Here is a 71877-nt window from a genome sequence, read left to right on the forward strand (position 1 = left end):
CTATTGTTGTATGTAAAGTAAATACAGTTTTAAAAATGTTTTAAAAATGTTTAAGAAGCTTAAATTAGAATGCAGAGCTCCCTGGACTGGTGGCCAGGACCTGGACAGTGTGAGTGCCACTGAAAATCAGCTCGTGTGCCATAGGTTGCCTACCCCTGACCTACATAGTTTCCTGCCAACTGTTTTATTTCACCCAGGGCCTTACAAAACCTGGGGCTTACTCTTGGTAGAACATAAACATCTAAAGCTTGTTTAGAGACGGGAATAAAAATCATGTTGTTCAATGTAATATTTGATAGATGTTTTCCTGAACAGATGCTCAGTTATTTTTTGCTAGTAATTATAATGTCTGGCAACCAACAAGATGTTAATTAGGATTTAAGGAAGTAACAGACCTAAGGAGAAAGAGGCTTCCTTCCAGGTTATCAGAGTACGGTGCTGGAAGAGCTTATGGGGTGGCTGGTACTGTGAAGTTAAAAACCTGTTTGCATATTGGAGCTAAGACTTTGCATAGATAATTTTTTTTATATAGAACCAGGGCCCTGTATGTCTGTCCCATGGCTTTTTGCATCGGGGTCTAGCATATAGCTGAGCTGGCAATAATTTGAGCAAAAATTTTCATGCAAGTCTATGCAAAATTTTCAACCAATTATTTAGCATATTTCAAACTGTCCTAAATTGTCTATTTTTGCAAAGGTTATGGGGAATTGATAATTAATCATAGCAAAACCTGTGAAAACAAAAACAATCTACCTGTGTGAATTTTAGCAGAGGTGCCCTCCAACAGATGCAACATTTTCAGAAGCACCTAAATGACTTAGGAGCCTGTTTAATTTTCAAAAGTCACTCAGTGACCTCAGAGCCTAAGTCTCATGGACAGTCAATGGGATTTAGGCTCCTAAATGACTGAGTAACTTTTAAAATGGGGCTTGGGTTCCTAAATCATGTAGGTGCTTTTGAAAATGTTACCAATGGAATGATAGCTGAAGCCTAAGGCTAGGAGGCAGGGAGCCCTGAGTTCTACTCCCACAGTTGCTACTAAATGCCATTAATACTTCGCAGTTACTTAGCACTATTAAATAATAGGCTGTTAGTAGGAAAATATTGTTATTCATACTTTATAGATGGAGAGATTGAGAGTCAGAAGCTTGTCACTTGGTAACATTTTCAAACACCTCAGTGACTTAGGAGGCTACACCTCATTTTTAGACTTTATTTTGGAAGTTACAGGTTTCACTGAAAGAAAATGAGACTTAAGCCTTGTGTACCTGGTAGCGTTTTCAACATTTTTGTTGTTGCTGTCGCTATACAGATCAAACAAAACAAAAAAAGCATAGCTACATTGCTTTGCCAAAAGCAGCTTCAGCTACTTCACCTGTGAATCATAGCATCCAGGCAGTACTGCTCTTTTTCAAAATAAGCACACAGCATTTTAGGCAGGGATCCCAAGGTGCAATGTTCTGCTAGGCTCAATGTGTTATAGGCTGTTTATTGCAGTGGATTGTGGGACACCTAGTGGAACTGAGTGGAATTCTAGGACTTGAGGTCAAACTCATGATTCCGTCCACAGTCTCTCACAATTCGTTAGGGTTTTGCTAGCCAGTATGTTTTCAAACTGTTTCTGGATCAAACAAATTTTCAAACCAACGTCAGGTAGGATGGAGGAAAAACTATTGCAAGCACTTTCACCCTCTGCCCTTAGCCAGTGACAGGAACAAAATAAAACCTACATCTCATCCCTCTATTCCAGGGCAGCAGACACCACTCCCACCCTCTCATTCAAATCCCTCCTAAAAAAATAAAAATAATCTCCTTCTACAGAACCTTTCCCAGGGCTGCAAGATAGCGGCAGCAATGATGAATGCCTTGTCTAGCCCAGGATTTAAAGGTTTGACGTTAGCTCAAGCTACGAGAGTAGTTAGCTCAGTCAATTTAACACCTTCTAAAACTCTAGCCAATACAAAGCAGTTGTACTTTAGAATGTGATAAACTGGTCAAGTTAACTAGGAGAAATGTTGGCTTTAGTACAAATCTAACATCACACTTTTAAATCCTAGGGCTCCTCTATGCTTAACACGCTACAGCAGCTCAGCTGCGCTGTAGCACTTCAGTGTAGAGATTACCTATGCCAATGGGAGGATTGTTCCCTACAATATACACTCCAGTGCTTTGTAAATTGTGCTAAATTGTGCAGTGCTAAATTGAAAATGCCCAAGCAATGGGGTTTCCAATGACTCCTTTAAGGCACTACTCCATAATCCAGCATCTCACTCAAAAAGATTTTGCTGATTTTTAGCCTCAAATTTTCCCCTTGATAATCCATCTGTCAGTATACTACCCACATGCAATTTTAACAAGTCATGATTCCTCATTGAGAATTGAACCTGGAATCTCCAGTGCTAATAGGATGAACCTCTGCCACTTGAGCTAAAGGAAAAGCTCCATTATCTGGCAGATGTAGTAAACTAATGTCCTCTGTGGATCAGCCACTAGAGGGAGATACCTAACACAGTGAACAGGCACACAATGAAGCATGAAGAGCTGCTGTAAATAAAAATATCCTCCACTCCAAATTAACTCCAAGCGACACTCCCATTAGTTTCCCCGTTTAAAAGAAAACACACACACATTTGGATTGCTAAACTTCATATTGTATTTAAATAAACTGAATTTGAAAGAGAAAAAATGATATGGCTTTACACTGCAAATTACTTTTACACAACTGTAAACACGCATATGTTTAGCCTATAATAAAGTAAACTATGCAAATAAACTTTAGGCACAGTATTCTCCAAATAGTTATATGTACTTCAATTTTGTATTATTCCTGAGTACCCATTTCTCTGACCCTAGAGAAAAAAACACAAGTGAGAACTTTTTCCTATCAGCCTTTCCTCTTAAACCAACTGGTTAAGTCTGGTTTCTGAGAACATGGGATGTTCCAATTTATTTCGCTGGAACATCAAGGCATACAGCATGGGTACACGAGAAGCCATTAAACCTTTTGAGGGAGTGGGACACAAGTGTGGCCTATGCTGACCTTTCGGGTATGTATATTTTAGGTCTTCTGGCTTGATGAGTGCTGACTCGGTACTGTTAGTGTGCCTAGTATCTTAGACATGATCATAGGTAATGTGTGGTATATTCCTTTTTATGTTGTCTTATCCCCTTTTAAACTGCATACACTCGAAGAATAAACAGAACACTTCCTATGAAACACCCCATATTTTAGAGGGCACAATGAAGCCACTGAATAACTTATAATGCGTTGTTGCAGTAATTAGCTACTTCACTGCTTATCTAATATGTAAGTCAAGGGAAATTCAGGATGATATTTTGGAAGCAACATTACTACTAATTAGGTTGCAAACACACATTCGGTTAAATAGCTGCTATACCAATCGTTAAGACCAAAGCTTTTGCAGCTTGCTAGGAGAGAGCACCTGTATTCTCTTTGCTCACAGAGAAAAATCAAATCATTTTGGTTATAAACCAACTATATTTCTTAATTGTGTTAAAATATGTATACATATCATATTCTTTTAGAACCAAATATTTTTAAAAACATATGTACAAGAAAGATGCCTCTTTAAATATATATTGAATGCAAGAAAATAATCTGGGTTTTATAACCTTCCTTCAAAATTCCCCTAGTGCCCTCCAATGCATTTTTTTTAAAAAGAGAAAAAAACCCTAACAAACAGGGAAACAAAACCACATGAATGATGGTAGACTACCACTGATAGACAAAAGCCAGGAAAGTAAATATTTAGCTTTGTATTTCCTGGCTTACATTAGACGCCTACTGCCACTTGCCTTATTCCATGTGGGTAACAGCTGAAATTGAACCGTGTGTGGAGTGGGCAGCATGGACCTCATGCACCACTTAAGTCCCATGTATGCACAAAATGAAACAAACAAACAAACAAATAAAAAAACACTTACAGGGGTAAATGTCTCTTGCTCTGAAGAACGACAGGACCCATTGTCCCTCACGAGATCCATGCCAAGGAACAACTTGGGGAAAACTCCATGTAGGGAACCTTGGAGAAGGTGGGCTGCTTCCAGTTGCATCTTATAACTGTTTATTCATCTGTTTGGTGTAATCGTCTTGTAGCAATGGGCTCTAGCCCTGCAGTTGCAAATATCTTTTCTCCAGTTCCAAATGGAGTATTTTGGAGTAATTTAAATAAGGTTGATAGTCTATATTTAAACCATTTTCGTTAGAGACTGAAAACCAGAATTAAATGAGACTGTGTGATCTATTAGAGAAAGTTGTCCTAGTTCTTATTTACACAGGTAGGTACTTTTGTTACTTAAAACACCTAAGAACATTACTTTGAGAGAACACCTGTCTTCAATGCCAATCATTAAACATACACAGTGTGTGTACATGTGTGACTGTTTGTTTTTGAAGGTAATTTGAACAGCTTCTAGTATTGTTTCCTTTAATAATGAAGGCAGCAACTGAAGTTTTATTTAAACTATTCCATAAGGCATTGGTGCAACAAGGCAGTGATTGAAGAGGCAATTTTATAACTTCTCTTATAACTGTTCAAAACACTCCCACATCACGGTTAGCCAAAAATAGCAATAAAAAGGCATTAGAAAAGCCCCAAACTGAAGAAGACAGTTTAGTGATGAGTTTAGTTTACACTCCAGCTCCCACATGGGTTTTTTAATGAATTGTTGGCTCACGTCTGTCCTAAACACACATTTTTCCTTAATGTACTACGGCACTGAACATCTCCCATGAACAAGAAACATTTAGATTACATCAAGAGAATATGCATTATGCTTTACAGATCAACAGTAGTCAGGATCACAGACTGGCTTATCTACTGTACATATCTATTTAAAACTTTAAAAGACTAAGAATATACATAAAATATACACTTAATAAACAAAGTAAAATCCTCCTCAGCTTCTGTTTAGGATAACATTTGATATTCCATAGGGTTACACATTGCTTCTATTAAAATTCCATGCACGGAGCTATTCCCGTGCCAATTCCCTCATCAGCATTGGGCTCATTGAAAAGTAAATTAGTTCTTCATATATATGCAGTAGAAAAAGAGAAACCTTAGCCCTAGTCATCACTGTCACTTCCAGATTCACTCAACTGCAAGTCATTTCCTATTGGGGACAAAAAAACAAGAACACCAGAAGTTAATTCATACTTTGATTATATTCAAATTTAAGAATTATTGAATTTAAACTGGAGATTTAAATAAGAATTACACAGAAATGAACATGAACAGCATCTCAGCAGTTTGTCTAATATAATCATTCTCCATATTCAAGAACATTAAAATTTGCACAGAGTTTATTTAAGGCCCAATCCAGGCAAAGTTGAGTCTCCTTGGCTCCACAACCACCAAGGCTACTACTCCCTGTTCAAAAAGAAGCATTCGCCTTCTCAGCAGCTGTGGAATTTATTCCACACCCTCCGCCCAGCCAAAGTGCCATATATGACTTTTGGGCAGGACACTAGGAAAGTCCCTGGCTTCATCTACACTATTAAAATAACCATTTTTTTAAAGATAGTAATTTCAGTAGTGAAAATAGGGCTGTTCTATGGGGAAGTTCTATGGCCTATGTCATACAGGAGGTCAGGCTACATGATCACAGTGGTCTCTTCTAGCCTGTGGCTAAATCAGGAAAGTGAGGGCAGCTCAAGAATATTGGGCTGAGCCTATCTGATAGTTCTGCTTCAGAAGTCAGTGAGGAAGGGGAAAACCAGGGAGCTCTGAGGCCCAAAGATAAGTCAGAGGGCTTGTCTACATCAGAAAGTTGCAGCGCTGGTGAGGGAGTTACAGCGCTGCAACTTTGAAGGTGTACACATCTGCAGGGCACCACCAGCGCTGCAACTCCCTGTTTGCAGCGCTGGCCGTACTCCCGTTTTGTCTCGGGTGTAGAGGATCCAGCGCTGGTGATCCAGCGCTGGTAATCCAATGTAGACACTTACCAGCGCTTTTCTTGACCTCCGTGGAAGGAGGAAGCCTCTGGTAATCAAGCTGGTCTCCTTTCCCGGTTTGCTCTCTCGTTCCCGGAGCCCAGAGCAAGCAGGTCTCCTTCCCTGCGGTTTGCTGGGTGGCTCCGGGAACGCGAGAGCAAACCGCGGCGAAGCGGGTCTCCTTTCCCGGTTTGCTCTCGCGTTCCCGGAGCCCAGAGCAAGCAGGTCTCCTTCCCTGCGGTTTGCTGGGTGGCTCCGGGAACGCGAGAGCAAACCGCGGCGAAGCGGGTCTCCTTTCCCGGTTTGCTCTCGCGTTCCCGGAGCCCAGAGCAAGCAGGTCTCCTTCCCTGCGGTTTGCTGGGTGGCTCCGGGAACGCGAGAGCAAACCGCGGCGAAGCGGGTCTCCTTTCCCGGTTTGCTCTCTCGTTCCCGGAGCCCCGAGCAAGCAGGTCTCCTTCCCTGCGGTTTGCTGGGTGGCTCCGGGAACGAGAGAGCAAACCGCGGCGAAGCGGGTCTCCTTTCCCGGTTTGCTCTCGCGTTCCCGGAGCCCAGAGCAAGCAGGTCTCCTTCCCTGCGGTTTGCTGGGTGGCTCCGGGAACGCGAGAGCAAACCGCGGCGAAGCGGGTCTCCTTTCCCGGTTTGCTCTCTCGTTCCCGGAGCCCCGAGCAAGCAGGTCTCCTTCCCTGCGGTTTGCTGGGTGGCTCCGGGAACGAGAGAGCAAACCGCGGCGAAGCGGGTCTCCTTTCCCGGTTTGCTCTCTCGTTCCCAGAGCCCAGAGCAAGCAGGTCTCCTTCCCTGCGGTTTGCTGGGTGGCTCCGGGAACGAGAGAGCAAACCGCGGCGAAGCGGGTCTCCTTTCCCGGTTTGCTCTCGCGTTCCCGGAGCCCAGAGCAAGCAGGTCTCCTTCCCTGCGGTTTGCTGGGTGGCTCCGGGAACGAGAGAGCAAACCGCGGCGAAGCGGGTCTCCTTTCCCGGTTTGCTCTCGCGTTCCCGGAACCCCCCTTGAAGCCGCCCAACAGCGCTGCAGTGTGGCCACATCTAACACCACTTGCAGCGCTGGTTGCTGTAAGTGTGGCCACTCTGCAGCGCTGGCCCTATACAGCTGTACTAATACAGCTGTAACAACCAGCGCTGCAAAACTTTAGATGTAGACATGGCCAGAAGGAGGGAGGCCCAGAGACCTACACTGTCCTCATAGTATGTACCAAAGGTCCCCAAACTGTGGAGTGCACCCTCCTTGGGAGTTGCAAAGTTGGAGGGGGCACAGCAGTGCCTGGATCAGCCCCCATGGAGGGTGGGGAAGGAGTGCCACCCAGCTCTGCCCACAGCCACAGCTCTGGCCCTGCCCCCAGGCCCTTGACACAGCTCCAGTCCTGACTGTGACCCCGGCCTCGACCACAGCTCCAGGCCACGGCTCCTGGCCCCCTGGCCATGACTCCCAACTGCGGCTCTGGCCTCCCTCCCAGACGTGGTTCCTGGGGGGCACAGACAGGTTCCATTACGGGCAAGGGGGGAGGCGTGATGGAAAAAGTTTGGGGACCACTGCTACATAGCAACTGTCTGCCACCTCTCTTGCAGAATTCTGATGAACATGAGAATGAGAAATGTCCTCTTCATTCTTGGGTAATGTACATGCTGTGAAAGTAGAATGAATTATATTGTGAAAATAGAAAGGATTAAAGAAATGCCGTCTGTACCTTTAAGCAAAATTGTTGGAATGCTGCAATCCAGGTGTCAGGAATACAGACATTAACATAGAACAATTGCACCGTTTAAGGGCAATTGGTGAAGTATTAGCCTTAGATCGATAAGAGTTAGTAAGGAAGTAGGATATGCATGCTGTGCCCCAGGTGAATTTTACTGTTTTGCTCTCTTTGTCCCTTTGTCTAATTCCTGCTCTTTTATCTGTATAAATAAGATAGTTTGTGTCTTGCACGGTGCTCACGTTATCTGGATGTTATTAGCAGAGCGCTGTGCTAATAAAACAGAGTGGTCTGACAAACTGAGAGTCCTGAGTCTAACTTTGACAATGCTTGCTTTTAAGCTGGCCTGTAACATGTGCCCTATCATCTTCCACAATCTTGCCCTCGAATGCAGGTCCACTGCAATAGAGCTACTGAAAAAAATAAGACAGTGGCTGTTTCTTTTCCTTTTTAACATTTTTTGGGGGTTTCCATGCTATGGCAAGTGTTCCCCTGTAGAGGTGTGTTCTTCATGTTACAGAAATATCAATGGTTTATCCACGGACACATGTTGGATCAAGACTTTGAAATTCAAGCACATTCCAAGCATGGCAAATCTGACCTCCTAAATAAGGGCCTATCCAAGGCCCACTAAGTCAGTGAATAGACTCTACTGACTTCAGTGGGCTTTGGATAGGGCCTTGAGTGAAGGTCTAAATACTAATTAGCAAAACTCACATTTCTCTCTAAGTTCTGGACTAATCAAGGAGGATTAGATGCACCAGATTCATTTTCATATTTAATTCACCAAAACCCTCCATGTTTGAATTTACCTGAATCTGCTACAGAAACCATGGGCACTTAGCACACAGCACACATTTCAGGTCCAGTTCATCACGGAGCATATAGCGGAACCACAGAGAGGATATAGCAATTTGACTAGCCATAACTCCTCACCCTTGCCTATCTCCCATGGTGGACAGGAGCAGGTCTCTCTACAGTTCCTCCACGTCCTCACATTCTTTATGCTTTTAAACTGGCAGTGAAAGATGGGTGGGATAGTGATGAGGATGGCTGGACACAGTAGAACAGGAGGGGAAAATGTTTGAGAGGGCGTGATGCATAATTTAGCTGCACCTCTGATCGTTTCTCTGACCGCTCTGAATGCATCCTCCATAGATGCTGGCCTCGTACCGTCACCTCTCTCAGGGTGGAATCCCGTGATTGTCCCACCCTTAGACTTGGTCTCAGGATATAGAGACCAGCCAGCAGGTAACAGCCTGCGTGAGGCAGGGGACATTCTGCCTGCCTGTCTCCCTCCACACCGATGGTCCCCAAGGGCTCACAAGGGAACGGTGAGCTAGCAAGGGACACTGGTGTAAGATGTTTGTTGTTTTGTATGATCTGTATTCTCCTATGTGGTGTATGATTAAGTAAAAGAGCACAACGCTCTGTGTAAAGTGTGGGTGTTACAGGCTTCACAACTGCCGCATGCCCCTGACAGAGTTAAACTGTAACCAGAAGCTTCACACCTCTTGGATGGAGATCTGGGAGAGGGGTATGTTGGAACAACTGGGTTATCTCGGGGATCAGTTCTGGGCCTGGGGCATAGAACAGAAGGGCAGAGGAGCTCCATTTTGGAGAAGGGGCAGAAGACAGAGTCAGTGCCCAGGAAATGTGCCTGAGAGGCCCAGGGAGAAAACAGTGCTGTAGCCTGCTGAGGCTTTAGAACAGAGGTGGGCAAACTACAGCCCGCGGGACCTTCCTGCCCGGCCCTTAAGCTCCTGCTGTGGGAGGCTCACCCCTGGCCCCTACCCTGTTATTCCCTCTGCCCCACAGCCTCAGCTCGCCCCGCCACCAGCGCAATGCTCTGGGCGGTGAGCTCCTGGGGCAGCACAGCTGCAGAGCCAGGGCCTGACCCGGTGCTCTGTGTGGTGCATTGTTGTGGCTGGCTCCAGCCGGGCGGCACGGCTGCCTGTCCTACTGCTCTGGGTGACACAGCTGTAGCGCCGCCAGCCACCAGTGCTCCAGGCAGTGCGGTAAAGGGGCAGGGAGCAGCGGGGTTGGATAGAGGGCAGGGGAGTTCGGGATGGTGGTCAGGAGGCGGGGGTGTGGATAGGGGTTGGGGCGGTTAGTGGGCGGGAAACAGGGGGGGTTGAATGGGGAAAAGGGTCCTGGGGAGGCAGTCAGGAAGGAGAGGGGGGGTTGGATAGGGTGGCAGGGGGTCCAGGGGCTGTCAGGGGACAGGGAACAGGAGGGTAGGATGGGGCAGGCCGTCAGGGGACAGGGAGCAGGGGTAGAGTCCCGGGGGGGCACATCAGGGGGCAAGAAGTGGGGGTGTGGGATGGATCAGATACGGAGCGGTAGCCGGGCCACGCCTGGCTGTTTGAGGAGACACATCCTCCCCTAACCGGCCATCCATACAACTTTGGAAACCGGATGTGGCTCTCAGGCCAAAAAGTTTGCCTGCCCCTGCTCTAGAAGCTTAAACCATCCAGGGACACAGAAGGTTGAATTCCCCTCACAGCAGTCCCAGCGAGTGGTCACAAGAGGGTGCTCACTAGGTACTGTAAAAAGAACAGGAGTACTTGTGGCACCTTAGAGACTAACAAATTTATTTCAGCATAAGCTTTCGTGGGCTACAGCTCACTTCTTTGGCTGCAACCAAAGAAGTGAGCTGTTGCCCACGAAAGCTTATGCTGAAATAAATTTGTTAGTCTTAAGGTGCCACGAGTACTCCTGTTCTTTTTGCGGATACAGACTAACACGGCTGCTACTCTGAAACTAGGTACTGTGACACCTTCCTGCTTGTTTAACAGCCCTGTTATTAAATTAACCTAACCTAGGGATAGTCAGCATCCCAATAACCCAATTTAGCCATGCAGTAATTATTTCAATAACCAGGTCACATGCAGTATTCATCAGTTATTACAAGTTAGTTCCACGTCCTTTATACGTCTGTATCAACTTCCACACACACACACACACACACACACAGCAACTTCACTAAGGGGTTTACTACATATGCAGCCAATCCCACATTTCAAAAGCTGTTTTTTTTTTTTAAAATTTAAAAAACAATGCTTTCCCTCCCCAAAGTGTACAGACACTCCCAGGGTTATGCAAGACCTGACTTACGAAATTCGACCTTAAGCAAAAAGTTCCATAAGGCATAAATAAAATTTTCGAGTTGTGGAAAATATTGTGTACAGTACCGAAACACAAAGTACTGTACTGTAGTGTGGTGTGGTGTGTGGAGGAATACAGCAGTAGCATCTTCTACAAGGGAAGGCTTTGCACTCTCACAGCCTCTCAGTCTCATGTTATTTCAGTGATACTGTATTTTGTTATTTCACCCTATTATTTCATTCAAATTATGCCTGGAAAGTGACCAAGTGACAGCAAGAGTGCAGGACCAGTTCGTAAGCAAAAGAAGATTGATTTAGAGAAGAAAATATTGTAATTGTTTGTTTTTTATGCTTGCACAATATATGTTTGCGACTTACGTAAAATTCAGGTTATGCAAGGCTTTCTGGAATAGAATGATTGCGTAAGTTGGGGAGCGTCTGTATCCTACTCCTCCCTGATCGAGCTTTGTCGCCGAGTCACACTGAGCGCCAGCTCTAAAACCCATTGAAGCCGATGGGAGTCTTTTGGGTTTTGGCTCAAGCCCTTGATGCCTAAGCAGCCTCTATACTAGGGGTGGGCAAACTTTTTGGCCCAAAGGCCACATCTGGGTGGGAAAATTGCATGCAGGGCCATGAATGTATAGCTGGGACAAGGGGTTGGGGTGTGGGAGGGTGTGTGGCTGGGGTGCAGGAGGGGTGTGAGGTGCGGCAGGGGGCTCAGGGCAGGGGTTTGGGGTGCAGGATGCAGGAGGGGTTTGGGGTGCGGGCTCCGGCCCAGCAGTGGCACTCAGCAAGGCTAAGGCAGGCTCTCTGCTTGCCCTGGCCCCACACTGTGCCACTCTCGGAAGCGGCTGGCACCACATCCTGCAGCCCCTGGAGGCAGGAGGGCAGAGGGCTCCGCGCACTGCCTTTGCCTGTGGGTACTTCCCCTGAAGCTCCCATTGGCCATGGTTTCCCGTTCCCAGCCAATGGGAGCTGCAGGGAGTGGTGCCTGTATGTGAGGGCAGCGCGTGGAGATCTCTGCCTCACCCCCTTCCCGTAGAGGCCACAGGAACATGGTTCTGGCCGCTTCCGGGAGTGGCGCAGGGCCTGTGGCGCCACAGGGATGGCAATCCCGCAGGCCGGATCCAAAGCCCTGACAGGCCGGATCTGGCCCACGGGCCATAGTTTGCCCAACCTTGCTCTATATCTTCAAATAAATAAGAGCTTTTTGTTGTAAGGTCTCCCTTTCACATATTTCAACCTGCATGCAGGCAACTGCTTGGGATAACCATTTGGTAAACTATATTCTACAGTGATATCTAAACCTGCTTAGAAAATCTATGCCTTTTGGTGGCATCACACAGGTTCCCACAGCAACAACACACAAAACTTTACTTACTGAGAGTGTTCATTAGCTGATTGCTTCCTTGTGGCCTGCTGGTACCATTAGCAACAGCATTTCTGTTGTTGAACTGCTGGTGTGGTGGCTGAGAGGGGGAAATGCGTGCAGCCTCTTCCCCGTCACTGCTAGAGCTTTCATCATCACTTCCAGAAGAGCTCTCAGAGTCCGATGAGCTGCTACCACTGCTGCTGCTCATCTGTTCAATAATTTCAACCTCTGCTCTTAGCTCTGGAATAGGATAACATTTGTTGGGTCAAAACATTTACAGGCCTCTGTGAATTTCAGGAAAGGAATGTTAAAATGCAACAGTTATGTCAAGTATAATTTACCAAGCACAATGAACAAGTCTAAAATAAAATCCAAAGGAGAGAATTGGGGGCGGAAAACAAAAGAAAGATATATACAACTGTGCCTAAGTGCTGCAGCTGAATCTAGAGAAGAGGTAATAATCACTGCTTCTCTAAACTTCATTTCTTTCACTACCACTTTATATGTTTTCTATTTTTAAAACCATTCCTTACTGTATTATTCATTTACTGAGTGCTCAATGTGCCAGGCACTTTACAGACAAAACAGGCATTAAATGTAAATGATTTGGGGGTCAGAGTATACAACAGTTGACACAACGGGTACAAATTTCAAAAGTACCCAGTGACTTAGGAGCCTAAGTTCCATAGAAAAACCTGTGGGATTTAGGCTCATTTGAAAATGGTATCAGATGCAACAAGTGACAGTAACACTGAAGAGAGAAGGGGATTACAACAATAAAGTCATGAAGTTCTTTAGATTTGCCATGCACCCTTCTTGGTGGTTCCAATGGCAATATGAAAGTTATATCAGCAAGAGTTTGGAATAGTTACATTACTTACCAAGGATTTAGATAAGTCATCCCAAATCACACCATTGTTGTATATTTGAATATTCCATGTTACTCAAAAACTATTTGAAGGATTTTTTGAACATTTTGTGGGGACTACAACTTGTATCCCTCCACCAATAACATTAAGCATTTAGTTACCGTAAGTCCAAAGGTATAGGGATCAGAGGGAGAGAAATAATAAAGCTAGCATTAGCTATATTATGAAAGCACCCAAAATCATCAGAGTTCAAGCCTCATTGTGCTGGACATTGTACATACACAAGCTAAGAAATGAGTTCCTATCTTAAAGAACTTACAGTCTAATAGAAAGAGTGGGAGAAATCAGGTATTATCTCCATTTTACAGATGGGGACCTAAGGCACAGAAAAATGTAAGTGTCTTGCCCAGGGTTACATAGGAATACTGTAGCAGAAACAGAGTCTGAACCCAAATTTCCAAAGTCCTACTCTAGTGTTTGAATCACAAGACCATCCTTTCTGTGTAAAGTATCTCCAAAATGACCTTGAACAGATCTTTTCTATACATAAAAATGCCATGACGTTAAAATTCATGATCATGAACATTTCAGGATTAAGGCTAAACACTGTATCTGACTGGAAAGGAGAGGGTTCCAGATGTCCGATGATACAACAGCTACAGGATCAGGAAATAAGACTAAAAAACCCTGCTAAGCTCTCAGCCTCCACTGTATTTTGGCAACAAAATCCATTGGGTAATTATGCACTGGCTTAAAGTTTCCTTTTTCAATTTTAAATTTGCTACCTTTCAATTTCTAAGTCAGCTACATTCAACTGGAATTAAGGAAAACAATATTATACTTATACAATGGAGCAATAGACTGTCTAAATCAAGTTGTACTTGAGGAAATGAGGTTGTTTTTGCAATTTGGCTGCTGAAGCAAAACATACTGGTTATGTTACCTACCGTTCATCTGTTTGCAAGACAGCAATTTTGGTTCAATCTTTTAGATTTAAAAAAATCTGTCATCTGTTTCTGTTGGATTTACAGGAGTGAGTCAATGGCAGAGAGTAATATATCTTTCAAAAGTGATTTCTCTCTCTCTTATTCTCCTCCCCACTTAGTCTTGCAGTTTTTAGAATTTTATTTCATGCTAGAGTCTGAGAACTGGACAAGGAGCACTCCCAAGTGTGAGTTCTCAATTTATTCCCAAACTGCGGGTTTCTAGAATCCCATAACAACTTTCAGGCTTAGAGGATCTCTCAATGTCTAAACTAAGCAAGTTGGGGAAACTAAGCACAATGGAAAATGGAAATCCCACAGATGTGAATATCTTTTGCCCTAGCTTGAGTCGGTAAATTTTCTGCATGCCTCAAGTGATACTTTGGATCAAGGAAGTTGATAATTATAACTACTCACTGAGCACTAAAAATGTACATAGTGCAAATATTCACAGTCTATGCCTCAAAGAGTCGAGAATCTAATGGACAGAAAAGATGTACTGGGAGAACTAGAGGAAGGGGCTTCCACCCATTTACTTGTTTATAAGCCCTATGGAAGAAGCGAGTCATATGTGGAAGATATGAATGAGAAGTTAGGATGACCTGGCAGACTGAGACTGGGAGGGCCCTCCAACATAGGAGTGTGGTGCTTCTTCTCAGGGCAACACAGAACCATAAGCCACCATTACCCTCTGCCTTAGCAAGGGAGAGCTTTGCTGGAGATCAGACTACGTGTGATCTCCCTAAAACACCAGTCTGTCCGCTTTGCAAGTAAATTCCTTGAGATTCTGCCAGTCTTAACCTTTCTTGCAGGAAACAAATCAGTGAACCCCGGTTCCTGAGTTCTCCAGAGACGTCTCTCTGTAGTGTCCAGTCCCTCTGACTGGATACTCTCAGAAATTGTTAAGTGTGCTATCTCAAAAGAGACAGTATGCACACCAGCTTGTTAGGTTAGCTGAGGACTCACTCTATACTTCAACAAAACAGCACTGAGATGGTTTACAGTAAAACCAGGAAGACGTTTATGAAGAACAGACACTTAAGTGATACTAAGCAGAAATAACAGAAAATAGAAAACAGAAAACAAACAAAATAAAACATGCTTTCTAGTACCTAACATTTAATTCTAGCTAGTTAAGCCTTTGCCTAAACAGCTTTCTCACTTACAACATCTCCAGTCCTTCCTGGCAGTAGCTCCAATGTTCACAGAATCAGAGCTTGTTGTCCACTTTGTTCCCTAAGATATGGATAAAAAAGGGGTTCTCTCCCCTTCTTGTTCTAGCCCAGTAAGCCTTTGAAATGTATTATTTGAAAATTAAGCCCAGACACAGTTCCTGTCCTCTGCTGGTGTGCAGATGCCATGCTATCTTCCATATCCTCTAATCAATTTGTTTTTTTGATTGACTTAATCAGTTTGTTTACCATAGATGTAAATGTACTCTGGCCTCACCTGGCTCAATTTACATCGGAGACTCAGGCAAACTGGCAAAACAACATTCCTTTGTCTACAAAAAACTTTGTTTATTTGCTCTACTCAGGTTGCTTGGTCTGAACATATTTTAGGAACATATTTCCAGCACATACATAATTCTTTATACACTAACCATACATACATCATGCAATAATATTAATGACCACCATGTCAAGAGTTTTTACATATATCTTACAAGATATCATTTGGCTACATATTCTGACAACAGCATGGTGGGTGGCATAAAGGGGCTCTCAGGGTCAGAAGGAGGCAGCATGGAAGATGGTGTGAAGACGACAGAAGGGAGAGGAAGACGGTAATGAAAGAGTAGAGGTTGGCAACACTGGTGGAAGGAAGAGGATAGAAGATATGCAGTGAGACAGTATTCAAGATGAAGGCTGAAGAGCAGGTTGGATGGGAAGTTTGAACTGGATATGGTGGGCAAGGGGGAGCCAATAGAATAATTCAGAGAGAGAAGTGACACGATCTGATTGTCAAGGAAGATAGTTTTGGCTGTTGTGTTTAGGATGGAATGAAGGGGAGCAATATGGGTGCCTGGCAGGTGAGTGAGGAGGACATTAGACAAGACAGAGAATGATGAGAGCATGGAGATGCATTTTAGCCACCAGGAGCAGAAAGAAAGATGTCTTGGAGAAAAGTGGCAAGATTTGTTGCCATCCTTGATGTGTGCGGAGAAGAAGAGCAAGAAAATGACATCAAGATTGTGAGCCTGGGGGACAGGGCTGGGAAGTTGAAGGTGTTATCAGTAGCAACGGAGAGCATTTAGGAAGGGAGATAAGTAGCTCAGTTGGGGCTTTTTTTCTAATCAATTGCTGCCTCTTGGGCTTGCCGTTCCCTTTCGGATATCTCTAGTCTCCTCTCTCAGCTCCACACAACCAATATTTTAAATTGTTCTTCTGCGCAGACAAGAAAACGTTGTTTTTGCTGATGTCACAACTGCTCTTATATCATTAAAAATGTATCATGCAGAGCTTCCACATGACTTTTAGGAAGCCCTACTGAATCCCCAGTTGCTTCAGCCTGTCAAAGATGGTGGCTGAGTCAACCACAAGACGAGGTCCAAAAGGAAAAACAAATCTGCTTTATTTATGTCACAATTTGTATCTTCCTGCTTGTCTGCTCTGTTGCTTTATCAAGGCATTCTTTAGTGCAGTTATTAGTATGGATGACTTAATGTTCTGGTGCCTTTACTTTTTTGTTTAAATGTGTGATGATTACATGGCATAGTCTATATGCTGCCTTTAACTGTGAAAAGTCAAATGCTTATTCAGCATACCTTTCGTTCCTTAAGATCAAACAAACATACCATGTTAATGCAATATTGAGGTTGAAAAGGTCACAAGAGCCAGGAAATGCAAAAGTTAATATTAAAAAAACCTCTCTATATACCATGTGTTAAATACATACCTTAATGAATGCACTATATCTGGCAAAGTTGATATTGTTGAGGGAACCATAACTTTTGAGTTTTGTGTATTTGATTTCTCAACTTTAGCAATTTACTTAAAAGAATAAGTGAAACAAAAACATTCTTTTTTCTCCTAGGCGCTACAATAATAAATACTACTAAGGCCACGTCTACACTACAGCATAAAATCGAAATTATTAAAACCGGTTTTATAAAATCGATTTTACACGTCCACACTAGGGCACATTAATTCGGTGGTGTGCGTCCATGGTCCTTGGATACCATCGATTTCCGGAGCGGTGCACTCTGGGTAGCTCAGTAAAAGAATGAGACCAACAACTTCGATTTCCGTCCACACTAACCCTAAATCGATATAGTAATATCGATTTTAGGGTTACTCCTCTCGTTGGGGAGGAGTACAGAAATCGATTTTAAGAGCCCTTAAAATCGATTTAAAGTGCCTTGTAGTGTGGACGGGTACAGCGTTAAATCGATTTAACGCTGTTTAAATCGATTTAACGCTGTAGTGTGGACCAGTCCTAATAAATCAAATCTACTTAGTTACTTCATTAACTAAGAACAGGGCTTTTTCCCCCTTTTCTCTGCTGTCAGTAGATGCACTGGGTTTTATTCTGTTTCATGCACTTTCAACAAAATTCTTAGCTAGAAGTTCCTGGCCCTGAGATGGACTGAGCCTCTAGAACTCTGACTAAAGCCAATGGGAGTTGTAGGTGCTCAGCATTTGGCGTTATGAGGCCATAAGTCCCACAGCACATTAGACAGAAGTAAACTACTTGATTTTGACAGGTTGAATTTACAGAGAAAGCAGATAGAAAAAAAATGTTTTACACTGAAATTCAGCAAATTTGATTTATAAGTCCACAAGCGACTTTATAAGACTTTATAAGTCAACAAATATGCAATTATATTATGTCATCTTTAGAGTTATTTTTCAAAGTAAAACTGCACTTTAGAGCACATTTTAAGCATGAAATTCATAGTTTTCCAGCAACACTGGAAAACTTGTACTTTTTCCAGATACTATATACATTATGTCAACATTATTAAAAATGCATCTGTTGTGATTAAGTATGCTCTATAAATGTCAACAATTTTTTTCCTGCAAATACCACAATATGATCATTCATTCTCATTGAACAGTGACATGCGATAAGGTGCAGATAAGTATTCATAATGCATGAGATCCTCACCTGCACTCTGGCCCCTTGATGCTGTGTAAAAGGGATGCAGGGGCATAAAGAGGGCCAAACCTCCCCATAACTAATAGGTAAAGGATTCTCCTGCTGCTAGCACTGCAAAGTCAGCTCTAAAGGTGCCTCCCAGACCCTCAACACATGCCTCAGAGGGACAGGCATGTCAAGTGTGGGGTCAGAGTATGCTGTGAAAATGCTGGGCAGCACAGCAGCCCACAGGGCAGCCTGCAGTGGTTGCTGGAACTTAGAGAGGATCTCAGAGCTGTGTTAGTAACACCAGAGGCATCCCAGCCCCTGCGGCATCTTAGGATCAGGAGGGTGCAAAGATGGCTTAAAGCCACTTTAGATCCAGCCCCCTACGATTTGAGAGTTCTGTGCTGCACCTGTTAGAGGCACAGCACAGAACTTCACCCAGTATGCTTTACTTTTCTTCTGTACAAAGTATGTCTTTCAACCACCAAGAAGGAGATGGCAGGAAACAAGAGCAAAAAAATCCTTTAACTTAAAAACTCTGTAGGAGTAAAGAAGAAATACAGGAGTCCCAAGGACTGAAGACTGTTTCCTGGATCTAGTTGACTTGTATCGTTCATCTTCGTTGTGTCAAAATGGCTTTTAATTGTGCTTTCCCTACATAGCTTCTCAGAATTATAAGACGTGTCCAAGTGTTGGTACTTGAGTTCTCCATTGTTAGAAGCTTATGTAAAGAAAGAACAGAGGAATGTTTAGAAAAGCTACAGAAGCACAATTATTCTGTGGCCAAGAACAAACTGTTGATGGAGCCATACTCTCTCTTATTAGAACACGCGAAGGGTAGATACTCTCTGTGAAATACAACTGATCTCCCAGATGGTACTTTGAAGTTCTCTACAATACAGGACATTCAGATGCTGGAGAAGTTATCAGACAACCAGGACATTCACACTTTTGTACAACAGGTCTTCTGTTTTTAGAATACGAGGAAAGACTCTCTCTGGAGTAACCGTCACACCAGGCAAATGTGTAATTTTTACTGCAACAATACAACCTTTAGTCACTGCTGTATACCTTTTTGGAAAGGTTTCCGATGATTATTTAAGGCTATGTTTACACTAGGAGCACTTTACTGGTATAAGACTATTGGTATACTATACTGGCAAAGCACTCCTAGTGTGGGTGCAGCTATACTGGAAGCTGCAGCTTGTACCAGAATAATAAAATCTTTCACACCCCCAACCCCTGCACCTCACGGAGTGAAAACAAGCTATACTGGTAAAAGTGCCATTTGGCTGGTGTCACTGTCTACAGCAGGGGCTTCTACCAGCACAGCTATGTCAGTCAAGAATCACACCTCCTCACAACTATGCCAGCAGAACTCTGTAGTACATACTTAGTTTAACTAATATTTGTTTTCTAAACTGTATAATAAGAACCATACCAGATAATTTGTTTACTAACTTAATGTATTTCCCTGTAGTCTGCTTGTTTGGTTGGCTTTATGTATTTGAAGAATTTTCAAAATAAAAAAATTAGATAAACAGTGAGAAAGGACAGAAATTGCAACTAACAAACCCTCAGACTTCAGCGTGGTCTTTCGATCAACATCCTGGTGTTCACTAGATTAGAAACTGCGCAGGAGTTAATATAATCTGCTCCTACAACCAACATTCAGATTTTTGAAAAGTAAAAATGTCATAAAGTGACTAGTATAAGTCCAAGAAAATCTTGCTGAATAATATAGGATAAATAACGTAGGCTGAGCCCATAAGAAAACTAGCTGTATGGACCAGAGGGAAAAGACAATGCAAAGGAAACACCGGAAGTGGAGAAAGGAACAATATGGTCTTAATATACAACATATGCCTAGAAAGTACCTGACTTTTCAGTAAAATATAAACTAAACAAAAAAAGAAAGTTCCTCGCTTCAACTGCATTGTCCACAATATACCCATGGAGTGCACCACCCGGGTGGAAGGGATTTGGGCAGAGATTCTGTGCATCAATCCCCAATAGGCCTAACTTTTGGGCACAGATACAGAAACACTGAGATTAGGAGCCTGCTGCTGCTTAAGTAGGAGATTTATTTAATTTAGGAACTCAATCCTTCTTTGCCTCCCAAGATACCTGCATAATAAATATAGCAACTACATGGCAGTGTGGTCCATATTGTGCAAATTTGATCCCTATCCAATTATTTGATGGATCTCAGACCTAAAGCTTTCTGTTGGATGAGATAGCCAGTCAACTCCTGTTCCATCCAACTGTGATGATGTACATCTTGTGAGTTAATGTTATTTTTATGGAGAAAGAGTCTGAAAGAGATTAAATTATCAGCAAAAAAGGGATGCTCACATGCAGAGAGATGGGGACAGTTTGGATGACTACGCTGACGTAAGAAAATAAACAATTCACTAAGAATCCTTAAAATAAGATACATAGACTATAAACCAGCAGTCGTGTACCAGCCTTTAATGCTTTGAAGTTCTTATGTATCTTCGTAAATGAACAATTACAAAACAGTAGATTAAAAAAAACCCACCCTTCTTTACCTCTCTTAATGTCATCCAGCTGAGGTTCAGGTGAAGGGTTGTCTTTCAAAGGGGAGGTTTTGGGCCCAGCTGCTGGCTTGGATGGGGCTTTGAACTGTGAGGAAGGCTGGGAGGCTCGAGCAGCCTGCTGCTCTATTCGTGCCTGGATCTTACTGCTTCCTTCAGCCCTGAAACAACATAAAAAAACAGTCAGTGGTGCCATAAAGCTGTGTTCATTTGTTCCAGTAAGATCTGTATTAATATATATTTAATGAGTTCAGACTGAATACAAATTTACTTTGCATCCTGTAGAGCTATATAGTGAATTATGGATTTTAAATACAATACTGCTAAAAAACCTACACTGCTTTGGGAATCAGCATCACCACTGACTTCCATGGGAAGCATGCCGTAAAGTGACCGTAGAGTAAGGTCCTTACTAACTGTGCTCCAGATCCATGTGAGGTTTAGCAATATCTTGTTCTCTGTTCAAATAGCGGTAAAGGTTTTTCATTTAGCAAAGAACATCTTCTTAATACAATCAGCAACTATAGTAAAATACATTTATACAGCACCTTTCATCCTGAATGATCCCAAAACTCTTCACAAACATTTAGACATGAAATACAACGGGATCACTTCATCCATTATTGAAATGGAGCTAACTATTAGAAGATGCACAGCAAGACTACCCAGCATTTTACAACAGGAAGTATCCTCTTTGATTACATGCAGTACATCATCAGATGAAAGTTACTATATAAGAGCAGAGAATTGTTACCAATATTGATTTATGCTCTTGAAACTACAGAAGGAATTTATATGGGAAGAATGTAATTACTCCACTTTGAATTTTAGACTAAAACCCCTTCTCTTGCCAAGTGTGCCAAGGGATCTTTAAAGACCAAAGTGATCATGACAACAGCTTGACACTTCATCTGAATGACATGACCTCTAATAGCACAGTGCTTCGGAACATCATGCTCATGCACTTGTAGGGCGTTGTCTCAGAGGAAAGTGTGGCAACTGTTGAATCAGTACCCTCATGTACAACAGCCTGGATTTGTTCTTTGGAGATCTCTGATCTAGCTGCCAAGCATGGTCCCAGCCTGCATCACTATAAAGTTTTAGTGAGCTCTCAGTCAAAGTTTTTACAGATGCAGTAATACAGGTTATTTTAAATGTGTCATTTTTAAAAAAAATATGTAATAATGGCATGCTCTATAGAACTTATCTAATATGCATTCCCCACTGCTAAAAGAACTTGATTCAGAGACTTGAGGTACTTACAGTTAGCACTACTCTGAAAGATATTTTATCTGAATACTTTCTAGAGTGCCATTTGTGTACTGAGGTACGGCGATCAGATTAGACAGAAGTTCTGATCTCAGCAGTTTTTAGGCAATTACCCACAATACTATTTATTTCTGCAGCATTCATTTTTTCAGAATCTTTGCCCATGAAGAGTTTGGATTTTTGCTCTGTTTATCTCCTTGATGCAACCATGTTCCCCCAGACTCTAATTGTTATATATAATTAGACTTCTAGGTCCATTACTCGCAACTTCACCGTCCACTTGACAGGTTACCACTTCCATCTTCTTCAGAAAGAAATCATTGAAAGCCATCTAATCTTCTGAACAGCTTCTAAACTCTTATACCACCAATACTGTTCAGTCATGAGTTACAATTATCACCTTTCAATAACAGAGAATTTACTAATTCTTTACGCTCTGCTACATACACACAATGGAGATTTCCATATTTAGGCATGATAATTGTCCTCATAAAGTCCAGGAAAATCAGTAATTAAACAATACTGCTAATTCACAAAACTCATAGCCATAGCTAAAGGTGACACTACTAACATGACTCTCTAGCAAGAATTCTTCTTATTAACTGTATGTGCCCCAGTTTTACCTTGTTTTCTTGACTTGAATACTGCTACTAAGTTTTTCCAGCACATATTCCCCAGTGTCATGATTGATAATAAGCACACAGTCCTTCTGATATGGTCTTTTATTTCCTTTGAACACAGTCATTGGAGGAGTTGAGCCCTGGTGTCAAAGAAAAAGCACACATTCATTTGCTTATACCCACACTGTGCAAGCCATTTATACACAATAAGTCTATATGCATGCTTCTGTCCTAATATCAACAAATTATCATTTACTTTGGATTGAAAGTGTTTGTTCATTTCAGGAAGGGATGAATACATTTATATGTATTACATCAGATTCTTCCTCACTCATTATTATGCTTTTAATCATTTTATGTGGCTTTGCATGAAACACATCTACCCTTTGGTTACTATCATTTACAGTTCTACTTTCCATCATGGTAACAACTAAATTTTATTAGTTTAACCTGATAAATATCAGAAACTTCCCTGATACTTCTACTAGCTTTGAAAATCCTGGGTTTGGATACTGAATATAAATCTAATTATGCATTCAGTGGAATTGTGACCTGATGAAATGTATGTGTACCCAATATATCATTTAAACTGCCTTTATATTTAATCCAGCAAATAAAAAACAACACCTCTCTTCTGTGTTATGAAGCAAATATCACATGCCATACATTAGCAACAACTGATTTAAAAAAAACAAACAGTTTGTTTGCTTGGCAAAACTATTGCATGAAGACCTACATTCTGGAGCAATCTGGGGGGTTCTCTATGATACTAATTAACATTGGGTGAATCAAAAAATTGATGCACTTAGTATAAGGGATGTACAAAAGTGAAGGGTGAAACCTGCTCAGATTTTCTACTGTGAAACCTGCTCAGATTTTATCCATACAATAGCTGTATAGTTACAGAGAAAGGTGAAGGGTACTTACTTACAAGTGAAGAAGAGAGTCCTGCTTCAGAGAACAGAAAGCAATCTTTACACATGTTCTTGGGAAGCACCCTGAATTGAGGACAGTGTGCAAAAGCACATGCTTCCACTCCCACCCCTCTTCTAAAGAAAATATAATGTCTTCACGCTTAAACTAAAATTTTAAACTCTGCGCACTATCAAAAATAGGATACACACACTAATCTAAAATGGTTATGGAACAATGCAGACTGCCTACATCTGGATTCTTCAGAGATGTTACAGTAAGACAGGTTCCAATTTGGATAAGATCATATTCTCACATAGTCATGCCTTCACAGATATTTACAATATTACTACATTAAGAAATTGAAAAGTAAAAAAGGATTGAAGAGAATATAAAATAAGCTGGAATTTAAGTCCTGGTCATCCTTGACAGATTAAGAGAAGTTAGACAAACATATAAAGCACAAATATAATGGAAATTATGATAAGCTTATATCCCACGATTCCCTATTTTGTCGAAAGCCTGGAATTTAAAGAAGAGCATAATCTTTGCTGAGAAATAAAGAGAAGAAACTGAAAATCCAATGAAGCACATCAACAGTCCCTCTCACATGCTTAAAATTAAGCAGGTATGTAAGAGTTTGGAGTGCTTAAATACTAAGCAACAGAAACTAAAATGCTACGTTACAGATTATTCTGTTACAAAGGCCAGAAAAAACCCACTGAGTGAAAGAGCTAAAGTTTAACAGGATTGTGATGAAACCCATAACTAAAACAAAAGACAAAAATAATTCCTCAACAACTATTTGACCATCAAATATTAAACCACTACATCCTCAAAGCACCGTAATCCCTGAAACTGTCCACACACTGGAAGAAATACAAAAAAATCTCCTTCAAACAGTGGTACCGTCAGAGATAGCAAAATTTCAAATGGCAAATTGGAACCTGAATCCCATCCAATTGTTAGGCACTTAGTGCAACTGTTTGTTGGAATATGAGAAATAAAGCAGGATCCAGAAGATCAGTGAACCCTCTTACATTGTTTTATCAACATTTCAAGAAAGGAAAGCTTTGAGATCACATATCCCATCCCTTTTCAGAGAATTGTCCATTTAACTAGATTGAAAGCAGCCACTATGCGTATGTTGCTCCAAATCAATATTGACTATGTTCAGTTTGGTTAACTGGAAAACCCTCTAGAATATAGAAGAGACAGGTCAAGCTGAAAGCTGTCCATTCTCATAAAATATTACATTAAAAATAATCTTATCAGAACAGACATCTGGAAAGGGGATGCACTACAAACAATCTTATTCGCCCACTTCAAAATATAGGAACAATACACTTCCCAGTCAAAAGGGAATATTCCAATTCAAAAGGCAGCATTACTGGCATTAATTATACTGCTTCTGCTCTCAGAATTACTTCAACAAGATCAGTATACTATATAGATTAAATTGAGGCAATATTTCGTATAAGAGTGAAGACAGTAACGTTATTTAGAAAACTTTCTTGGGAGCAGATCCTCCCCAGTGTAAATTATCAGCTCCATCCATAATTTTTCCAGCTGAGGATCTGCCATTTGGATTCCAATCCGGCAGAAAACTGTCGTCTATCTATACTAAGCCTATCTATGTTGTTTATAAATTCACATATGCTGTTTTGGTAATTAGCAACAACTCTAGCTAATATACAAATCCAGTTCCAGAACACAGGTGCATTTTTTGTTTTGTTTCAATTCTTTATTATCAAAACAGAAATACGTACAATCATTTGACCATATTCTTTACTGTCACTTGGCCATCATCCTTGCACAATAAATCTTTACTATACGATTTCTGGAGGGATTGGATTTAACCTCATTGCAACTGACTAGGAATCCTGGAGTAGCTTCTGCAAACATGGGGTGCAGGATGTTGTTTGTATAGCTTTCAGCAACAGCAAGAGCAGTTTCAAACGCATAACTTCAGTCTTTTGAAATTAGATCTTGACCTGAGTCAAGGATAATCAGACTCCCATACTTAAAATGCAGAACTAAAAACTGATGGAAATTAGGTGGGGACCCAATCAGGATTAAAAGTCTTTTTGTTCTTCAAAGAGTACCAAGGAGGATTAATTGTAAGCAAAGTAGATTGGACGTTTAAAGAAATACTTTATAGCGATTCCATTTTACAGCCCTCTCCCAGAATGATATACTGAAATGCTAGTAGAAAGACAGTGCAAAAGCTGCTCCAACAGTGGACTCATTTGTTTAGCATTGTGATCAAAGGTGAAGAGGATAGATTTAAGTCCATTTACAGTAGAATGTTCCTGGCTAGCAGACACTAAAACCACAGGATGAGAATTTGCTATGAAGTCAAAAGGTAAATTTGAATCATAACACAAAGTAAACTTACTGGAATATGTGGCAGTGTAATTGTTACTTCATCTCCTTTACCAACCTGGAGCTCCCCCTCACAAGATGTGTCTATAGATGCTGGCTTAAAATCATCTGAAGAGGAAAATAAGTGGTATTAAATACATTTCTCATCTAAATAGTTTCTAGAGAGTTCCATGGTTTCTCTTCTGAGGTAACTCATCTCCTGCTTTATTTCTGATTAGAAGGAATGTAAAATGTGGGCCAATGCTACTATTTAAAGAAGAGCTGAACTAATGCATAGGCACAATAGATCTAATTCTGTGGATACCCGCTCCTTAAATCATGTGATTACCTCAGATTTTAATCTTTCAATTTTTAAAAAAAGGAAGTTTCTAGCCATTCTGGTCAAGGAAAAGCTTCAACATGTGACCCAGGTATAACCAATGCAGTGACATTTGAGTCTGAAGACAGTTTGAAACAAGCAGCCAACACATCATGTGAATGCGGGTCACTTGCCAGGATTATCCAGGCATATTCTCACATACTCCGTTCCCTGCCTTTGCAGGGGCCTTGGGCACTGGTGCATCTCGGTCCCTCCTTTTCTCTGCCTGTGGCACATAACAGTCTAGTCTCCTGTGGGCTGTACTACTTTAGTCTAATTTCAGTTGTTGGGTTTAGTCAGTGAGCACTGGTGGCCTGTGATATACAGGAGTCAGACTAAGGGCTTGTCTACATCAGAAAGTTGCAGCGCTGGTGAGGGAGTTACAGCGCTGCAACTTAGGAGGTGTACACATCTGCAGGGCACCACCAGCGCTGCAACTCCCTGTTTGCAGCGCTGGCCGTACTCCCGTTTTGTCTCGGGTGTAGAGGATCCAGCGCTGGTGATCCAGCGCTGGTAATCAAGTATAGTCACTTACCAGCGCTTTTCTTGACCTCCGTGGAATAAGCAGGTATCCCAGCATACCTGAGGAAGCCTCTGGTAATCAAGCTGGTCTCCTTCCCCGGTTTGCTCTCGCGTTCCGCGAACCCCGAGCAAGCAGGTCTCCTTCCCTGAGGTTTGCTGGGTGGTTCCGGGAAGGCGAGAGCAAACCGGGAAAGGAGACCAGCTTCGCCGCGGTTTGCTCTCGCGTTCCGCGAACCACCCTGCAAACCGCAGGGAAGGAGACCTGCTTGTTCGGGGAACGCGAGAGCAAACCGCGGCGAAGCTGGTCTCCTTCCCCGGTTTGCTCTCGCGTTCGCCGAACCCCCGAGCAAGCAGGTCTCCTTCCCTGCGGTTTGCAGGGTGGTTCGTGGAACGCGAGAGCAAACCGCGGCGAAGCTGGTCTCCTTCCCCGGTTTGCTCTCGCGTTCGCCGAACCCCCGAGCAAGCAGGTCTCCTTCCCTGCGGTTTGCAGGGTGGTTCGCGGAACGCGAGAGCAAACCGCGGCGAAGCTGGTCTCCTTCCCCGGTTTGCTCTCGCGTTCGCCGAACCCCCGAGCAAGCAGGTCTCCTTCCCTGCGGTTTGCAGGGTGGTTCGCGGAACGCGAGAGCAAACTGCGGCGAAGCTGGTCTCCTTCCCCGGTTTGCTCTCGCGTTCGCCGAACCCCCGTGCAAGCAGGTCTCCTTCCCTGCGGTTTGCAGGGTGGTTCGCGGAACGCGAGAGCAAACCGCGGCGAAGCTGGTCTCCTTCCCCGGTTTGCTCTCGCCTTCCCCAAAACCCCTTGAAGCCGCCCAACAGCGCTGCAGTGTGGCCACATCTAACACCACTTGCAGCGCTGGTTGCTGTAAGTGTGGCCACTCTGCAGCGCTGGCCCTATACAGCTGTACTAATACAGCTGTAACAACCAGCGCTGCAAAATTTTAGATGTAGACATGGCCTAGATGACTTAGTGATCCCTTCTGGCCTTAAACTCTATGACTCTAAGTGGTGAACTGCTCCACATATCTCAACAGATTGTTAACTGTAAGACTGAGCGGTTTGTGGGGAGACCTGCCATCATGACCTCAGAACTCTCTGTCTCACAGAAACAGAAGAATACAGTGAGCCCAGCTCAGCTACCCATGCAGATACACCCTTGCTGTGGTAAGCTCTGGTCAGGGCCCCAAAGCTTCTACCTCTATGTCTCCAGGTGGGAGAGGGGAGCAGAGAAAAGGCCTGCATGCTATTGTCCCTACCTATATGGGAGAGGGGTCCCCTGACAAAGCCATTCCAGATGGAGGGTGGGAGCATGACACACTCAGAATATGCCTAAGGCAATTTAAAGCCCAAAGATAGTCCTGGTTTATAGGGGGTTACTTTGAATAAAATGTACTTTGCGTCTCTGAGCAAGTGTAAAGTAATATCTCCAGTAACTTTTCTTAATACATTTACATATTTTCTATTAATTATCCTACCGCACTACTGAGCCATAAAGGAGACAAAAACAGATGATCAGAATGTATGAAGTTCAGACATGATTTAGACAAAACTGTAAAAGTAAAATCAGAACATGAACCAGATATGAGTATGAGGGATAATGCCATTTTCATAAGAGGACACTCAATTACAGTGTCTAAGCATACAAAAAAGTGGGGCATGGATCAACCTTCACATTGCACTCCCTGGCAATACCCAGCCTGGGAAAGCTAATGATCCAACCAGCAAAACAAATTTGGTGATTAATCCTGGCCACATGCCACCTGAGGCACATTGCGCATACGCTAAGAAGCAGCATACAAAACTATCCAGTTATATTCACTGTCAAGACTTCTCTTAATTATTGTATTAGTTGTTAAAACGTCCACTTCTTAGAGCAAATTTAAAATGAAGCTCTACTATGAAAAGCAAGTTTGCAAAAAATAGCACCTTCTTAACATCGTCACTAAGAGTAATACCGGCTGGGCTTAATGATAAAAATAAATATAACTGATTTTTACTCTGCTAGTACTACAGAGATAACACAGCAGACAGAGAAAGTGAGTGTACGACTAGATTTAACCTCTTCTCATGCATTACCAAAAGAGTTAATCGTTCTAATTGCAGGGCCAAGTTGTGCCCTCACTTACGTCCGAGTAACTTTGTGAGTTAACAATTACAAGCTATTGTTTCCCCAAATGTATCACTGTGGACTTGCTGGGTCAAGCAAGGGGAAGCTGCAGAGGGTTTCCTAATCTAGTTTAGCAGCCAAAAGGGAGCAGGGCTCTTGGCCCACCCCCATTTCTTATTAAATGCTATGTGTGTATGTATCATAAATACTTTTTTTTTTTTTTGTTCTTTTGAGCCTGACACTTTACTAGAGCCTCCTCATTTACAAGTCTGGCATACCTTCCTCTTACATATACATATAGGAATGGTATGAGCTGGGGTGACTGACAAAGGATTTCAATACTAGGCCTTTTTCCTAGGGTCAGTGGTAGATGAAGATACGCCATGCAAACATTTGGGTTTCTCTTGGGAAGTTTACTGGTTCGTGTATACCCTTAGTTAGTTTTGTAATGGTTATACTGATTTTATGACCCTGAAAAATAGTTTATGATTTTAATTACCAAAGTTAAGTTTTCCTGGAAGCATTTTCCATGGATTGTCCAGGATACCATAAAACCTCACAAACAACACATGATGAAAATGACTTTTTGCAGGTTATAAAGGAGAGCAGAATTTTGGCCTACAAAATCTTACAGTGGTATGTAGGAAGGGAAAAAAAAAACCCAACAGTATAATGATCCCAGGTTAAATTTTCAGGCCCAGCAGTTATAAAAAAAATTCTAGCCTGGAAAGTAAAAGTGTCTGATCTGAAGCTCATTGATATGACACTCAGCAAGAGACTCACTTCCCTCTCCCCCACCGATCCCTAATTTTTACAGTTACTTTCAAACTAGCCTCACTTTAAATTTCCCTCCTCCCATCTAAATTTGCAACTGAAAGTTGCTGCTCTCCACATAACCAGGTAAGAGCCTAGGAAGGAGGAGCTGGTGAGGAATGGGCAGAGAGGGGATGGCAGCTGGTAAGGGGTGTGTGCAGCAGCTGGGATGGTAGGGGCAAATGGAGAGTTAGGGGCTAGGGCTCAGAGGCAGAGGGTGGAAGCCGGGCAAGGGAAAGGAGAAAGATACAGGGGGAAGGGAATGGGGGATCCCAGCGCACAGAGCGTAACGAGGGTCCCTGGAAAAGTGGACAGGGTTGGAAAACTCCTGCTCTCTCCACGGAAGGGGGTGCAGCACAGGGGGTCTCAGGCTCTGGGGGGGAGGGGTGCAGTGCAGGGGCTGTGGGCCGGGGGAAGAAGTAAAGGGCTAAAGTAAAGGTAGAGGAGTAAAGGGCTAAGCCGGGGGGTCCCCAGGAGCGGCAGGGTCCCGGGGAGAGCAGAGGGGCGGGATACCGGGCAGGGCGATGGGTCCCGGGGGGGGGGCGGGATACCGGGCAGGGCGATGGGTCCCGGGGGGGGCGGGATACCGGGCAGGGCGATGGGTCCCGGGGAGGGCGGGGGGGGGGCGGGATACCGGGCAGGGCGATGGGTGCCGGGGAGGGCGGGGGGGGGCGGGATACCGGGCAGGGCGATGGGTGCCGGGGAGGGCAGAGGGGGGCGGGATACCGGGCAGGGCGATGGGTGCCGGGGAGGGCAGAGGGGGGCGGGATACCGGGCAGGGCGATGGGTCCCGGGGAGGGCAGGGGGGGCGGGATACCGGGCAGGGCGATGGGTCCCGGGGAGGGCAGAGGGGGGCGGGATACCGGGCAGGGCGATGGGTCCCGGGGAGGGCGGGATACCGGGGAGGGCGGTGGGTCCCGGGGGGGGCGGGATGCCGGGCAGGGCGGTGGGGGGCGGGGGCCGGGGCGGCTGGCTCACAGCGGATGGTGTGGAAGGAGGCCTTGGGCCGCCGCTCGAAGCTCTCCCCCAGCTGCAGCCCGTGCTCCTCCTTGTCCAGCAGCGGGTTCGCCGAGCCGTTCATGCCCCTGCCCGCGCCGGACCCGGACACAGCAGCACCCAGCAGCGGCGGATCCCCAGCCCCGCTCCCTTCCGGGGCAGCGTGTCACCGGGAAAGGAGTCCGGCTGCGGGGCGCGTCCCGCGCGGGTAGGCCCCGGGGAGGGCGCAGGATGGGGGGGGGTCTGACACGGGGAGCGGAGCGGGGTCTATGGGGGAGGGGAGGGGTGTTACACGGGGAGCGGAGGAGGGTCGGTGGGGGGGTGTCGGGGGAGGGGGTATCTGACACGGGGAGCGGAGGGGGTTCTGTGGGGGAGGGGGTGTCTGACACGGGGAGCGGAGGGGGTTCTGTGGGGGAGGGGGTATCTGACACGGAGAGCGGAGGGGGGTCGGGAGGGGAGGGGGTGTCTGACATGGGGAGCGGAGGAGGGTCGGCGGGGGAGGGGAGAGGGGGTGTCTGACACGGGGAGCGGAGGGGGGTCGGCGGGGGAGGGGAGAGGGGGTGTCTGACACGGGGAGCGGAGGGGGGTCGGCGGGGGAGGGGAGAGGGGGTGTCTGACACGGGGAGCGGAGGAGGGTCGGTGGGGGGGTGTCGGGGGAGGGGGTGTCTGACACGGGGAGCGGAGGGGGGTCGGGAGGGGAGGGGGTGTCTGACATGGGGAGCGGAGGGGGGTCGGGAGGGGAGGGGGTGCCTGACACGGGGAGCAGACTGGGGGTGTCTCGGGGCAGGACGGGGGTGCCTGGGGGGAAGGAAGGAGGTGTTGGAAAGCAGGACGCGGTGTCTGACATGGGGAGTGTGGGAGGGAGAGCAGGATGGGACTGACACAGGGAGGCGCTGTCTGGGGTGGGGGGACAGGCTGGGAGTCTGACAGCGCAGCCCTGTGCTTGCAGGATCAAGTTCCCGGTGGACACTGAAGAGCTGTGTGGCCCATAAGTTCTCTTTAACACTGGTCACGACTACACCAAGAAAAGGCATCACGTTTGTAAACATGTTAACTAATGTGATGATAAACTTAACTTAGTATCTAGCAGAGATGGTGATAAATTGGGTTTAAAAACAAAATAACTTTAAGACCAGGTGACATGTCTTTACATGTGATTGCCCATGTTCAGACTAAGTGCAAAATCATGTATAGCACCATTAGTTAATATTTTCCTTGTGTAAACATGACCAATGAAAATGATCAATTTGGGATGTTTTTGGTCTATCTTGTTAAAAAATGTATCTGCTTCTCTTTATTGTCTGACAGAGCACATTGTAAAGCCTGTTAGTTTACTCAGACTTTTTTATAATCTGTAGGCTGAGTTGTGAGGTTTTTGTTCTTGCAGGGTTTGGGAGTCTTGTTAGTATAACTTTGTCATAGATTTTTAAGACCAGAAGGGATCAAATAGTCTGACATCCTGTATAACTGACCAAATAATTTTGACCTTGTTTTAACTCGATTCCATATGCATCTTTAAACTTTGTGTTTGTGAATGTATAATGTCATGACATCACTAAATAAATAAAATATAACATTTTTGCTTTGTTGAGGTACTGTTGGCTTTTACATAAAAATGGGAATGCTGTCTTTTCCCTTTGTCTTATGTTTTTGAATTTCAGAGGTCAGTAGCTCACTTTTATTTTTTTGTAAAAGAACACAAAGGCTCTAGTCCAATCTGTGCTTACACCATCATAGAATCCCACTAGAATCATTGGGGACATGAATGGGTGTAGGGTTCCTTTCAAGTGGATCAGGTTGCAGAATCAGGCCCATAGTGTGGGGACAAGGTGGTAGTCAGTTTTTGTGGCTTCTGTATGATCTATAAGAGGAACAGAAATGTGTCTTGTTGATTATTTTTGTTTTTAATCTTAGGAAAGTCAAGTCTGATCTTGCCTTGTTTTACTGGAGGACTTTCATGGAGGTTTCAGAAAAGTAGGTTTGGTGCTTTCTCAGCCTGGCACTTACAGCAAGTTACAAAAAGTCCCTAAAAAGTGCAAACTATAATCCTTTTCTCATTATTTCTTATGTTTCTAGGGTCTTGATTGTTTTGTCTGAAATCAAAGATGGAAATATACACCTGAGGAAAAAACGTTTTAGATCTGCTTTGTCTGTATTCGTATGGATGAATCCAGGATGTTCCAAGAAAACACATCTGATAATTACTTGAATTCAGTAGCCCTAATTTGTGAAGATGATGCTTTCCAAAAGAAAGGGCACAGTAAAAGGACCCTTAGCCCTGAAGAAGCTGAAAAACTGGCAAGAGATCAAGCCTTGGTGTCTGACTTCAAAAAACTGAAACTGGAAAAAGATGCACAGAAGAACTGGGATCTATTTTACAAAAGAAACAGCACAAACTTCTTTAAAGACAGGCATTGGACAACTAGAGAGTTTGAAGATTTAAAAGCATGCCGAGAGGTGAGCCATATACACTAGTTCTACAAGTAAAGGGGCAAATATTGCTAATTATTTTCAAATGACTTGATAATCCACCAAATAAGATGTCAGTGACAGATCACTGTTATCTGTCAAATGCGCAGTGTTGTGTAGTTCATAGCTTCCATGACTTCTAAGCTTAAAAAAAAATTCAATTTTTTTTTATTGGACTTTTCATCCTATTCTTTCCTCAATATCTCCATGAGTAGGCTCCATCAGGACCCATCTGAAAGTTTCAAAAGTTGGAATCTCTTATGAAATCTTTGAATAATAGTTTATAATTGACCTATATTTTACATTCAGACCCACTCTCTAGAACAGTGGTGCCCAAACTTTTCCTGTCGCACCTCCCCCTTACCAGCAATGGCATTTGTCCATGACCCCCTCCCACCCACCCCCCGCTCTCATTACTGCACATTTGGTTCAGCAGAGGAGCTTGGGCTGAAGGCAAACTTGGGGCCAGAACTGGGAAGGGGACAGATCTGCGGTTAGAGGCAGAGCTGGCCTGGGGTTGGAGAGGGAATCAAACAGAGATGGGCCTGGGATGGGAGTGGAGCCTGGGCCAGGGGTGTGTCTGTGTCTGGGATGGGGCCATGGTTGCAGGCAGACCTAGGAGTGGGGCTGGGGCCGGGTCGGAGAGGAGCTGGGGGCTGAGCAGGCCTGCGTGGCGCTCCCTCCCCAATTCCCATGGGGCTGGCCGGGCCTTGCTGCATGTTTCTCTGCACCTTGTATGGGGGCATGTCCCACAGTTTGGGGACCACTGCTTTAGAATATTTGCTCTGTGTCCTAAATTAGATCTAAGTTCCTCTCTGTCTTCCAATTTGCAGACACAAGTTGCAAAAATTTTGAGCACCCTGTTATAAAGTCATCTATCTAGAGTAGTTAATACATTAAAATATACATTTTAGAAACACATTAAAATGTATTTTTTATTCACCCTAATTAATAAAAGGGCCCAGGCAAGAAGGATAGCATAATTTGATCGTTGCTCAAATGAGTAGATCACTAATGAGATTTTAGTAGTTTCTAAAGAGAAACTTAAAGTAATATAAATTAAAGCCTACACTTCACAATGTCAAATTGCCAGTGGAAGGATACTTCAGATTTTAAACTGATCCTGCATTTAAAATATGAAAAACAGTATCTTTGTACTATGAGGATCAACACAAGTGATGTGCTGTATGCTTGGCCTTTTTCTCCCATATAGTTTGAAGATCAGAAACTGACCGTTCTTGAAGCAGGCTGTGGGGTTGGAAATTGCTTGTTTCCACTTTTAGAAGAGGACTTGAATATCTTTGCTTATGCCTGTGATTTCTCTCCAAGAGCTGTTGAGTATGTGAAGGTTGGTGTGATATTTATCTGTATTTTTAGTGCTTCTTGAGAAATTTGTGTTAATCAGATTACAGATTATCTAGCTTTGTTTTCTCCTATAAGTATGGTAAACTGTCCTATATGGAAGAGGAGAGAAACTGATATACAGTACTGGAGCTTAATTTACAAGAAATTGAATCATCATCGAGGACCTGATTTTCTAGTATTAAATCGTATTACTGTAGTATAAGTGTGAATGTTGTACTTGGATATTTCCTAAAAGTAAAGTTTGGCCAATAAGAATAACAGACTGAGTGATGTTAAAGGACCCCAAATCTGAAGTGAACTGTGACTGCTTCCTGGTAAGTAGTGTATATGTGGAGATCCATCTGCGCCCTGTTTCTGTGAATCTACTACCCTTTAGGACCAAATTCCACACGCGTTGCGTCACTTAACTCCTACTTATGTTTGTTTACCAGTGATGAGTGCTGTAGTGTGTGCGTGAATCTGTGAACTATGAGAGACTCTTCAGTACCATTGAAGTATCTGCCTATTCTTCACGCCTCGACCTTAGGTTTCCTATACATGTCTTGTGCTAGTTCTTTGCTTTCACTACTTTTATAAGTGGCAATATTAACTTTTTTGTTCAAAGGGATGACAAGTTATTGCCACTTCTAAACCCAGACACTATCCTGCAGATAGTCATATGTCGTGGTGTATAAATTTTCTCTTTAAAATGAGTGTATTCTTGAGAACTGTGAGGCTTTTATGCAACTTATGACCACTTGCATTAGAGACTCTCAATGCTATTAATACTTCTCGTATACGTAGTGTTGTGCAACTGCTAACTAATTTTCACAATGTTTTTTCCACCTTTACTACAACAATCTGTCTGGAGATTGGTCCTGCTTTGAGCAGGGGGTTGGACTAGATGACCTCCTGAGGTCCCTTCCAACCCTGATATTCTATGATTCAGCAATTAAGTGCCCCCCCCCCATATCCATGTCCTGGTAAATTACACAGTACAACCAAAATTTGATTTGAGACATAAACTCAGCTGTGACATCTTTGTGAGGAGGGAAGAGGAACAACCAGAGTGATCTTGAAAACAAAAACTTAGAGGCTCTTTTCAAGCATATTTGAAGACCTATTATAAACAGATAGCATGTTTATACTCAATTCATTTTTCTACAGTACAGTACACCCTCTCTAGAATGCCCAACAAACTTTTGGCTATAGTGAACCTGGTCCCTGGATCCTACCACCAGCCCTGGGGCCACTGGTGTAATTATATTGTGTTATTTTGACAAAATATGCAGAATTTTCAGAATTTTAAAGTGTGGGCAGAATTTTTAATTTTTTGGCACAGAGTTCCCCCAGGAATAGTGACACAGCACTCCAGTGGCACAGCTGCACCAGTGCAGCTGCTCCACTGTAGAGCTTAGTGAAGATGCTACCTATAGCAACAAGAGAGCTTCTCCCATCAGCATAGGTACTCCATCTCTCTGAGAATTGGTAGATATGTTGATGGGAGAAGCCTTCCTGTCAGCATAGCACTGTCTAAACCAGGGGTTAGGCTGATATAACTCCCATCACTCAGGGGTGTGGATGTGCCACATTCGTGAGCGAGGAAGTTATACCAACATAATTTCCTAGTGTAAACAGAAAGCTTGGAGTGAATGCTCTTTGTAGTTCTGTTTCCGTTTGTTGCTCTCCCTGTTTAAAAAAATCACAAAATACAATTTTGTCTTTTATAATTTTATAGTGAATGCTGTTACTTTTCAACTAAAGCACTTTTCACTCCATAGAAGAACGCTTTATATAATATTGAGAGATGTAAAGTATTCCAATGTGATCTGACCAAAGATGACCTTCTGGAAAATATACCAGCAGATTCTGTGGATGTTGCCACATTAATATTTGTGCTTTCTGCCATTCACCCTGACAAGATGCACGTTGCTTTGCAAAATATTTATAAGGTAAATGTGTAAGTATGACCTAATAGTTTTGGGGTTTTTTTTAAAGTCTTTTTTGACTCAAGAATACTATTCCACTCTGAAAAGAAACTGTGTGAAATGGCACCTCCTTAGTACTTTACTCCCTGGATGAATTCAGTCACATTTGCTTTTGCTTACTATCGGGACTAAAATAAGTTTTGACTACATTTTTCTTGTGTTAGTTCTGAGTAAGTGAACTGGATTCTCCTCTGGCTTGTGTATCATCAACATAACTAAATTAACGTTAAAAAAATGTTCATGTTGATAATATGACATCTAAATTGCTGTAGGACTGGCTGTTAGAAGAAAAATCTATTTTGCAAGTAACTTAAGCAGACTTGCTGTATGGTCCTTGAGATGCAGCACATGGAACCACATGATGCCATTTTTACAGCATCACTTTTTGCCTTTGTAAGGAATACTGTTAAGAAAATCCACTACTGACTCGTTTTTATAAAAAGGAAATCAGCTGATTAATTGGCTGAAAGTCAGATCAGAAATGAACGTTGCTTTCTCTAGGTTCACCAGCATTATTTTCTGTTTTTTTGGTTACCATTTTTATCTGTACCAAGCATCTTAACACACTAACATAAAAGCAACCGTCACAACAGTGCATTTTGTTGGGAACTAAGTACCATTATTTTTCCTTTATCTGGATTTAAAGGTTCTATGGTACTGTGTTATGTTAATAATGATTCAGGCCCTGATCCTGATAACACTAACATATATGCTTAACTTTACACACAGTGAGTAGTCCCATTGAAATCAGTGGGACTACACACAGTATACAGAGTTAAGCATGTACAGAAGTCTGTGTGGGACTGGGACTGTCTTGGGCTTCAAACAGGAAGTATAGGAGCATTAGCATCTCCTCCTGTGAAGTGCTGAGATTTTTCAACTCTGATTGAGGGTACTCAGCATCCTGTAGGAGCAGGCCCTAAAATGAAGAACTGATAAATGCACAACTATTTTGAGATAACAGTTGTCCAAAAATATTGGCTACTAATTGGGAAGAAAGGTTCACATTTTGATTTCTCATTCTGTTTCCAACAAACATTTTTTTAATTTGCAGTTTGTACTGTATTTGGATTTTTATATTATAGGATATCTGTTGTATCACATCAGCTATAGTCTGAATAATAAAGGTTAGGTTTTGATATACTTCAGAGTTTGTTTTCTAAAATAGAGATTTATTTTTTAACTCAAATAGGACAGAGGCTAATTACTATTTTCTTAGTGAAGATGGGTTAGCTCATTTAATCCATTGTTCGCTTCTGCAGAAATTTACAAATTTTGTTATGTCCACTTTACTGATATATCTGTATTTTATCTGATAGGTATTAAAACCAGGCAAATGTGTCTTATTTAGAGACTATGGGCTCTATGATCATGCAATGCTTAGGTTTAAATCTGGCAGCAAACTTGGAGAAAACTTTTATGTTAGACAAGATGGGACAAGATCATATTTCTTTACTGATGGTAAGATATAATAGAAACTTTTTTCTCTGCAAGTTTGTTGTTTAAAGTTGCTTCAGTGAATTGTTGCTATGCCTTTAAGGGTTGGTTGATACCTATATGAACTATGAAACCTTCAGTGTTGTTTGTTTTCCAGCTATATATGGTTATTTTATAAAAGTGGCAGGACTGAAGGAGCAATTTGATCTGTTGACTGAACTACCTATATGTAGCATTAGGATAGGCCATGGCAGCATAGGTTTAGAACTTGTTAGCTGCAGTGACTTCATTCAGATCAATACTCTGAAAGAAAGAGAAAAATGCTTAGGGAAAGATCTGGTCTCATACAACACTAAGCAACTACGGGGTGCAATTATCCCATAATAGTCTTTTTGCAATGTTCTTACATATATGAAGCCTGCTTCAAAACCCATTGAAGTCAGTGGGCTTTGAAGCAGAAGTATGACTGGAATGAAAGAAAGCTTTTATTGAGGTAACACTGTGCTAATAATTTGACTAGTTGTGACTGCTGTCTCTTCTGATAGATTATTTCCAAGTTCAACCAGCTCTACGTTTTAGTAAAGATAACTCTTAAAAAGCATTTCATTATCATTATCTTAGGACATGAACAATACTTACAGTAGCACCTCAGAGTTACGAACACCTTGGGAGTGGAGGTTGTTCATAACTCTGAACAGAACGTTACAGTTCTTTCAAAAGTTTGCAGCTGAACATTGACTTAATACAGCTTTGAAACTTTATTAAGCAGAAGAAAAATACTGCTCCTCCCCCTTTTTTTTTTGTGGTTTATGTTTAACACAGTACTGTATTGTATTTTCTCTTTTTGGTCTCTGCTGCTGCCTGATTGTATACTTACAGTTCCAAATGAGGTGTGTGGTTGACTGGTCAGCTCATAATTCTGGTGTTCGTAATTCTGAGGTTCCACTGTATGTAGTCTTTCACTGAGTCACGTTTCAGAGGGGTAGCCGTGTTAGTCTGGATCTGTAAAAAATCCTGTGGGACCTTTATAGACTAACAGATGTACTGGAGCATAAGCTTTCGTGGGTGAATATTCACTTCGTCAGACTCCAGTACGTCTGTTAGTCTATAAGGTGCCACAAGACTCTTTCATTGAGGGATCTCAAAATGCTTTACAAAAGAAGATAATTGTCCCAACTTTATGGATAGGAAAACTGAAGCATGAAGAAATTAAGTCTTGTACAAAACTGGGATTGTAACTCTGGTCTCTTGACTCCCAGTTTCACTCACTGAACACTAGAGAACAAACACTTCCCTGTATTAATTATGGAGCTATGTGAAAGAAAAAAGACTTTTTTCTTCTTTAAAGCAAAATCAAGCATTGAAAGTCTCTTGGAGACCAATTTGGAGCCAAGTAAATAATTTTGATATTTTATGACATAGTCGATTACCTAGTTGCTGCTCATATTTAAAAATAAAACTAATTCCATTGATCATTTTTGAGATGTTTCTGTTCTTTAAAGGATATTGATTAAATTTAAGATAAATAATGCAAGCAGCTATGCAACTTCACCTAAGAATTCCTAGGGTAATTTTTGTTCATCAAATACACCTGTACCCCTATATAACGCTGTCCTAGGGAGCCAAAAAATCTTACCGCGTTATAGGTGAAACTGCATTATATTGAACTTGCTTTGATCCGCCGGAGTGCGCAGCCCCACCCCGCCGGAGCACTGCTTTACCGCGTTATATCCAAATTCGTGTTATATCGGATCGCGTTATATCAAGGTAGAAGTGTAGCTTGTGTAGTTCCACTTATATTGGTAATTGTACCACACTGAGCTCTGCTGTTGGAGGGAGGGACTGGGGGAGACAGCCTAGAAATGGACATTTGAATCCACTCCCTTGCTAGGCATTTGGAGAATGAGATATCACAGTTGAGTGTTTGGATGGGAAATTCTTAGTGAGTTTTTTTCCCTTGAATTTTGAAGATTCTGCTATTCCCTGCTGTCTCATTTTCTTGTGGTGATATGAAAACAACCTGTATATTGTGCTACAGTAGCAAATAACTGTAAAATATCATTCACCAGTGTCAGTTCTTTCTAAAATGGCCTGTTGAGTTTAATTGTGATCTAACAAGTTTGTTTTTCCAAGAGTTTGATAGGCAAAACATATTGTCTAGTGCAGCAAAATGTGCTTTGTGACCACTTGGTGGCGGTTCATGGAAGAGCTGCCAGTCAGGAGGTGCTAGCTCTCCTTATTTTCAGCTGAGAGAAATAAAACAGATGAAAGAGAGAAGTGAAAGGAGGAGCAAATACAGACAGTGTTTGTTCTTTTTTAGAAAGGGATATATGCCTGGCTCAAACAGGACTATCAGTCTCTCTCCCCTTCTCAGAGAACTGATTTTGTCACTCCCCCAAATTATTTTTAATTAGTAGAGGAGTGAGTATGTAGATCTTGCTCATAGCCTGATTTCATTACAGTGAAGTTGTCCGATGGTTGCAGTATCTATTATTTATATTTCAGTAGCCTGTATTTCTTGCACTGTACAAACAGTGAGCAACAGTTTCTGCTATGGAGAGTTTACAATCTAATTAGATAGAACAGATAAAGAAAAGTGTGAGAGAGGGTAAACAGAGGAGAAATGACTCGCCCAAGATGACACAGCAGGTCAGCAGCAGAGCCAGGTCTTCTGAGTTCCAGTCCAGTGTCCTGTCTGCTAAGCCTCACTCGCTCCTCTAGGGAAAGTACTTCACTAAGGTTTCTTCTATGTGTTTCTGTTTAACTACAGTGTGGGAACTTGGCCTATTTGCCCCTCCGTAGAGAGCAAGCCTGAGGCCAATCCACCACGGAAATCTTCAAAATGAGGTTGAAGAGGGACTTAAGATGGTGCATTGGCTTTGTGCTGGCCCACTAGACAATGTGAAAATAATTTTAGAGTCATTCACAAGAGGAAATGGAAAACTTTCAATTTAAAATGATAAATGTACACAATTCGGGAAACAGGATTGTGTTACCTTTTTTAAGCCCTAGTCCTGTGAGCTGCTCTGCATGAAAGCAGAGCCTCATTGACTTCAGTGAAGCTCAGTGCAAGTGTCGGTGTCTGTCTGCACAGAGCAGCTTGCAAGTTTGAAACATTCATGATTTTCATGAAAGTGGATGTAATTAAGTAGTTAAAAACAAATGCTTGTATAAATGCACATTAGTACTTAAAAACAATTTAAACTAACTTTTAATAACACCATCTTTTTCCCTTGTAGAATTCTTGTCTCATCTCTTTATGGCTGTAGGATATGAACAAGTGGTCAATGAGTATGTGCTACGAGAAACTGTGAATAGGAAAGAAGGCCTGCGTGTTCCAAGGGTTTTTCTTCAGAGCAAATTTCGAAAGCCTCTAAGTGAAGCATGAGTATTTGCTAATGAGCCACAGAAATGCTTGTTTAAATGGGTCGGTGAGGGGGGGAAATCTAGTATCAAGTTTTTCCTTGGCTGTACTATCCTGGAGTCTGCTAAACCACAATGACAGAATCATGTTTTCCAGAACCCTTTTTGATCCTTGGGTAAAGAAGACAAGAGTGATTATTAGAATACAATTTTAAGATAGGATAAAGGTACATATATACAAGCAACCTCTTTGAGTGACTAAATTTCCCCTTTTTAAAGTAAATTCTGTGCACCATTATTAGAGGCTCTTGTGTGATTTTAATATAAAAATGGTTTAAATAAGACAATTTGTTTTTAAATAATTCTCCAAGGATTTGGTATAGGATTGTAATTTTCATTAAGGAAAGTATGTTGTTGAGCATAAACAGGCTAACTGTTAATTCTAAATCACTGCTTCCACTAGTTGCAAGAATGGATTAGTGTTGTGTCCCATCTCTTTCATATTAAAACTATTTTATATTTCTGCTAATGGACACTTTTTGTCTGATATTCATTTTTATAATAAGGCCTATTAAAAGTTATAGGAGTTTCTTTTCTTTTCAGTGCATATAGAGCGTCTGCACCTATCATAACCTTAGTCCCAGATTTGGACCTTAGCGTCCAAAATATGGGGGTTAGTATGAAAACCTCCAAGCTTAGTTACCAGCTTGGACCTGGTACCTGCTGCCACCACCCAAAAAATTAGAGTGTTTTGGGGCACTCTGGTCCCCCTGAAAAACCTTCCCTGGGGACCCCAAGACCCAAATCCCTTGAGTCTCACAACAAAGGGAAATAATCCTTTTCCCCTTCCCCCCTCCAGGTGCTCCTGGAGAGATACACAGACACAAGCTCTGTGAAACTACACAGAGACTCCCCCTCTCTGTTCCCAATCCTGGAAACAAAAAGTACTTTCCTATTTCCCCAGAGGGAATGCAAAATTAGGCTAGCAATCCAACACACAGATCTCCCCGATTTCTTCCTCCCACCAATTCCCTGGTGAGTACAGACTCAATTTCCCTGAAGTAAAGAAAACTTCAACAGGTCTTAAAAGAAAGCTTTATATAAAAAGAAAGAAAAATACATACAAATGTGCTCTCTGTATTAAGATGATACAACACAGGGTTAATTGCTTAAAAGAATATTGAATAAACAGCCTTATTCAAAAAGAAGACAAATCAAAGCACTCCAGCACTTATATTCATGCAAATACCAAAGAAAAGAAACCATAGAACTTACTATCTGATCTCTTTGTCCTTACACTTAGAAACAGAAAATTAGAAAGTAGAACTACTTCTCCAAAGCTCAGAGAAAGCAGGCAGGCAGACAAAGACTTAGACACAAACTTCCCTCCACCCAAAGTTGAAAAAATCCCGTTTCCTGATTGGTCCTCTGGTCAGGTGCTTCAGGTGAAAGAGACATTAACCCTTAGCTATCTGTTTATGACACGCCCCCCAAATTGAAGGCCGAAAGGAAGGACATTGAATTCATACACCCCCGCATGGGTGACGAATGCTGACCTCTCCTTGGCAGGTTCATCTAGCGATACTTGCCAGTACCCCTTGGTTAAGTTTATTGTAGAGATGAACTGGGCACGTCCCAACTTTTTTAATAGCTCATCGGTACGTGGCATTGGATAGTTGTCCGGACGAGTTACAGCATTTAGCTTACGGTAGTCCACGCAAAAGCGTATTTTCCCATTTGGTTTGGGTACCAGAACCACTGGAGATGCCCATGCACTGGTAGATGGGCGGATTATACCCATTTGTAGCATGTTCTGGATCTCCCGTTCTATAGCAGCTTGGGCATGAGGAGACACTCGGTAGGGTGGGGTTCTGATTGGGTGAGCATTACCTGTATCAATGGAGTGGTATGCCCGTTCAGTCCGTCCTGGGGTGGCTGAGAACAATGGGGCGAAGCTAGTGCACAGCTCCTTGATTTGTTGCCGCTGCAGACGTTCCAGGGTGGTTGAGAGGTTCACCTCTTCCACGCCACCGTCTTTTTTCCCGTCGTAGTAGACACCGTCAGGCCACTCAGCATCCTCTCCCTGGACTGTAAACTGACAAACCTGTAAGTCTCTGGAATAGAAAGGCTTGAGAGAATTAACATGGTACACTTTAGGCTTTAGTGAGGAATTGGGAAATGCTATGAGGTAGTTTACAGCTCCCAGGCGCTCTTGGACCGTGAATGGCCCTTCCCATGATGCTTCCATTTTATGGGCCTGTTGCGCCTTTAAGACCATAACCTGGTCTCCTACCTTGAAGGAACGTTCTCTGGCATGTTTGTCATACCAGGCCTTTTGCTCTTCTTGAGCATCCTTTAGGTTCTCTTTAGCAAGGGCTAAAGAGTGTTGGAGGGTGCTTTGTAGGTTGCTTACAAAGTTCAGAATGTTAGTTTCTGGAGAAGGCGTAAACCCCTCCCATTGCTGCTTCACCAACTGTAATGGCCCCTTAATCTCGTGACCATACACAAGTTCAAACGGTGAAAACCCTAAACTGGGATGTGGTACAGCCCTGTAGGCAAACAGCAACTGCTGCAACACTAGGTCCCAATTATTGGAGAATTTGCTGATGAATTTTCGTATTATGGCCCCCAAAGTTCCATTGAACCTTTTCACCAGGCCATTGGTTTGATGGTGGTATGGGGTGGCAACCAAGTGATTCACCCCATGAGTTTCCCACAGTTTTTCCATGGTCCCTGCCAGGAAATTAGACCCTGAATCTGTAAGGATGTCGGAGGGCCAACCTACCCTGGCAAAGATGTCTGTTAAGGCCAGGCACACAGTGTTAGCCCGGGTGTTACCTAGAGCTACTGCTTCCGGCCATCGGGTAGCAAAGTCCACTAAAGTTAGTACGTACTGCTTTCCTCTGGGCGTCTTTTTTGGGAAAGGGCCCAGAATATCCACAGCTACTTGCTGAAATGGGACCTCAATTATGGGGAGTGGCTGGAGAGGGGCCTTGACCTGGTCTTGAGGCTTACCCACTCTTTGGCATACCTTACAAGACCGGACATACTTGGCAACGTCCTTGCCCATCCCCTCCCAGTGGAAGGACTTCCCCAACCGGTCCTTGGTTCTGTTCACGCCAGCATGCCCACTGGGATGATCATGGGCTAAGCTTAAGAGCTTCCCCCGGTACTTAGTTGGAACCACCAACTGTTTTTGCGGCTGCCATTCTTCCCGGTGTCCACCAGAAAGAATTTCCTTGTATAAAAGTCCTTGGTCTATAACAAACCGGGATCGATTAGAAGAGCTGAGAGGCGGTGGGGTGCTCCGTGCCGCCGCCCACGCTTTCTGAAGGCTGTCATCTGCTTCCTGCTCAGTCTGGAACTGTTCCCTTGAGGCTGGGGTCACCAGTTCTTCCTCAGACTGTGGACTTGGGCTTGGTCCCTCTGGAAGCGATGTAGGTGATGGGGTTGTTTCCGTTGCTGGTGAACCGCTCTCCGCTGGTGCACCTGAGGGTATTTCAGGCTCTGGCTGAGCCTTTTGGGTATGGCTGTCTGTTGCTTCTGCCAGTTTTGGCTCGCTGGCGCCCTCTGGCGTTGAGTTTGAAGATGGGGTTGCACTTGCTGGTGCTGGTTGCTGTTCCAGTTCCGGGCCTGGGACTGGAGATGCTGGGGCTGTTTCAGTGGTAGGCATGGAATCTGGGTCCACTACCTCTGTCTGGGTCTCTGGTAACACAGACGGGGCCTCTATGGACGGTTCAGGAACAGGAATGGGTTTGGAAGCTTGCCTGGTTTGGCTACGTGTAACCATTCCCACTCTCTTGGCCCGCCTCACCTGGTTGGCCAAGTCTTCCCCCAGTAGCATGGGGATAGGATAATTGTCATAGACTGCAAAAGTCCACATTCCTGACCAGCCTTTGTACTGGACAGGCAGTTGAGCTGTAGGCAAGTCTACAGCTTGTGACATGAAGGGGTAAATTGTAACTTTGGCCTTTGGGTTGATGAATTTGGGGTCAACGAAGGATTGGTGGATAGCTGACACTTGTGCCCCCGTGTCTCTCCACGCAGTAACCTTCTTTCCGCCCACTCTCAAATTTTCCCTTCGCTCCAAGGGTATTTGAGAGGCATCCGGGCCTGGGAATCTTTGGTGTGATGGTGGTGTAATGAATTGCACTCGCATGGTGTTCTTGGGACAGTTGGCCTTGATATGTCCCAGTTCATTACACTTAAAGCATCTTCCATCTGATGGGTCACTGGGCCGAGGTGAGTTACTGGAGACTGGTGAGGTTGAAGGGTAGGGTATCTGTGGCTTTACTTGGGTGGTATGTGGGGTCTTTGGCTGTCCTCGGTTGTAGGGTTTATGGTCTGTGGGCCCCCTGGGGTAATCGTTCCCCTTGACAGTAGCTTTCTTGCTTTCTGCCAGTTCCATCCATTTGGCTCCAATCTCCCCCGCCTCAGCGATATCTTTGGGATTTCCATTTTGTATGTACCGTGTGATGTCTTCAGGAACACCATCCAAGAACTGCTCCATTTGTATGAGGAGGTTTAATTCTTCCAAGGTTTGAATGTTGTTTCCTGTTATCCAGGCCTCATAGTTTTTTGCAATGTAGTAGGCGTGTTTGGGAAATGACACCTCGGGTTTCCACTTTTGGGTTCTGAAGCGCCGACGGGCATGATCTGGGGTTATCCCCATTCGGTATCTGGCCTTGGTTTGAAAAAGTTTATAGTTATTCATTTGCAGCTTAGGCATTTCAGCTGCCACCTCTGCTAAAGGTCCACTGAGCTGTGACCTCAATTCTACCATGTACTGGTCTTCGGGGATGTTGTACCCAAGACAGGCTCTTTCAAAATTTTCCAAGAAGGCCTTGGTGTCATCACCTGCCTTGTAGGTGGGAAATTTCCTGTGCTGTGGAGCAATAATTGGCGCCGGGTTGTTAGGGTTGGCTGGCACATGCAGCCCAGCTTTTGCCATCTCCAGTTCATGTTTTCTCTGTTTTTCCTTCTCTTCATTCTCTTTTTGTTGTTTTTTCATTTCTTTTTGGTGTTTTTCCATGTCTCGGCGGTGGGCCGCCTCTTCTTCTGCTTGTTTCCTTCGGTAGGCCAACTTTTCTTCTTCTAGTTTTCTTTTGTGTGCTGCCTCTTGGGCTGCCTGTTCTCTTTGGAAGGCTGCCAGTTTCATGCTTTCTTCCTTTTCTTTCATCTCCATCTGTCGCCTGTGTTCAGCTTCTTTGATTTGTTCTTCGGCCTCAATTTTTGCCTTAGAAGTCATGGTTCCTGTTTTCTTGTGTTGGGGTGCCCTCCGGTGTTTATCTTTTGAACTGCAGGTTCTGTTGTCTCCTGAAGTCTGCCTAGCAACAGTGCTTTTTTCCTTTTCTCTCTCTAGCTAATGTTCAATGAAGGGAAACCAGAAAAACCACTTTATTTGCATGCATATAAGTGCTGGTACTTGCCTCCTAATGGGAGGGCTATTGCATGACAAAAGACCCTCAACAGTTTGGTAATGGCTTCTCGCTTAACATGCAAGCCACAAACTGCCAGAGAGAGCAGAAAAAAAAATTCTCTCTGGTTCCCTTTTAAAACCAACTGTTTCTCTCTGCTAAAAAGCCCTTAGCAGAGAAGAGAAAAATATAATATTCCTACTGGCTTCTGGATTCTGTCTATATCCCACCGCTGCTACTCATATCATAACCTTAGTCCCAGATTTGGACCTTAGCGTCCAAAATATGGGGGTTAGTATGAAAACCTCCAAGCTTAGTTACCAGCTTGGACCTGGTACCTGCTGCCACCACCCAAAAAATTAGAGTGTTTTGGGGCACTCTGGTCCCCCTGAAAAACCTTCCCTGGGGACCCCAAGACCCAAATCCCTTGAGTCTCACAACAAAGGGAAATAATCCTTTTCCCCTTCCCCCCTCCAGGTGCTCCTGGAGAGATACACAGACACAAGCTCTGTGAAACTACACAGAGACTCCCCCTCTCTGTTCCCAATCCTGGAAACAAAAAGTACTTTCCTATTTCCCCAGAGGGAATGCAAAATTAGGCTAGCAATCCAACACACAGATCTCCCCGATTTCTTCCTCCCACCAATTCCCTGGTGAGTACAGACTCAATTTCCCTGAAGTAAAGAAAACTTCAACAGGTCTTAAAAGAAAGCTTTATATAAAAAGAAAGAAAAATACATACAAATGTGCTCTCTGTATTAAGATGATACAACACAGGGTTAATTGCTTAAAAGAATATTGAATAAACAGCCTTATTCAAAAAGAAGACAAATCAAAGCACTCCAGCACTTATATTCATGCAAATACCAAAGAAAAGAAACCATAGAACTTACTATCTGATCTCTTTGTCCTTACACTTAGAAACAGAAAATTAGAAAGTAGAACTACTTCTCCAAAGCTCAGAGAAAGCAGGCAGGCAGACAAAGACTTAGACACAAACTTCCCTCCACCCAAAGTTGAAAAAATCCCGTTTCCTGATTGGTCCTCTGGTCAGGTGCTTCAGGTGAAAGAGACATTAACCCTTAGCTATCTGTTTATGACAGCACCTAATTTATATCTGATGTTAAGAAAACACACTCCATGAGTGAAAGGTTAGCCAAAATACTGTTTTTGTTATGAAAACAATCATCTGTAGCAATTTGATGAACTATTTCTTAAGACATCTATTAATCATTTATGAGCTATTTCTGAATGGAATCTTAATATAAAGCATGATCACTGTTTTCATACATGCTTCCATTTTCTACCAGCAAAGAGAGACTTTTTGGAACTTAAAGGGGGACAACAGCCCTGCAAACACAAAACCATTGCCTGCGTAAAGCATGTGACCTGATGCGGAACGTTGCCTTGTTTGTTTTGCTACATCTTACAGTGACAGGTTAGAAATAGCAGGAAGAAACATTTCTTTTAATTTATGTCCATTTCTTTTACAGGTGTCTGTTTCTTTCCTGTTCCACTCCAAAAATTAGTTAAGCTGTAGACCTGACCCACTAACAAAGCAATTGAACCTCAAGGCCCCATCAGTTGATGGCCTGGTGGGGCTGCTAGTAGTGAGGCTATCGGTGCTTCTTTGGCATGAGTACAGTGTGAGCATTTATGTTCATTTCTCAAAATGTTTCAATTATATGACAACCCCCCCGCCCCTTTTTCCTCTTTCAGAGAGGCTGAGGCTAACGCTGTTCTGTTAACAGTGGATGCTTTTTGCAGACAAGCACCTGCCCATTACATAATGTTAGAGAATGGCCAAGAAGAATGAAGTGGGGGAGAGACCTTGGTGCTTTTCCCTTCACACACCCTGGCCTAATCTTCATGAGTTGAAGAGCCAAGAATCACATGCCTCAGTTGCTTTAAAAGGGCATTTTGAATGTCACAGGGCTTCTCTGAGTCTAGAAAGGGAATCTGGAGTCTCTTCTCTGAGCAGTGTTGAAAAAGATATTGACCCTCCATCACCCCAGAATTCAATCACTGCTAGCAGAGAAAGCCAAGGAGTTGATATCTTGCTCAGTGAGATGACTGGTGGTTATTTAACCCAGAAGGTTACAAAGTCCTCTGAGTGGTACCCTGTGTAGACAATCCATGTTGCAAGAGGATAATCTCCTTTCCCTGAGGTTTACACAAGACTGTAACCAATGCCTGATTCACACGCTCTGAAATTTACTATTGTTTGAGGTATCTATTCAATGCTCTGCTTCCTGGGTGAAGCAGCATGACACCTGTGAAGCACCTGTTCTCCAGATGGTTGAAGGGAAGGAGAAGCTGGTCCTAGCCCATACCACATCCCAAAATCAGGCTGAGTTTGTTCTCCATAGGGTTGTTTTGGGGGAAGAGAAGAGGGGGAAAAAGGAGGTGGTGCTCTTGGCTCAGCTCTGAATGCCATTAGCATTGTGGTTCTGTTTGTCCCAGAGGGAGGAGATATTTACCTGCTGTAGCCCTTGCTTGCTGTAGCATGGTTCATCTACCTTGTGTGTAATTAGGGAGGAGAGGAGAAATGCCTGCCAACTCTTTCCTGGTGACCAGGCTTGCAGTGGAGATTGGAGCACACCAGGAGGGTGGAGTAGGATACAGTGGAAGAAGCCTAACCCTTCCCACCTACAGAGAACAGACAGCAGGAAGAAACCTTGAGGTCCCTCCAACCCCATCTGGGTGATGAATGGGAAAAAGAAGGAGGGGGAAAGTTCAACTCTGCACAAAGGAGGGAAGTGGAAATGCCCCCTGCATGTGCTGAAGGTGGGAATAAGCATGCTTTCCTGTTAAAGACAATGGGTGTGGGTAGTAAACCACTGCCTTCCTCTCCCCCTAGAAGATACATGTAGGTAGAGATCCCCTTTTGTTGGATATTATTTGAAATGGATGATCACAGGGCCTTGCTCATGGGCTCCATACTTCTGGACCAGCATCTAGAATTCTGTATACTTCTCTGAAGTCCGAACCATTAGAAGTCTTCATAAATAAATTATAATAAAATTAACCTACCTTAACTACAGCTCGCACACAACCCTCTGGCTGCTGAGGATTTTGTAGCCCTAGAATCCTATCTTTTATCTCAAGAATTGTCGGGGTGGGGAGGAGGCGGGAGGGGGAGGAATGAGGGTAGGGTGTGTAACAGGATTTTAAAATATATATCCATGGTATCCTCCTCACCTATCATGCTGAGAAATTGCTGTGCAGCACTTTTAATTATCATGTGTTATTCATCTTGCTACTCCAGTTTTTGTCAATCAAGCAGGACTGCTATTTTGTTGACCTGATTATGGGGAGATGACTTCCTTCCTGTCCCCATTAATCTCAATGGGCTTGCTTGATCTAGCTTGCTTAAACTTATCCAGTGAGGTGCTCCTAGCTAGATCTGTTTCAAGCAAAATTTAAAACAGAAAACAATTAGAAAAATAACCAGGCATTCGAAGGAGAAAACAGGCCCATAATGGCTTTGTGTTAACCTTGGTAACTAAAAGTCTGTTTATAGATTGGGTTCCCTTCTGGTGTCCTGTGGTTCTGCAAACACAGAGGTACTTTGGTGTTAAGTAATTATCACTCTGCTCAACCCCCTACTGAATATGCACAGCTTGAATGGAGACAATATAAAAGCTATGAATATTGGTCTGAAAATGTAATTAACTCAACTTATACATCTACAAATGTCAGTAAACCATATGCCAATGTGTGGGAAAAGATGCAGGCTTGGTCTCACAATAGCCAATCTGCACATGCTGTTCACCATGAAATCAGAGAAGTGATTAGACCTGACAACCTTTTTCTGTTGTTTGGAATATTAAGTTCATGCATTTGAACGTATTGGAGCTATAAGATGTCATCAAGGAAGTATTTTACTGGAAGAGTTATTCCTGATGTGTATCTGAAAGCTTGCAAGAAAATAAATACTGAGAGTAAGTCTTCAGAAAAAAAAATAATTTACCACAGATCTGTCGACTTCAGAAAATACTGTTCTTACTGGACACTGGATAACATGCAACTAAAATGAATTGTTTTTCTGGGTAGTGAATCTTCTGAAGGAAGCCATGTAGATTCCAAAACAAGACTGCCTTAAAAAATGCTGCAGACACAGATAATTGTACCATTTAAATTGCAAATGATGGCCTGTGATACCGCTTCTAATATGTACAAGACATTTTGGAAAGCAGAATTTTCCATTGTTGGCTGGTTTTCCTTCATTCAGTGCTGCTATGCATACACAATGGATTTTCCAGCAAATGAGTTGTCTGATTATACTTGTTATTAGGAAGAAAAATTGTGAGCAATTTCAAGCACTTTAGTGCAATGACTTCACAGTTATGCATTCTGCAAAAAGATCTTGGCCTCCCAGAGGTGCAGTTGATTCAAAGCGTAAGTACATGTTGGCTCTCTCCATTTCTACTGTTAAGCACATTTATTAGAACAAAGGCCAGCAATGAGTCTGGGTTGTACAGAGGCACAGAGACTGTATTTTGCAAAGATAAAGTAACTAGCCTCGTCAGTGGCTTTTAGCAAAATGTGTTTTCTTAGTTGCATTTAAAACAGATTGGAAGACCGCATAATAGTTTCAACTTACGTAGACTTTCTGGTATTATATTTGTATAAATTGTTAGTACCAAATATGTTGGTGTTTTTAATAGCCTCAGTGAAGTGGCAAATGTAATACCTGTGTCTTTCATTTATGGATCTATCCATTATTTGGTTTTCATTTGTGCACTAACTTTCAATTGTCAGTACACCCATTACATGCTGTATGGTAAATGGTCAGCCTGATATGGTTCTCATGAAAGGATTGAATAGGACTGTGCAACATGGGCTGGTGAGCCTGGCGCTAAAATAGCCCCTTACAGGATGAGTCACACCTGGATTGAATCAGGTGCTTTCAGGCTAAGAAAAGCAGGAAGTTGAAGTAAAGGGGGGCAGCCTGGGATACTGTAACTATGTTTGTAGATGCTGTAGGGAGCAAGAAGGCTCCTGTAGGGACCTGATTCAGCAGGGCAAAAACAGAAGTACCAGGAGAAAGCTCTCCAGGCAGGAAGTCCTGGGAGAGATTGTAAAGACCAGCTGAGATGAAGACTCTGTGAGTTTGTGCTTTGTGGGTTTTTTTTGGATTCATCTGGAGAGAGACACTGAATTAGAGTTAGAGGGCCTAGAAGGACAGTTTGTAAAAGAGGACTAAAGAAATGTGATTCTTTGTGGGGCTTGTTTGAATGACTTATGACCTCTTAAAGGGCCCTAAAGAGTGGGAGAAACAGAGCAGGGCATTCCAGAATGACCTGTGTCCATGAGGAGGCACTTAGGAGGTGGCTGCGCAATATTAGTCTGTAATAGCCCACAAAGATAAACATCTCCATGTATTTGGCCCCACCCTATCTATGATGTAGCTTTTCAAAATAGTAGAAAATACCCCTGCTTCTGAGAGACATGAGCTCTCTGCTTCTGCAGGGGTGTAGTGAGCAAGCACTCCAACACAGCCTTTGCAACAGAGATGATCAGTCTTAATTAAAAATTGGCCGCCAAGAAGAGTGATCTGAGAAGATGACCTGGATGCCAGAGGGAGTCTGTTTGGTGAAAAGCTACTGTCCTTGGGAGACAGTACTTATCTCATTAAAAGAGGTGTAATTCACAATAACAAAGGTGGCTGGGGTTGGCAGAAGTAGAGTTTGCTCACTTGGCCAGGTCCTTAGAGGAGTCTGGTGAATGATGTTCATGCTCTCTGCAGCTTAATCTCTTAGGGATGTTCATGGATTGGTCGAAGGATTAGAGGTATTGAACCACAGTCTGCCGAGTGTCCCAAGTCCCAGTGCATGCAGAATTTTTTTTTCTTATAGCCAGCCTCTTGACTTCAATTTGTGTATCCTATTTGGATGGAAAGAAAAGCTGCTGGTGTTCCAGGCTCTGTAAAAGGGCTGTGATGCCACGTGTATATATGGGATTGTAGTGCAACTGAAGTCCAAAAAACGGTGACTTCTGAGGTTTTTACTGAAATCTTAACTTCAAGCTGTTGCTCTGGGAAAATGATAATTTAATCTGAAGATGTATTATGATGTCACATTTAGTGGGAGCTTGATTCTTTTTCACTTCACCAGATTTGTAGCTGCTGCACAAAGCCTACAATGTAAAAACTGTTCAGAAGAAAATAAATAATGTAAAGCTTTAAAATAAAAACTTGGTTCCTCTCTGCACCAATACAACAAATAAACCTGTTAATTCCTTTAGTAGTGAAATGATGCTGGTCAGAAAGGGGAAATGCTTTCAAGAACCAGCTGAGACATTGTCTAGAAATATAGTCCTCATTTGTCAGAGTGGTGCAAAGCCTTGGGGTCCTGTCTGACTATTCACTAAGCTTGGATGACTGGGTAGCATCAGTATCCAAAAAATTCCTGCTTTCACCCCCAGCTTTCTAGGATGATACATCTCTTCCTCCTGGACAATGCCCTCTCTACAGTGATCCAGGCATGTGTCATGTCAAGGCTGGATTACTGTAATTCACTTTGTTTGAAGATGAATCTGAAGATCTCCACAAAATACAACTGCTCACCTCCTTCAACAGTCTAGGCCAAGGGGTCGGCAGCCTTCAGCATGTGGCCTATCAAGGTAATCCGCTGGTGGGCTGCAAGACATTTTGTTTATATTGACCATCCATAGGCACGGCCCTCCACAGTTCCCAGTGGCTGTGGTTCATAGTTCCCAGCCAATGGAAGCTGCGGGAAGTGGCCCAGGATCTGCTGGCCACCACTTCCCGCAGCTCCCATTGACTGGTAATGGCGAACCACAGCCACTGGGAGCTGCGGGGGGCCATACCTATGGATGGTCAAATGTAAACAAAACGTCTTGTGACCCGCCAGCGGTTTACTTTGATAGGCCGCACGCTGAAGGTTGCTGACCCCGGTCTAGGCCATTATGAACATGGACCTGATGCTTTCACATCCCTCCCCTGGCTCCCACTTAGCTTCTAATACCAGTTTAAGGCTTTGTCCTAATCTTCAAAGCAATTAATGGATCAAGCCCCCTCCCCCACCCAGCTACATTAAAGACCGAATTTTGATCTATGAACCACTTTGACAGTTGCACTCCTCTGGGACAGTGAAGATCACTGGAGGAAGTGGACCAGGATGAAGCATTTGAGAGCTGAGGACAAAGCACTCCTGATTCAGGGGATCCCATTTTTGGCAGAAACTTCCAGCAGAGATTAGGTGGATCTGGAGTGACTGTCTTTAGGAAATGCTGCAAAACCTTCCTCATCAAAAAGGCCTTTCCAGTCTAAGAAGAGCACTCACAACATTGACACACTTTGAGCCCTAGACCCCCACCATCTAAAAGAAAAAAAATCAAAACTCCTATCCCAAATGGATTTTTTTTTATCCTAAAAATGGAGGAGTGCCAGAGCCTCCATGAAATCAACCAAGGACTTTGTTCTTGCTATTGGTTTTATGTGGAAGGTACCCATACTATGGAGATGGGCAGCGATATAAAAATCTGAGAGACTATGGTGCTACTGATGAAGTCTCTGGAACTGAGGTAAAAGGGGATTAAACCCCTCAGCTATAAGGATAGAATCTTCCAAAGATGATCTTGAAAAATCCCCTTCCTTTACTTTCATATTTATTATGGTGGTACCTAGAGACCCCAGCCAAGTGGGGCTCCCTTGTTTTATGTGCTGTACAAACACACGTGCAAGACAGTATCTCCCATAAAGCTCTTACAGTTTTTAAATGCAAAAGACTGATAAAGGGTGGGGGGGAAAGTAATATTATCCCCATTTTACAGATGGGGAACTGAGGCACAAATTAAATAACTTGCCCTAATTCTCAAATGGTTGGTAGCAGTAGTGGCACTCAAATCCTGATCTGAGTTCCTATCCAGTGCCTTAATCAAAAGGAACTTCCTCTTGTCACAGAACATGTTCTCTGCTACGGTGAAAAGGAAGCACTGGTGAAGAAGAAATCTGGCTAATACATTTGTTACCAGTAAGATGCAAGAGACCAGGGTTCTAGCCCCACCTCTGCCACTGGCCTAATGGATGACTTTTGTCAAGTCATTTAATCCCTCTGTGCCTCAGTTGTCTGTTTATAAAATGGGGATTGTGCTACTGGCTGCCTTTGCAAAGTGCATTGAGATCTATGGATGAAAACTGCTATGTGAGAGCTACATGGTTATTTATGAAGTGATGTAATCTTTTTCCTGAAATTGCTACTGCCTCTGTTGAAGTGAATGGTAATATTTCAATTGACTTAACTGGGAGCAAAGTCAGCCCCCAGCTTGTAGCTTTTACGCAAGGCTCAAGCATCAGCTTTGGTTACCAGTATACAGTACATTGAAGTATGAATTGGCTCATCGCTATGGCAGTTCTGACATATCCCTCCTTTGCTGATCCTCAGAGATTGAGGATGAAGGGAAAGGAGGCACTGCTCATGTCACCAACCCCAATCATTCAAACTAGTGAATCAGACCCCTCCAAATCATGTAGTTTTTAAAAATAATATATTTTGGGGAGCGGGGGTTATTTGTATTCTGGATTTTGAGCCCTTGGAGTTTATAAGCTTTTCCCTATAACCATCAGTGCTAAAAATGTTTTTCTTTAAATGAAAGCCAAGATTCTCAAAATCACATGACTCCAGAAGCTGGGGCTTGAAGAAATGTACCAAATATGATGACTGGCAACCCTGATCTGCTCCTAAGTCCAGTCCCACCCATCATTGCAGCTCAGTGACTCTGATCCTCACAGCATTCATAGAATCAGAGAATATCAGGGTTGGAAGACACCTCAGGAGGTCATCTAGTCCAACCCCCTGCTCAAAGCAGGACCACTGCCTAACTAAATTATCCCAGCCAGGGCTTTGTCAAGCCTGACCTTAAAAACCTCTAAGGAAGGAGATTCCACCACCTCCCTAGATAACCCATTCCAGTGCTTCACCACCCACCTAGTAAAAAACGTTTTTCCTAATATCCAACCTAAACCTCCCCCACTGCTTGTTCTGTCATTTGGTACCACTGAGAACAGTCTAGATCCATCCTCTTTGAAACCCCCTTTCAGGTAGTTGAAAGCAGCTATCAAATCTTGCCTCATTCTTCTCTTCTGCAGACTAAACAATCCCAGTTCCCTCAGCCTCTCCTCATAAGTCATGTGTTCCAGCCCCCTGATCATTTTCGTTGCCCTCCGCTGGACTCTTTCCAGTTTTTCCACATCCTTCTTGTAGTGTGGGAACCAAAACTGTACATAGTACTCCGGATGAGGCCTCACCAATGCTGAATAGAGGGGAATGATCATATCCCTCGATCTGCTGGCATTGCTCTTACATATACAGCCCAAAATGCCGTTAGCCCTCTTGGCAACAAGGGCACACTGTTGACTCATATCCAGCTTCTCGTCCACTGTAACCCCTACATCCTTTTCTGCAGAACTGCTGCCTCGCCACTCAGTCCCTAGTCTGTAGCAGCGCATGGGATTCTTCTGTTCTAAGTGCAGGACTTTGTCCTTGTTGAACCTCATCAGATTCCTTTTGGCTCAATCCTCCAATTTGTCTAGGTCCTTCTGTATCCTATCCCTACCCTCCAGGGTATCTACCACTTCTCCCAGTTTAGTGTCATCTGCAAACTTGCTGAGAGTGCAGTCCACGCCATCCTCCAGATCATTAATGAAAATATTGAACAAAATATTAGTAGGGAAAAGTGGAGAGAGGGCACTTATCCTGTAATCGCTGCAGCCTGGCAGCTTGCTGGATTTATAGCATAAACCTTTTGGCAATAGTGTGTTTTTAATACAACTCTATTTTATACTATTGTTTAAAGTCCAGCCACAGAAGAGCTATTTATCTAAACAATAAGAGTCTAGGATTGTCTCTCTGTTGACTAGAATGTCTGTGTAGTCAGTACAAAGTGATGGAACCAGCTATATTCATGACTGAGAGCTCTTTTTGTTTAGAGTATCACCAGGTTCAATCATCACTGATATTGGCAGTCGTTTACCATTCAATTTTGAAGTTCTCTGCCTTTTTTATATATAAATTACACCTGTACAGGTACAGTAAGGCATGTGTCAATGCCATGCCAAAAGTCCTAGATCTTTGTGACATCAGAGGCAACTCAACCACTCACCACCTTTATGCTACAGATAATTTGCATGCAACAATTTTATTGGTTGTATGAGAGCAACTGCAAAGAGGGTGGATTACTTGGCCAACTGTTACACCTGTGCAATGGCACAGACTTTCAGCTGTTAGTTTAAAAATAATAAACCTTTAAAAATGTTCATTTTATTATGTCAGAAATATCTGCAGTTAACACACAGTATATTTTGTATTAGGATAACTTGTAGTGGAGAGAACAAAACACTAAATCACTGGCTTCCTAGGTAGCTATGTACAATTAAGCCCCTAGGCTGGCTTCAATATAAAGATGTGAAATCAAACTCTTTGACAAGTCTCTAACTGGCCTACTTAGAAGACAGCTTATTTTCACATTCTTTGTTTTAAATACCCAAAGATGCAGAGTCCATCAGCAGGGTTGCTTACCTGTGCAAAAATTAAATTAGAGGAAAGGAACAGTTACATTAAACGTAAGTTGACTTGAAAGACAAAGGAATAGGTTTAGGACATTTTCCTCACAAGGTGGCAGTAGATACTTATCAGTGCTACCTTCCTTTTAAAGATTAATAGTAAACCTCCACCTAAATCATTAACCTAATCATGGGGAAAAAATTATACACGGGTGGGCCTATGGCATTTCTGATGTGCCATTAAACCTTTGTTTCCTTTTTAAATAGCTCTTGGATCCTGAAGAAAGAAGGGAAAATTAGGAGTTACTTTGAGAAGCGGCCAGCTGTTTGCACGATAATTAGGGAGAACATCTTGGCATGATGCAAATGCAGGATAAGGTGAAATTCCTATTACTGTGAATGGCAGCTGTGCTGCTAATTGTTTCCTGTAGCTTTGAGGCAGTAATATGTTGCACTGACAATTAGCAGTTTAATTTTCTCTCTCATTTGATTTTTATGAAATTGTTACCCTAGAAACTGCACTACAGTAAGATACTTTGTCTCTAAGCTTCACAACACCTCCCTTCTCTCCAAAAAACGCAGGTACATTCTAAAATGAATTGTTTCCATTTTCTTTATACTCGTGTTTTATAGATGAGGTACTCTTCCATCAGTCGGTTGGTCAATCAGTCAGAGCTACAAAGGATCTGCACTATTGGCTATGCCGTATCCTGTATGTTAATTATACTGAGCACAACTGTAGTTCAATTTGCCATTTTATTACTTCCTGCACTGTACTAACCCCCATCTTGTTGCCTTTAACAAGGAGGAGGAAGAGGGTAAAATGGCTTTGACCTATAGGTAACCTGCAGTATTATTAAATACCATGGTGTTAGCATAAACCTTTCATAGCAGCTTTAATAGCCACATATGAAATTGGCTCAAAAGCATCTTCTACAATAATAATTCTTTCTGGTTTATAATATTATAAACTTTCCATTTCTGCACTGGCAGGTGACTAGCTTTGTAGTAGCGGTGCCTTCCCATCATCTTTCTCACCATTTCCCCCCTTTCTAGCATTTAGGGCTAGATTATGTCCTGGTCTTTTTCAGCCACCTACAGTGAGGAGTCCCCCTCATACCTTTTCCATCAGAGGATTTGGGGGAAAGGCTGTTTGGATTGAAATGCAGCGCTCAAGAGAGCATAGAATCTGAGCTCCAGATGCTTCCCTCAGCAGCGACTGAGTGACAAATAGGTGGGGAGTAGATGGAGCTATTGCTCCTCCCCCTCCACCCCACCCATGCATGGGTGAATGGAGCTGACTGGCCCTGCAAGTAGCAGCATGCTGTACCCTATACAGCAGCATCACAAAGCATTCCCTTTTCCATCCTATGCAACTTCTCGGAAGCCCAATGCCTCTTGGTACTCCCCTGTGGCAGTGAGTCTACATACTACTCCTTCCATCCGGCTGTGTGCTAAAAGCACTATGTAGCCATCAACTTATTCACTAAAGGTGGGATCCTACAAAGTGCTGAGTGCCATCAGCTCCCAGTGAAGTCAATGGCACCTTACAGGACTGGGCCTTTACACAGCACATTTCTTAAATACCATTTGAAGAAAAGAGTGTACTGGCTAGGGGAAGGGAGAATTGTGAATGCATTTACAAGGGGTTGCTTTAACATTACTTTGCTAGCACCTTGGGGCATAGTGAAAATTCTCCTTGCTCCCCAGACTATCGTGACTCAGCATTGATTTCCTTTCTGTGGTTAAAGCAGTCAGCCAGCCACTTCCTCATGTATCCACCACAGCCATCTCACTAACTTGTTTATTCTGTAACAGCTATGGTCAAAATTAAATACATCACTTAAAAACGCTCCCATCTGAATACAATATGGGCTGAGGGAGGGAAAGCAGGAGTGCCTATGATAGCATCAGCCCTGAAATCAAGAGTCTGTTCCTAGGAGTGGGGCAAGAGGTGAGTGTGACAGACTATACCCTTATCTTCTGCAATTTTACAAAACTACAATAATTTTTTTACAAAGTATACCTTGTGAAGTATCATTTGAAAACTCATAATTCACTGATCATTATTGTCCTGATACATACAACATTGCCACACATTTTAAGTTTATAAGATTCTACTGTATGATTTTAATAAGGCACATTCCACATCTGGGCAAGCAGTCCAAACCAGTTCCTCAGGGACATAAGGCTAGTCAGCACCTCATCCAGGTGTCAGCATAATCAAATGAACCTGGTTAAGCGGCCATTATTTGGCAGGAAGAAGGGCGTGTGTGAAAAATTTACATCTTTGCAGACAGACTTGCTGTCACCTGAACCCCAGCTGGAGATGATTCTCGGAATAAAGAAATGCTATAAAAAGGAAGAACAGAAGACACAAATCACCTCTCTCCCCTCATCTTTACTTACAGCATCAACAATGTTTGAAAGACAAAATGGGCATTATTGAACTGGGGAAGTGGTCCTTGCTGAAAGATCCAGCCAGACTTCTGTAAGCACGTGATCAGAGAAATCTTTGCTTTGCGTTCACATAGGTTGATAAGTTAGGTATTAGTTTGCATTTTACCATTTTATATTTCTTTGTAACCAATTCTTTTATGCCCAATTACTTGTAATCACTTATCTATCTTTCTGTAGTTTAATAAACTTGTTTTATCTAAACCAGTGTGTGTTTGCATTGAAGTGGTGGGAGACCTCTATTTGAGATATCAGGGTTTGTGCATTTCATTTTCTAGTCATGAAATGACAGACTTTCTATGAGCTTGTACTGCACAGAAGGAAAGATGCACATTTCTGGGGACAAATTGGACTGAGAAATTGCTGGTGTCACTCTGCAATATAATTCAGGAGAGGCTGGCTAGAGCACTCATCATTCAGCTGGGAGTGATTTTGCAGGCTCTTGAACAGGCCAGATGTAGCTGCTCACACAGCAAAGCAGTGTAAAAAGCACCCTAGGTTGGAGAATTGAAGGGACACAGATGTTCTACAGTCCAGATTGTACCCTGGAGAATGTCCCAGTGGTGCAGTGAGCAGGTTATATGCGGAGCTAGTTGTTTTGAATGAAGGTTAGGATATGCTTTAAGCACTGGTGTAGTGATTTTAAGTGAGTCTCGAGTGTAGCGGCTGGAAACAGTTTTAAAAAAGAGTTACAGTTGTTGTCTGTTTGCTTATTTTGGATACGGGAAACAGAAACAGCAAAGCAGTGTAAAAGGCTTCCCAAACTGGAGAATTAAGGAGACACAACTATTCAACAGTCCTGATTGTACCCTGAGGAATGTCACAGCGAGCTCTAGTCTAGACTGCCAGTTCCTGTGTCCATAGATGAGCTGGAGGGGACACCAAGTTTCAAATATGTCCACTCCTCTACCTGGAGCCTCCTGCATCCCTTCAGAACCCCTGGGTGTCAACAGACTGTATGCTACAACTTAGACTAGATTTTTTTTTTGTCTGCCAATTGATTTTTTTGCTTCAACCTCCTCCTGTCGCCCACTCCCCAAATCCCTCTGATGCCAACCTCGCTGTCCCTTCTCTGTGCTGCACTGCATCCTTTCACCCTCTTTCCTAGTACTAGTGGGAAGAGAAAGCCTCCATGTAAAGGAGAGAAGACCAGCCTTCAAGAGTGTCCGTTAGCAGCGGCTTATGTTGTGTCTACCCAGCACTGTCACCACCACCCCTTAGGCCCCATGAAATAAGAATAGTCTGCTCCATAATAACACAAACAACATGCAGTTAGACTTTTCCCAGAAACCACCTTGCTCGCCATTCCCTTATATGTTCTATTCCTTTCCCCCTTCCTTACATTGTTTTTTTTGTTAGACTATAAGCTGTTTGGGACAGAGATCATGTTTATGCAGCACTTAATACAACGGAGCTCTGCTTTAGACAGGGCCTATTGGTGCTACTGCAGTTTAAATGATAAATAAGCGTGGAAGAAATTTAAAGAGGATAAATTCTGTGGACAAATGTTCTGGCAAAATGCTGCCTTCACTGTTCCAAGTTCCAACTGTGCTGGAGTCTCATTTGCAAAGAAGAGGTGGAGGAGGAAATTACTTCACCAAACAGTGTTAATTGCTCCTCATTATATCTTTCTTCAACATATGTTTGATTTTAATTTTAGTTATTCCTTTCAGTAATAAGCACAAACAAATGTTGCCAGAAGGAGTTATTTTCTTACATTAGCAGTAACAATGAGAGCCCTGTGCAGATACAAAATTTGTATCTGCAGCCGATCCCCAAACATGATCTGTGGATAGCCGCAGATGCAGCTATCCATAGATTTGCAGGGCTCTAGTAACAATCTCCACTGGCTCTCCATTGAGTTGGGTACCAAGTTCAAGCAGTTTATTCTCATGTTCCAGATCTTATGTCACCTAGCCTCCACCTACTGCTCCAACCTGGACTTCCCACCCACCACTCTCTCATCGGGCATTTAGACCCGTCTCATTGTGCTCTTAGGCCCTGATCTTCTAATGAACTCTGCTAATTAATCCTATATGGATACCACTGACTTTAATGGGACTGCACATGGATGGAGAGGGCTGTCTACACTGTTCATTGTAGGATTGTGTCTTAGTTTCCTTCAACCATTGCTGCCTCCATCCCTTCTTCAGTGTTAGTCCTTGTGCATGGAATAGACACTGAAAACCTAATTCACTTCTCATAGGAGGCCTGGCAAGAGTGAGGTTTTAGGAGGGATTTGAATTAGGAACAGAAAGTGGCTTGGTGACTTCTTAATTAAAACACATACATGGAACCATCAATATATGCTTATTATGTGGCTATTGGATAACAACAGAATCTTATTGAAACCTTTCTCCTGTCTCTCTCCTTCTGAACACATAGGAAGAGACTGTCTCTGCCCTTATCCGTTTTTGGTTTTTACTGTTGACTCTTGTCCGTGTTTACCATGTATACTCCTGAGGGCAGGGGGTGGTGTTTTCATGTGTTTTGAGGTGTGCCACCTCGCATTTGTTTACATGCTCAAAGCTATTAACAGTAAGAGAACAACAGAGTGTACAGCAGAGTCTGGACAGTATAAAGCATGCCAATAGCTATGGTTCAAGGAATTTTCAAGCACTCAGATATAACCAGTGTAAGTTCCACAAGTCAGATAGCTCCTGCTCATGTAACTTAGAAATGCTGCTGTGAACTGTGACACTGTTAAGTTCTTTGATCAATATATTGGGGGAATTATCAAATGGCAGCTCGTGAGCAGGGGTCTGCTTCAGAACAGGGCTGGAGGGGACAGGCATGCAAGGCCTAAGGGCAGGTGTGAGTTGCTGTGCACATACACTGAATGTAAGCTGCAGCAGGCAGACAGTCCCTCCCCAAACACAGCACCAGGAGCCTAAATGAAGCCTAGAGGTGCCCTTTGGACAACCTGATGTTCCGGGGTGGGGGAGTAAAAAAGAAGGGGGATGAAAAAAATAAAGGGCTTGAGACAAAAGGGAGGTGGGGGAGGAGCAAAGAAAAGTTAGAAACAACAAGCCAGGGGATGGGGGAGGGCACAAAGTGGAAGTTTCACCTAGGGCATGAAACATCCTTGCACCGGCCCTGAATAGCAGTGTAAACAGTGAGGCATGGCTGAAGTGAGAAAAGACATGCCTGAAGGGCATACGTACCCAGGTATCTACACACTTTCTACTCACCCAAGCAGTGTATCCTCCTTTTAAACTGCTACTTTTAGCAGTCTAGTGCCCTGCTGCAGGAGCCTTTCCCTGCTGCAGGAAAAGAGTCTGTCAGGGGGAAAGGCTCCAATGGTGGGATGCAACAGGCTGGCCTCGAGGAAAGATAGTGGAACATGCTGGCAGGCTCTCCCCACTGCTGAGCCTTTCCCTGCTGCGTTCCCAACTGCCAGAGCATTTCACTGACAGATGTAGCTACACAGCGCAATGTGGACACAACTTGCTTTTCACTACAGTATGTAGCTACACACACTCTACACACCACTGCAAGAAGTGTGCAGTACAGATGTAGCCTTAATCTTTAACAAACAGGGCTATCACGGGGAAGCTTTTTCTTATCCCAGACCAGGTAAATGCTACCTATGTATTTGCTGTGGAATGATGTGTAGCCCCGCTGCTCCTGCTATCTTTTTTAAATAGATCTATGAAAATTAATAAAATCTTTCTTCAAATCCTTTTTTAAACACAACTATAACAGCAACATTAAGAGAGGAAAGGTACAACGTGTTCATTTTTTTTTCAATCTCATGGTTTTTAAATCCATTTTATGATTTTATAAAGCCTGACTCATGATTATTGAATGCTTTGGGTTGCTAGTACTGCACTGAGTCAGAAAAAAAACCATTTACAGTCCCTCTAGAACAGTTGTTTTCAACCTTTTTTTTCATTTGTAGACCCCTAAAATATTTTGAATGGAGATGTGGACTCCTTTGGAAATCTTAGACATAGTCTGCAGAACCCCAGAGGTTCATGGACTGCATGTTGAAGACCACTGTCCTATGGTAACAACAACCTTTTGCGGAACCCTTAGATGTAATCTATGGACCCCCAGTGTTCTGCAGACAACCAAGTTGAAAACCAGCGCTCTAGGTGGATAAAGGGCAGGTAGGTAAATGAAGTCAGAGTTATGGTGGTTGGTGGAAACTAACTTTGAATTTCTTGATTTACAAACAAATTTTCGTTCATTTTAACTACAATATTCTAATGAGCTTCTTGTTTGGTATATCTCCAATTTTTTTTAAAAATCTTAATCTCCTAGAACTGGAAGGGACCTTGAAAGGTCATTGAGTCCAGCCCCCTGCCTTCACTAGCAGGACCAAGTACTAATTTTTGCACCAGATTCCTAAGTGGCCTGCTCAAGGATTGAATGCACAACCCTAGGTTTAACAGGCCAATGCTCAAACCACTGAGCAATCCCTTCCCCGCAAGGAGGGATAGCTAACTTTAACTCTGGCAATGATTGTTTTGTTAAAGAGTGATATACAATACATATAACTAGGGGGTCACACACTTTGTCCCTGGGTAGGCTGAGCTTACTGCACACACCAGGAGCTCCTTCCATTCCTCTCTTTTCTCCCACAAACTCTCTGTGTGCCACCCTCCCATCCCCCTCCTTTTCAGACAGTCCCTGCAATTCCCCCTGGCAGGTGTTCTGTGTGTCCACTATTCCAGGGACCTAATGAATATATTATGGTGCTGACACTGCAAACACTTAATGCACGCAAGTGTTTAAAGGATTGGTCTCTAAGATGATGGGCATGCTAGAAATACCTACAATAGATATCTAGGGAAACAAATTGGGACTGTAGTGTCTAAAAACAGGTGAGATATGTGACCAGTTAAAGCAGTTTAGAGACATTCTAATTCTTTATTGTAATTTGTGCCTAATTTGTTTTACACAGAGACGGACATTAGGCTTTGTGGTATGTTTTGAAAAAATGGTTAGTTTAAGGCTCAAAGTGGTTTATTTTCCCCCTTGATGTGCACATGTAACTTTCATTGCTGTTTAATGAGAGTTGAGAGTACACATGGAAAGGAAAATATACTGTAATTTTCCATTTTAATAATTAGGAAAATATTGAATGTAGGGACCCTGTCTGAAAATTATGGTTTGGTACAAAAGTATTTCAGTGCTCTTAACAATTTATTCCATTTTAATGAGTTCGTAACACAGTAAATTATACTACTAGAGTAAATCACATCTTTGGATATGTGGAAATGTGAACATTGTAATGGATATGTAAACATTTTAAGTTAAAAGAACTTCTGTTGGCTATAGCTGAACATGACAAATAATAGACTATTTCTTAATCCAAAAACCTAAGTCTGCCTTTCTATTGACTAGTAACAGTCTTTGGTCATGAAAACAGATTGTAAATATAACAAAGATTGCCTCTTGTGTAACAAGATAATACACTCTGGTCAGAAGTCCAAATTTCAAAAGCTTTTAAAAAGGGTATTTATCTTTAAACCCTAAGTTAAGCCTTATTAAAAGTACAATCGCATGGACTAAATAAAGTAGAAAGAAGTCTTCTGTACTTTACAGTTTTAACATTAGTAATGAATATCTAATTAAAGTTCTACCTAATTTTAAAGGCATGGATTCACTTTTTTCCACTCTAAAATTACCATAAAAATCAGAAAACAAATTAGTCACACATCTCTCTTCAGAGATCCCATCAAAGCATAATTATAGTAATTTAAAAAAGTAAATCCTCAGAGTGAAGTCCATAGTATCCGCTTGCACCAGCATAGATAGCAGAAATTTATTTCTGAAGAGACATGATCCAACTATTCACACTTGGGTAACAATTTGGGACAAATCTTCAGTACAGAAGTTACAAGGAAGAGCTGGTGGAGGTTCACTGGAACAGGATCTAGAATAATATTCTCTTTTCTAACCATGTTCATATAGCAATGTGAATCACACGACAATAACATGACCTCTCACATACATGTTTTTGGAGTGTGGAAAATTCACATAAAAACAAGCCACTATCAAAACCATGCCAGGCATTCTAACATCTCTGGGTGCTATAAGAGTGCACCCTCCCCTAGCGGAAATCTGAGGCCTAAACTACCCAGAGTTCTTATACTGATTTAAGTAAATGGGTTAGGGGTGTAATTTTCTACAATCAATACAACCCCTAGCCTGGGCACAGTTTTACTGGCATAAAAATGCTTAAAATGGTATATATTTCCCTTTCCTTTCCAAGAATAAGCTATACTGGTTTGAGCACCTTTATACGGTGTAGGTTTGTCTACACTGGGTGTGTGGGGTGCTTACTGCCACTATACCTGTATAATTGACGTAGTACGACTTTTGTATGCAGACAAGCCCTGTGCTGATAATGTAACATGCCCAGTCAAACCGAGGATAACGGCAACAAGGGCTGTGTGAGGTTAGCACTCTTCCTTTGCTCAAGTCACCCAAACTATGTCAACATGGGAGGAGCTCCTATTATACCATTCCAAAAGATGCGGCACTGACTGCTCTGGCCTGTGTTCCCCAAGTACAGGGCCACCCAAAAAGGGGAGCAAGTGGGGCAATTTGCCCCAGACCCCACAGGGATCCCCACAAGAGTTTTTCGCTGCCCCTGGAGTGGGGTCCTTCTCTCGCTCCGGGGGCCCTGGAAAACTCTCACGACACCCAGGCCCCCGGAGCTTTTTCCGCTCTGGGTCTTTGGCGGCAATTGGGCGGCGGGAGGTCCTTCCGCTCCAGGACCTGCCACCGAAGTGCCAGGTCTTTGGCGGCAATTTGGCGGCGGGGGCCCCCCACCACTGAAGACCCCAGACCCCCTGAATCCTCTGGGCGGCCCTGCCCAAATATGTGCCAGAGCAAGGCACGTGGGTTCAGATCCTCAGCTAGTGTGAACTGGCATAACTCCATTGACTTAACTGGAACTGTGCTAATTTACAGGAGCAAAGAATCTGGCTCATTGTGTCTAGGCATTCCAACTAAGGTGAGGTGCATCCAGATCCCACTATGTCATAAACAGATAGCTAAGGGTTAATGTCTCTTTCACCTGAAGCACCTGACCAGAGGACCAATCAGGAAACCGGATTTTTTCAACTTTGGGTGGAGGGAATTGAGTGTCTTTGTCTTTGTTTTCTGGCTGCCTGCTTGCTCTGAGCTTTGGAGAAGTAGTTCTACTTTCTAGTCTTCTGTTTCTAAGTGTAAGGACAAAGAGATCAGATAGTAAGTTCTATGGTTTCTTTTCTTTGGTATTTGCATGAATATAAGTGCTGGAGTGCTTTGATTTGTATTCTTTTGGAATAAGGCTGTTTATTCAATATTCTTTTAAGCAATTGACCCTGTGTTGTATCATCTAAATACAGAGAGAACATTTGTATTTTTTCTTTCTTTTTTATATAAAGCTTTCTTTTAAGACCTGTTGGAGTTTTTCTTTACTTCAGGGAAATTGAGTCTGTACTCACCAGGGAATTGGTGGGAGGAAGAAATCAAGGGGAGATTTGTGTGTTGGATTGCTAGCCTGACCTTGCATTCCCTCTGGGGGAATAGGAAAGTACTTTTTGTTTCCAGGATTGGGAACAGAGAGGGAGATTCACTCTGTTTGGGTTCACAGAGCTTGTGTCTGTGTATCTCTCCAGGAGCACCTGGAGGGGGGAAGGGAAAAAGGATTATTTCCCTTTGTTGTGAGACTCAAGGGATTTGGGTCTTGGGGTCCCCAGGGAAGGTTTTTCAGGGGGACCAGAGTGCCCCAAAACACTCTAATTTTTTGGGTGGTGGCAGCAGGTACCAGGTCCAAGCTGGTAACTAAGCTTGGAGGTTTTCATGCTAACCCCCATATTTTGGACGCTAAGGTCCAAATCTGGGACTAAGGTTATTACATGGTGGCAGCGGTGGGATATAGACAGAATCCAGAAGCCAGTAGAAATATTGTATTTTTCTTTTCTCTGCTAAGGGCTTTTTAGCAGAGAGAAGCAGTTGGTTTTAAAAGGGAACCAGAGAGAAATTTTTTTTTCTGCTCTCTCTGGCAGTTTGTGGCTTGCATGTTAAGCAGAAGTCGTTAAGGACTATTAACAGTCTTTTGTCACACAATAGCACTCCCATTGAGAGTCATACCAGCACTATATGAATGCAAATAAAGTGGTTTTTCAGGTTTACTTGACATTGAAGATTAGCTAGAGAGAGAAAAGGAAAAAAGCACTGTTGCTAGGCAGACTTCAGGAGGCAACAGAGAACCTGCAGTTCAGAAGATAAACACCGGAGGGCACCCCAACACAAGAAAACAGGAATCATGACTTCTAAGGCAAAAATTGAGGCCGAAGAACAAATCAAAGAAGCTGAACACAGGCGACAGATGGAGATGAAAGAAAGAGAAGAACAGATCAAAGAGGCAGCACACAAAAGAAAACTAGAAGAAGAAGAGATGGCCTACCGAAGGAAACAAGCAGAAGATGAGTTGGCCCACAGAAGGAAGCAAGAAGAAGAGGAGGCGGCCCACCGCCGAGACATGGAAAAACACCAAAAAGAAATGGAAAAACAACAAAAAGAAATGGAAAAACAACATGAAGAGAAGGAAAAACAGAGAAAACATGAACTGGAGTTGGCAAAAGCTGGGCTGCATGTGCCAGCCAACCCTAACAACCCGGCGCCCATTATTGCTCCACAGCACAGGAAATTTCCCACCTACAAGGCAGGTGATGACACCGAGGCCTTCTTGGAAAATTTTGAAAGAGCCTGTCTTGGGTACAGCATTCCCGAAGACCAGTACATGGTAGAATTGAGGTCACAGCTCAGTGGACCTTTAGCAGAGGTGGCAGCTGAAATGCCTAAGCACCAAATGAATGACTATAAACTTTTTCTAACCAAGGCCAGATACAGGATGGGGATAACCCCAGATCATGCCCGTCGGCGCTTCAGAACCCAAAAGTGGAAACCAGAGGTGTCATTTCCCAAACACGCCTACTACATTGCAAAAAACTATGAGGCCTGGCTAACAGGAAACAACATTCAAACCTTGGAAGAACTGAACCTCCTCATACAAATGGAGCAGTTCTTGGATGGTGTTCCTGAAGACATCACACGGTACATACAAGATGGAAACCCCAAGAATATCGCTGAGGCGGGGGAGATTGGAGCCAAATGGATGGAACTGGCAGAAAGCAAGAAAGCTACTGTCAAGGGGAACGATTACCCCAGGGGGCACACAGACCATAAACCCTACAACCGAGGACAGCCAAAGACCCCACATACCACCCAAGTAAAGCCACAGATACCCTACCCTTCAACCTCACCAGTCTCCAGTAACTCACCTCGGCCCAGTAACCCATCAGATGGAAGATGCTTTAAGTGTAATGAACTGGGACATATCAAGGCCAACTGTCCCAAGAACACCATGCGAGTGCAATTCATTACACCACCATCACACCAAAGATCCCCAGGCCCGGATGCCTCTCAAATACCCTTGGAGCGAAGGGAAAATTTGAGAGTGGGCGGAAAGAAGGTTACTGCGTGGAGAGACACGGGGGCACAAGTGTCAGCTATCCACCAATCCTTCGTTGACCCCAAATTCATCAACCCAAAGGCCAAAGTTACAATTTACCCCTTCATGTCACAAGCTGTAGACTTGCCTACAGCTCAACTGCCTGTCCAGTACAAAGGCTGGTCAGGAATGTGGACTTTTGCAGTCTATGACAATTATCCTATCCCCATGCTACTGGGGGAAGACTTGGCCAACCAGGTGAGGCGGGCCAAGAGAGTGGGAATGGTTACACGTAGCCAAACCAGGCAAGCTTCCAGACCCATTCCTGTTCCTGAACCGTCCACAGAGGCCCCGTCTGTGTTACCAGAGACCCAGACAGAGGTAGTGGACCCGGATTCCATGCCTACCACTGAAACAGCCACAGCATCTCCAGTCCCAGGCCCGGAACTGGAACAGCAACCAGCACCAGCAAGTGCAACTACATCTTCAAACTCAACGCCAGAGGGCGCCAGCGAGCCAAAACTGGCAGAAACAACAGACAGCCATACCCAAAAGGCTCAGCCAGAGCCTGAAATACCATCAGGTGCACCAGCGGAGAGCGGTTCACCAGCAACGGAAACAACCCCATCACCTACATCGCTTCCAGAGGGACCAAGCCCAAGTCCACAGTCTGAGGAAGAACTGGTGACCCCAGCCTCAAGGGAACAGTTCCAGACTGAGCAGGAAGCAGATGACAGCCTTCAGAAAGCTTGGGCGGCGGCACGGAGCACCCCACCGCCTCTCAGCCCTTCTAATCGATCCCGGTTTGTTATAGACCAAGGACTTTTATACAAGGAAATTCTTTCTGGTGGACACCGGGAAGAATGGCAGCCGCAAAAACAGTTGGTGGTTCCAACTAAGTACCGGGGGAAGCTCTTAAGCTTAGCCCATGATCATCCCAGTGGCCATGCTGGGGTGAACAGAACCAAGGACCGGTTGGGGAAGTCCTTCCACTGGGAGGGGATGGGCAAGGATGTTGCCAAGTATGTCCGGTCTTGTGAGGTATGCCAAAGAGTGGGTAAGCCTCAAGACCAGGTCAAGGCCCCTCTCCAGCCACTCCCCATAATTGAGGTCCCATTTCAGCGAGTAGCTGTGGATATTCTGGGCCCTTTCCCAAAAAAGACGCCCAGAGGAAAGCAGTACGTACTGACTTTAGTGGACTTTGCTACCCGATGGCCAGAAGCAGTCGCTCTAGGCAACACCAGGGCTAACACTGTGTGCCTGGCCCTAACAGACATCTTTGCCAGGGTAGGTTGGCCCTCTGACATCCTTACAGATTCAGGGTCTAATTTCCTGGCAGGGACCATGGAAAAACTGTGGGAAACTCATGGGGTGAATCACTTGGTTGCCACCCCATACCACCATCAAACCAATGGCCTGGTGGAAAGGTTCAATGGAACTTTGGGGGCCATGATACGAAAATTCATCAACGAATTCTCCAATAATTGGGACCTAGTGTTGCAGCAGTTGCTGTTTGCCTACAGGGCTGTACCACATCCCAGTTTAGGGTTTTCACCATTTGAACTTGTGTATGGTCACGAGGTTAAGGGGCCATTACAGTTGGTGAAGCAGCAATGGGAGGGGTTTACGCCTTCTCCAGGAACTAACATTCTGGACTTTGTAAGCAACCTACAAAGCACCCTCCGACACTCTTTAGCCCTTGCTAGAGAGAACCTAAAGGATGCTCAAGAAGCGCAAAAGGCCTGGTATGACAGACATGCCAGAGAACGTTCCTTCAAGGTAGGAGACCAGGTTATGGTCTTGAAGGCGCAACAGGCCCATAAGATGGAAGCATCATGGGAAGGGCCATTCACGGTCCAAGAGCGCCTGGGAGCTGTAAACTACCTCATAGCATTTCCCAATTCCTCACTAAAGCCTAAAGTGTACCATGTTAATTCTCTCAAGCCTTTCTATTCCAAAGACTTACAGGTTTGTCAGTTTACAGTCCAGGGAGATGATGCTGAGTGGCCTGACGGTGTCTACTACGACGGGAAAAAAGACGGTGGCGTGGAAGAGGTGAACCTCTCAACCACCCTGGAACGTCTGCAGCGGCAACAAATCAAGGAGCTGTGCACTAGCTTCGCCCCATTGTTCTCAGCCACCCCAGGTCGGACTGAACGGGCATACCACTCCATTGATACAGGTAATGCTCACCCAATCAGAACCCCACCCTACCGAGTGTCTCCTCATGCCCAAGCTGCTATAGAACGGGAGATCCAAAACATGCTACAGATGGGTATAATCCGCTCATCTACCAGTGCATGGGCATCTCCAGTGGTTCTGGTACCCAAACCAGATGGGGAAATACGCTTTTGCGTGGACTACCGTAAGCTAAATGCTGTAACTCGTCCGGACAACTATCCAATGCCACGTACCGATGAGCTATTGGAAAAGTTGGGACGTGCCCAGTTCATCTCTACAATAGACTTAACCAAGGGGTACTGGCAAGTACCGCTAGATGAACCTGCCAAGGAGAGGTCAGCATTCGTCACCCATGCGGGGGTGTATGAATTCAATGTCCTTCCTTTCGGCCTTCGAAATGCACCCGCCACCTTCCAGAGGCTGGTAGATGGTCTACTAGCTGGACTGGGAGAATTTGCAGTTGCCTACCTCGATGATGTGGCCATTTTTTCAGACTCCTGGCCCGAACACCTACTACACCTGGAAAAGGTCTTTGAGCGCATCAGGCAGGCAGGACTAACTGTTAAGGCCAAAAAGTGTCAAATAGGCCAAAACAGAGTGACTTACCTGGGGCACCAGGTGGGTCGA

At 43.4% G+C, this 71877-nt stretch overlaps 2 protein-coding genes across 6 annotated transcripts; one reads left to right on the forward strand and one right to left on the reverse strand.

Moving 5' to 3' along the window:
• Nucleotides 1-2635: 2635 nt before the first annotated feature.
• EAF1 (ELL associated factor 1) lies at nt 2636-30766 on the reverse strand. The gene is made up of 6 exons (XM_050938527.1): nt 30592-30766; nt 25833-25927; nt 22526-22662; nt 20628-20794; nt 12147-12377; nt 2636-5136 (listed from the first exon to the last, which is right to left on the reverse strand). Exons 1-6 carry the CDS (start codon nt 30692-30694, stop codon nt 5090-5092), a joined length of 780 nt encoding a protein of 259 aa, XP_050794484.1. The 5' UTR covers nt 30695-30766; the 3' UTR covers nt 2636-5089.
• METTL6 (methyltransferase 6, methylcytidine) lies at nt 30721-41741 on the forward strand. Of its 5 annotated transcripts, none has more exons than XM_050938522.1 (7): nt 30721-30817; nt 32524-32583; nt 32686-33066; nt 34292-34426; nt 36204-36374; nt 37730-37871; nt 41087-41741. In XM_050938522.1, the coding sequence occupies exons 3-7, from the start codon at nt 32770-32772 to the stop codon at nt 41233-41235; spliced, it is 894 nt and encodes a 297-aa protein (XP_050794479.1). In that variant the 5' UTR covers nt 30721-30817; nt 32524-32583; nt 32686-32769; the 3' UTR covers nt 41236-41741. The 5 variants fall into 5 exon arrangements, with proteins under 5 accessions (XP_050794479.1, XP_050794481.1, XP_050794482.1 ...); XM_050938523.1 differs by lacking the exon at nt 30721-30817 and adding an exon at nt 31366-31650; XM_050938521.1 differs by lacking the exon at nt 30721-30817 and adding an exon at nt 31366-31646.
• The last annotated feature ends 30136 nt before the right edge of the window (nt 41742-71877 follow it).

The sequence above is a fragment of the Gopherus flavomarginatus genome, chromosome 2 (genome assembly GCF_025201925.1).
Source record: "Gopherus flavomarginatus isolate rGopFla2 chromosome 2, rGopFla2.mat.asm, whole genome shotgun sequence".
NCBI lineage: Eukaryota > Metazoa > Chordata > Testudines > Testudinidae > Gopherus > Gopherus flavomarginatus.

Coding starts and splice junctions, on each gene's coding strand:
- METTL6 (XM_050938522.1), top strand. CDS start 32,770: ATGGATGAATCCAGGATGTTCCAAGAAAACACATCTGATAATTACTTG. Junction 36,375..37,729: donor CTTTGCAAAATATTTATAAG/GTAAATGTGTAA, acceptor TTTATCTGATAG/GTATTAAAACCAGGCAAATG. Junction 37,872..41,086: donor ATCATATTTCTTTACTGATG/GTAAGATATAAT, acceptor TTTCCCTTGTAG/AATTCTTGTCTCATCTCTTT.
- EAF1 (XM_050938527.1), bottom strand. CDS start 30,694: ATGAACGGCTCGGCGAACCCGCTGCTGGACAAGGAGGAGCACGGGCTG. Junction 25,928..30,591: donor CTCCTTCCACACCATCCGCT/GTGAGCCAGCCG, acceptor TTTCCTCTTCAG/ATGATTTTAAGCCAGCATCT. Junction 20,795..22,525: donor ATTCAAGTCAAGAAAACAAG/GTAAAACTGGGG, acceptor ATGTTGTTTCAG/GGCTGAAGGAAGCAGTAAGA.